This window comes from Dromiciops gliroides, chromosome 3, assembly GCF_019393635.1.
Source record: "Dromiciops gliroides isolate mDroGli1 chromosome 3, mDroGli1.pri, whole genome shotgun sequence".
Taxonomy (NCBI): Eukaryota; Metazoa; Chordata; class Mammalia; order Microbiotheria; family Microbiotheriidae; genus Dromiciops; species Dromiciops gliroides.
In genome coordinates, this window is record NC_057863.1 from 319,387,761 (window position 1) to 319,448,708 (window position 60,948).

Consider the following 60,948-nt stretch of genomic DNA (forward strand, 5'->3'; position numbering starts at 1 on the left):
TAAAATGTTGTCATTATACTAAAAATGTCCCTTAATAAACCTTGCAATTTCTCATCTTGCTTAACCTGCCAGGTAGCAAAATAAAACAATGCAGAAACAATTCCCCTTCCTTTTCTTCCCTCAGCTCAGCCTCTGTCCTGCTAAATTTTTAGCTGTCTCTTGTGTACCATCTTTTAGCATTAGAAAATAAACTCCTCGAGGACAAGGACTGGCTTTCTTTTTTGTGTATTTTCATATCTCCAGTAATTAAGACAGTGCCTACCCTATAGCAAACCTCAATAAATGTTGGCATCTTTTCTTCCCTCACACTACCTGCTAAGTTAATCATATGCATGGGCTCAATTCTTATTTTTTATATACTTATTTAAAGGATATAGGACAAGGACAATGTTGTTTTTATCTTTGTATCTTCAAGCATTAGCACAGTTTATGGCAGGTATCTGGGGTTGAATAAATTCTTTTAGAATTGAAATGAATGAACCCCACAGAGAATGGGGATTTAGTTGGCTCTTTAGAAGATGGGGGTTGGGAGGAATATCCAGAGGTTTCTATTTTTATTAAAAGCCAAATGCTCACATCTTCAAACTCTAATTTTAGGACTTCACAGCAACTTTTCAATTTTTAATCACAGCCTTCTAATATTTTGCAGTGCTGCCAAATTAACCATCAACAGTTGTGAGGCTTATCTGCAGATCACATGGAGAATAACCTTTAAGACCACTTGCCTCATAAGTAAACCAGAAATAAGACAGGAGTCAAAAATAGAGATTACATAAAAAATATATGTATTTGTATACATATAAATGTATACACATATATCTGTGTATATAAACATATATACACATGTATGAATTTATATATATTTATAATATATAATATAATTTATATATATATTCCCCCTATTTAAGTAACTGAATCAATTCAGTTGCTGAAGACACTAGTTAAGGGAGTATAGTGTATTTTTAGAAGGGATACATTTTCTCTAAAATTACAGTGTTTGTGACCTCAGATATTCAGGAAATTGACTTTCTTGGCACTAAAATCTCCAATATGTCAAAGTTTCTCAAAACAGTCATGTTACAAATTTCTAGAAATGTCTGTGTGTTGATTTATGCTAATCTTCTCGGTACAATCTGTTTCAATGAGATTCTGCTCAAAACAACAGGGAAATTTTGTAGTAAGCACATTTCACTCCCCTTTGTTGTTGTTCAGTCATTTGAGTCATGTCCGACTCTTCATGACCACATTTGGGGTTTTCTTGGCAAAGATACTAGAGTGGTTTTCCATTTCCTTCTCCACCTCATTTTATAGATTAAGAGACTGAGGTAAACAGGGTTAAATGACTTGCTCAGGGTCACACAGCTAGTAAGTGTCTTAGACCTGATTTAAATTCAGGTCTTCCTGACTGTAGGCCCAACACTCTATTCATTGTGCCATCTAGCTGCCCAATTCAGTCCCTAAGAGCTCACATATATTATACATCTCCTCAGTGAGATCACAAGAGTTTTCAAGTCATGTATTTATTCTAAATGTTATGTAAATGTGAATGTCTTATAATTATGAGCCATTTTATTCTAATCAATTTTATATTTCTCCAGTAAATGAGGAATTTTTAATACCAATGTATAATTAAGGAAATTGAAATACTGACCAATAAGCATCTAACTCATGATTGAAGTTTCAGTCTATAATACATACTAATAATGCTATTCTGTTGTGTTCCATACCCAAGTGGAGAGAAAAAGAATGTAATTAGATCAGTAAGGCTTGTGCCACTCAAGCAGAGGTAGGTGAAATGAGGAAGACTAATAAAAAGTCTAAGATGGCAACTACCAAAAGGATGAGAATAGTGAGAGATTATCTTAACGTACAAATTTTTATGGCCGTAAATGTTGACATACTTCTTAGTAAAGATTACATGTTATGGTTCTCATTGTCACATATTTTACTTAATACTCTGTAAAGTTGCCTTGTAAGTGTGTAGTATACTCACAATCAGTGGGAAGAGCACTGAATTTAGAATTAGAGGATTTAGGTTTGAAACTTAGGTTTACTATGTACTACCTATGTGACAATCAGTTTATTTTTTTCTTTTCTTTTATGTAAAATGACGGGAGTGGTCTAATCAGACCATATCTGGAATGTTGTATTCATTTCTGTACAACACATTTTGGGAAGGACATTGATAAGCTGGATAAGGGAGGGCAACCATGATGAAGCAAGGCCATGAATTCATGCTTTATGAGAAACAATGGAAAGAACTGGAGAAGGAACATGAAAAAGAAAAGTCTTAAGGGAAGATTGTAGCTGTCTTTAAGAACTTGAAAAGTTACCATATAGGATAGAAATTAGGTTGCCTGACAGGGCAAAAACTAGCAGCAATAGGTAGAAGTTGCAAAGAGGTAAACTTGTACTTGTTTACTAAGAAAAGTTTCAAACAATTAGAGTAATTTAGTTTTAGAACACTGCCTCAGGAAGCAGTCTTTGGAGTTCCTATGCAAAGACCAGATGTCTCCTTGTCAGATGTGTTTTAGTGGGGATTCTTTTTCCAATATAGGTTGAACAAATGAGCCATTGAGGGCCCTTTCACTTTTAGAATTGTTTTCTTGTTGGTTGACATTTAAGGTCCCTTCTAACTCTAAACCAATGTTCTTATGCCCACCATGCATCTGTTCATTGTACTTTGGGTCACTTTCAATTTTGATCCAGTAAAGATTGAGTCATTTCATAATTCATAAGGTAGCCAGGCAGAACCCTGGGAGAATATTGGTTTCAGACTTTGGGGTTTTTGTTGCAGTGAGCAATTTGGGATCTTTGGAACAGCTATTCAATTTCCCAGAAGTGTTCCAACTATTTTGTTGTACAGAACTGCAGCCAAATGGAAACCAATAAAGAAAACATTTATTGCCTTCTGTACCACAAAATGACTCCATTATTGTTAGGTTATATGGCAAATTCCATATTACAACAAGGTTTTAGTGAAAGATTGAAGAATGAATGATTCTAGATAGCTGAATTTTCCAGATGCCTTAGTTAACCCCTTTTAATGCCAATACTCTTTATGTTAACCATTTGGAATGAATAATGATTTATTTCTTCTAGTGATTCTTGGTCAACACCATGAACATTATCATGTGCTGTGGTTATTTTCTACTAAAATCCTACTCCTCATAATACAGAATGGCCTTTAAAGACTATGAAAGCAAAAGACAACCTCTGAAGAGTCCTATTATAATGAAAAGGCTTCAAGTATAGTCATAGTCCATCCTAACAGAATCATACCAGGAAAGTTCAGAGATGTTCATCATCAGATTAGCCACAGCTTGGTGACAGTAATGCTTAACAATCTGTTAAAGTAGAGAAGGGCTGTGATCAGCATTAGTGGAGAGTTTATCCCTATGGACACAAAGTCATAGGTTTATAAAGTATTTAAAACACCATACCCTACTAAAGTAAACTAAGTTGATAATAAGACTATCAGAGCTTGTTGACTTGTATTATCATTATTTACCCTTATACTAAATGGATCGAGTGTGTCTATTTTTCTTTTTCTTTCTTTCTTTCTTTCTTTTTATTCCTTTCTTCCTTCCTTTTTTCTTTCCTTCCTTCCTTCCTTCCTTTCTTTTTAAATATTTTTGTTCTCCTCTTCCTATTAGGCCAGTCCATGATATCGTCAGCATATCTGCCTGTGGCAGCCTTTCTCCTTATTTCTCATGTACTCTTTTTTTTTATATATATAAGGTATTTTATTTTTTCCGTTACATGTAAAGATAGTTCTCAACTTTTGTTTATACAAACTTTACAATTTCAGATTTTTCTCCCTCCCTCCCCTCCTTCCCCCCTCCCCTAGACAGCAGGTAATCTGATATAGTTTATATCTATATATCTATATACATATATCTATACACACATATATATACACATACTAACATTAATCCTATTTCTGCATTTAGTCTTGTTATAAGAGAAAAAATCAGAGCAATGATGAAAAACCTCAAAATAGAAAAAAAAACAACAGCACCAAAAGCAAAAGAAATAGTATGGTTCATTCAGCATCTATACTTCACAGTTCTTTTTTTTTTTTCCTTGGATTTGGAGATCCTCTTCTATCATGAGTTCCCTGGAACTCTTCTGTACTATTGCATTGGTGAGAAGAATATAGTCCATCACAGTAGATCAACACTCAATGTTGATGATAGCGTGTACAATGTTCTTCTGGTTCTGCTCATCTCAGTCATCATCAGCTCATGTAAGACCCTCCAGCTTTCTCTGAACTCCTCCTGCTCATCATTTCTTACAGCACAATAGTATTCCATTGTATTCATATACCACAACTTGTCCAGCCATTCCCCAATTGATGGGCACCACCTCAACTTCCAATTCCTTGCTACCACATAAAGAGCAGCTATAAATATTTTTGTACATGTGGGTCCCTTTCCCCTTTCCATGATTTCTTTGGGAAAAAGACCCAAAAGTGGTATTGCTGGGCCAAAGGGTATGCACAGCTTTATCGCCCTTTGGGCATAATTCCAAATTGCTCTCCAGAATGGTTGGATCAGTTCACAGCTCCACCAACAATGAATCAATGTTCCAATTTTCCCACAGCTTCTCCAACATTTATTATTTTCTTTTTTGTCATTTTAGCCAATCTGATAGGTGTCAGGTGGTACCTCAGAGTTTTTTTAAATTTGCATCTCTCTAATCATTAGAGATTTAGAGCATTTTTTCATATGGGAATAGATAGCTTTGGTTTCTTCATCAGAAAACTGCCTGTTCATATCCTTTGACCATTTCTCAATTGGGGAATGACTTGGATTCTTATAAATTTGATTTAGTTCCTTATATATTTTAGAGATGAGACCTTTATCAGAAGTACTGGCCTCAAAAATTGTTTCCCAGCTTTCTGCCTCCCTTCTAATTTTGGATGCATTGCTTCTGTTTGTACAAATTTGTTTTTATTTTAATGTAATCAAAATCATCCATTTTGCATTTTATAATATACTCTATCTCTTGTTTGGTCATAAACTGTTTTCCTTTCCAAAGATCTGATAGGTAGACTATTCCTTTCTCTCCTAATTTACCTATGGTATCACCTCTTATGTCTAAATCATGTATCCATTTTGACCTTATTTTAGTATAAGGTGTAAGATGTTGGTCTATGCCTAATTTTTGCCATACTATCTTCCAGTTTTCATAGCAGTTTTTGTCAAATACTGAGTTCCTATCCCAGAAGCTGGAGTCTTTGGGTTTATCAAACACTACATTACTAGTGTCATTTACTACTGCATTTCCTGAGCCTAGCCTATTCCATTGATCTACCACTCTATTTTTTAGCCAGTACCAGATAGTTTTGATGACTGCCGCTTTATAGTAAAGCTCCAGGTTTGGTACCGCTATCCCACCTTCCTGTGAATTTTTTTTCATTATTTCCCTGGATATTCTTGATTTGTTGTTTTTCCAGATGAATTTTGTTATTATTTTTTTCTAGCTCTATAAAATAATTTTTAGGTAGTCTGATTGGTATGGCACTGAATAAGTAAATTAATTTAGGCAGTATTGTCATTTTTACTATATTAGCTCTGCCTATCCATGAGCAATTGATATCTTTCCAATTATTTAGATCTGATTTGATTTGTGTGAAGAGTGTTTGGTAGTTATGTTCATAGAGTTCCTGGGTTTGTCTTGGCAAGTAGACTCCCAAGTATTTTATATTATCTACTGTTAATCTACAGGATTTGGTGACATCTATTTTTGTTGTTACCTATTCCCCTCCCCAACTTTTTTTTTTTTTGGCCTAATTTGCAAGTCTTAACTATGTCCCTGAAGAGGAAAGTTATTGGACCACTGAGCTCTGCTTGGGTAAAGTAAATAGATATTCTTATGAAACTAATCATACTTCATGATTAACAAGGAGAAAAGAAGACCAGAATCTTTCTTCTGCCCCTTACATAGACATGAAGGATTAGTAATCATTCTCCACCAATGAGGAATCTCATGAAAATGGGCTTTGAGCAGTGGGTTACATCAGAGTATCAGAATAGGTAAAGTTTTGTACTTTCTTTTGCATCCACATATGATTTAGAAAGGTGGAGTAAAGAATTTTACTTTGTGCCCAGATCTGAGTTCAAAGAGGGTGATTTCATGCAATTCTTTCAGAGCTCCACTGGTTCTTGGAACAGAACGTTGAATGAGTCTTTACCTTAGAATAAAGGATAATAGTATTAAAGTTTAGAAAAGGAAGTGCAGGTTGACAGATTGAAGTCTAGCAGGTTTCAAAAGAGAAGACATTTCAATTCTAATTAACATTTACTTTATGGACAACTTCAAACAAGTAATAATCATAGCTAATGCATAGGTGATATCTTAGTGAACAATATGCTTCTCTATGAGGTGTGTACATCAATAGATCCCAGACAATCATGATTCTTCTTATGAGGTGTAATATAATATTTTATGTTCCTATAGATGAAACCAAAGGCTTTAAAAGGACCTCAAGAAAGCTTTGACACAGTACATGAGATTATGGAATTTGCACATTGGAAAGAGTTTAAAGTTTAACCTTCTACCCAATTCAAAAACCCAGACTACATCACTTACAAGTTGTCAACTATCATATGCTTGAACACTTATAATGGCCAAAAAGCTAAGTATATATATATATTCCACTTTGAGAAAACTCTAATTTTTATAAAGCTCTTTTTCATATTAGACCAAAATCTTCTTTCCTGGAACTCCTACCTATTGGATCAAGTATTACTGCCATCTGGAGTTATGAATAATATATCTAATTCCATTTCTACATGGTGACCATTCAAATATCATTATTCTCCAATAATGCTTCTCTTTTATAGGTTAAACACACTCGGTTTGCATTTTCAATCATTTCTTACATGACTTAAGGGGATAATATTTATAAAGCACTTAGTATAATTCCTGGCACATAGTAGGCACTTAATAAAGGCTTATTCCCTTCCCTCCTAGATGATGTGGTTATCCAAACCTTTTACCATCTATCCTCTGAATAGATACTAACTTACCAATGTTATTCTTAAAATGTGACATGCAAAACTCAATACAACACTTCATGTGTGGCCTAATCTCTGTACGAACTATTGTCTCTCTTGAATTGGACTTTGTACCTCTATTAAAATACTTAGTAACCCCAGGTCGCTCCCTATTCCTCCTCCTCCTCCTCCTTCTTCTTCTTCCTCTTTCTTCTTCTTCTTGCAGGGCAATGGGGGTTAAGTGACTTGCCCAGGGTCACACAGCTAGTAAGTGTCAAGTGTCTGAAATTGGATTTGAACTCAGGTCCTCCTGAATCCAGGGCCGGTGCTTTTTCCACTGCACCATCTAGCTGCCCCCTCCCTATTACTTCTACAGTCAAATATACACTCCTGTTAGGCATTTAAAGGCCTTTCTAACATAACTCCCACCTACTTTTCCAGCTACATTCCTTTTTACCCACTCCACACTTCAATCTGGCCTTCTTACTGTTCCTCATACATGGTATCCTATTTCTCTTCTACAGAGAATATGGTCTTTGCATAGACCATTCCTGAAATCTACTCTTCCCCCACCTCTACCTCTTAGGATTCCTTATTTTCTTCATTTCATGTCAAGAACCACCATATACATGAAGCATTTTCTGAACCTTGAAACTGCTAATACTTCCCCCAAACACAATCACAAATCACCTTGTAATCTATTTTGTATACACATATGTAGGTATATATTGTCTCCCATGATCACCTGGAAGAAAGGAGCTATTTCTTTTCTCATTCTCTCTCTCTCTCTCTCTCTCTCTCTCTCTCTCTCTCTCTCTCTCTCTCTCTCTCTCTCCAGGGCAATGATTGTTAAGTGACTTGCCCAGGGTCACACAACTATTAAGTGTCAAGTGTCTGAGGTTGGATTTGAACTCAGGTCCTCCTGAATCCAGGGCTGGTACTTTATCCACTATGCCACCTAGCTGCCCTCCAGAAAGGAGCTATTTCACCTTTGTATTCACATCCTCAGAACTTGGGAATATGCCTGACACATAGTAGACACTTAATAAATATTGATTGATTGATTGATTGTTATTATAGCCTAAGGTTGCATTAGCATTTTAGAAAATGAGTTCATACTGCTGGCTAATATTGAGCTTACAGCAAACAAAACATTCTGTCTTTTCTCACATGACCTATTTTTATAATAAAGCTCTGCCACCCTATACATGTGCTACTGATTCTTTGAATTTAAATATAGGATTTTATATTTATCCTTATTAAAGTTCCTCTTCTCATTTTTTGCCTGTTCTCACCTTTTACATTTATTTTGTAACATCTAGATATTTGATAACCATGTCTTCTCTATTGTCATATAAGATTTATTTTTTTTTAAATATTGACCATGATGATAGAATGTTAGTTCCTTGAGGGTAGGGACTCTCATTTTTGTCTTTGTGTACCCAATGCCTACCACATTAGTTGGCACAAAATTAGTGTTTAATAAACACTTGTTGATGAATTGATCAATAAAGTCAAAACAAAAATCTCTAACGTATTACCAGAGATCTTCCTTTAGGAAGGAAGTTTCTAGTGTCAGACAAGTATGAAAAGATTCAAAGCACACTCAGGGAAAAATAAATCAGTATTCTGCCAATTTTGAGAACACAGATCCTAATTATTGAAGGAAATATTCCTGTCATCACAACTATCTAGGGGCTGTGCAAAGCACCAAAATTGTAAGCAAAATAATCATTCAGTCAACATGCATTTATTATGCAACTACTATGTGCCAAGCCCCACCTGATCACTGCCTTGTAATCTCAGAGCTGCTTGTATAGCTCAATGAAACTATGATCTATGCTGTTCAGGGTTACCCAAGACAGACAGGTCATACTGGAGAGTTCTGACAAAAGGTCATCCTCTGGAAAGGAAATGGCAAGCCACTCCAGTGTCCTTGCCAAGAAAATACCACAAACAGTACCAAAATGATAAAAGAGATGACATTAGAAGAGATGACCCTTAGGTCAGAAGGTGTCCAATATGCAACTGGAGAATAGTGGGAGACAGCTATGATGCTTTTGAATTATGGTGCTGGAAAAGACTTTTGAGAGTCCCTTGTACAGCAAGGCGATCAAATCAGTCAGTACTTAAAGGAAGTCATCCAGGCCATTCACTGGAAGGTCAAATACTGAAGCTGAATCTTAAAAACTTTGGCCCCATGATGAGAAGATGTTATTCTTTGGAAAAGGCCCAAATGTTGGGGAAAATTTAAGGCAAAAGGAAAAGAGGGTGTCAAAGGATGAGATGGATAGATAATGTCATGGAACTTGGACAGACTTCAAGACATAGTGGAGGATAGAAGGGCCTGGTGCCCTATGGTCCACAGGGTCATAGAGAGTTACACACAACTGAATAACTACTCAACATAAAAATGTGCCAAGCACTACGTTAGACACCAGAGATACAAATACAAAGAATGAAACAATCTCTGCTTATGATGAGTTTATATTCTAATAAGGGTGACAACAAGTATATATAAAAATAGGTGCGGCATAGATGTAAAATGAAGTAAATACAAGGTAGCAAATACAAGGAAGGAGGGTACCAACAATTATCATTTCTCAATCTCATCAGTAAAATAGGGAAGTTAGATTATGACCTTAAAGATCATCTAATCTAACTACCCTATTTTACTGATGAGATTGAGTCACAGAAAATTTGGGTGGCAAAACATGGATTTGAACCCAGATGCATTGACTTCAAATTCATTACTTCTTACATTATATCACAGTTCTAGTAGTAACATTGTAAAATTAAAAGATATAAAACTCCATTTTTAAATGCACAGGAGAATTCAAGGAAATTTGATTAAACTCTTACTACTTAGCATGTCTTTATTTATTTTTGATTTTTATTTAAAAGGCCCATAAAGCCAAAGTGCCTGAATATCACCCTATCATGTAACATGAAAAACTCATCTCCATAGAAAACATTATAAATTGACTTCATGACAGACTATTTTAGTAATATCCAGCTACATATGAGAAGTAGTAGGAAGCAATTCAGTAGAGATTACCAGCTACAGATGCCATATGAGAGAGAGGCAAGAGCCACTGAGGGTTGAACAAGTGGGAACAGCATTCCTGGTAGGGAGTAAAGTGGCTAAGGAGACAACGTGACTTCTCAAATCATAGTAAAGCAAAGACATTAACAAACCTTGAGCTTCTCCAGAAGGCATCTTACCATGGGCTACCATTATCCTGGCTCTCCTTGAACTTGTCTTGAAATTCCCACCACAAGGATCGTTGCCTTTGGGTTAGTAGATAAAGATGCAGACTTCATTTATTGAAGGCTATTGCATTTAAAGTGTGCTTGTACCACCTGGAAAGGAGAGAGCTTATTGGATTTCCTCTAGCTAGGAATTCTGTACTCATGGAGTCACAGAAACTTTTTTTCAATCTTAATAGTTACTTTTTTCTAGTTACAAGATAGTTTTCAACATTTGTTTTTATAAGATTGATCATAGAAACTTTTACAAAGAACATATACATGTGTGTGTGTATATACACACACATATACATATATTATATATATGTATGTGTGTAGGTATACATATATAATGTGTGTGTGTGTGTGTATGGGGCTTTTAACTTAGATCCTTAAATCAAAACTAAAACTAACAGAGAAATCATAACAGGACACAGATTAAGAAGCAAACTGTTCACTTTTTGTAAAGAACTAGAAGCAACATAGATGCCCATTGACTAAGAAATGGTTAAACAAACTGTGGTATATGAATGTAATGTATTATTCTGTGCTATAAGAAATGAGTATGAAGAACATAGAGAAGCATGAGATCAGAGTGCAGTGGACTGGGCACTAGATTTAGAGTCAGGTTCAAATCTCCCCTCAGACACTTCCTGGATATGTGTTCGTAGACAAGTCAATCAACATTTTTTGTGTCTACAAAATGGAGAAGATTAAACACAATGGCCTCTATTGTCCCTTTCAGCTCTAAATCTTTGATCCTATCACCATCCTGATGCAAAGTAAAACAAGCAAAACAAACAAACAAAAAAATAGCCCACCAATATACACAATGAATACAAAAAAGCAAATGGAAAATACAAAAAAAGAAAAAGGAAAAATTTGAGTAGAAGACTAATTATGATGATTAAGCCTCACCTAAAGATGGGATATGAGAATGTACCTTCTTTGAAGAGGTAAGGGACTAAGGTTGTAGAATACTATGTGTAATGTTGCATTTGGTTGATGTGCTGCTTAGTTTTCCTCTTTTTAATTCTTTATTAAAGGGAAGGAATATTTCTCCAAGTGGAGGAGAGAGAGGGATATTTTGGGGAATCATGCTGTTAAAAAAGACATATATATGTATGTATGTGTATGTATATATGAATATATATATGTATGTCTATACACACAGAGAGACATATATATATGTGTGTATATATATATATACATATATATATGTGTGTGTGTATATATATATATACTTTTAAAAAAATTTTTTCCCATGGAGCAATGGTGGTTGTGACTTGCCCAGAGTCACATAACTAGTAGGTGAACAATATTTTTTTTAATAAGGATACAACTTACTTCTGTGATACAATGCTAGCTAAGGTTATAAAATACCAGCTGGTAGACCCTACCATTGTCACTGATTGGGTAAGCTATAAGTGCCTTGCCAGTCATCAAGTTGGGTCAAAAGTCACTGTGCTTTAATAAATTTTTGAAATTTTTAAATTTTTTTTTGCCATTTATGAGATTTGATCTTTCACACGTAATGTAAATTTGTTTCCTATATAGACTTTATATGATGCTATGGTATTATAAACTAAAAAAAAAAACCTAAAGAAGTTATTAAATATTGAAACCCATTCATGACTTTTGGCCCACATGTATAACAATCAAAGAAAATTATCACTCATCTGACAAATTGTGAAAGGCTAGAATGTTGGAGGATGTGAGTGCTCTCTTGACACTCATGCTGAGCCATAACAAGATATATCCAGGCATTACAGTCTAAGGATTTAAAGTTTTTGCTATAGAAATGTGGAAGGAGTAATAGATAGCACCAAATCCTCAGCCTGTTGTTTATTGTTTCTTCCACTATTTTGTAAGTAACTTGGGGCAAGGTCTTTTCTCAACTGATTCAAACATATTCTCAATCAAAAGTCTAAGGATCTATAGTGTCTGTTGTTACTATCAAAATACTTGTGCTAGAACAGATAGTACTAGATGTTTTCCTTACCACCTTGTAAATTATTGGGAAAGGGGAAGAACAGGACATAAACAAGGCACTCTTTCTTTCTTTCTTTCTTTCTTTCTTTCTTTCTTTCTTTCTTTCTTTCTTTCTTTCTTTCTCTCTTTCTTTCTTTCTTTCTTTCTTTCTTTCTTTCTTTCTTTCTTTCTTTTTTGCTGCTTAAGAAACATTTATTGATTATTGACTGTTTTCTTTCATTTTGAATTTTATTTTCCAAATTACATGTAAAAGAAAATTTTGACATCAGTTTTTTAAAACTTTGTGTTCTAATTTCTCTTCCTCCCTCCCTTCCCACTCCCCTCCCCAAGAACTCAAGTAATTCAATGTAAGTTATATATGAGTAGTCATGGAAAACATCTCTACATTAGTTAGGTTGTAAGAGAAAACAGATAAAAACAAAACTTCAGATTGAATTGTCAAAAAAAAAATGTGTTTCAGTCTGTTTTCAAATACCATCAGTTCTTTCTCTGTAGGTGTATTGCAATTTTCATAAGTACTTCAGAGTTATTTTGGATCATTGCCTTGCTGAAAATAACCACATGCTTCCCATCAGATGATCTTTACAATATTGCTGTTATTTTGTATACAGTACATTTCTCTCTGCCTCAGTTCATGTGGTTCTTTCCAGGTTTTTCTGATAACATCCTGTTCATCATAACTTTTATATAGTACCTTAAACTTGATAAAGAATTTTCTTCAGGGACAGCTAGGTGGCGCAGTGGATAAAGTCCTGGCCCTGGATTCAGGAAGACCTGAGTTCAAAGCCATCCTCAGACACTTGACACTTACTAGCTGTATGACTCTGGGCAAGTCACTTAACCCCCATTGCCCCACCAAAAAAAAAAAAAAAAGAATTTTCTTCACAATAGCCCAGCAGAGTGGGTACCATACATTTTGCCATTGTAGTCAATCATCATAACTATTTCCCTCCATCCTATTCCCTTCCAATGATATTTACTCTATTTTCTATCTTATTTTGTCCTATTCCTCCTCAAAAGTGTTTTGCCACTGACTGCCCCCTCTCCCCCTCTCCCCCCACCCCTTCATTCACCCTTCCCTCCTTATCCTCTTCCCTTCCTACTTTCCCGTAGGGTTAAATGGATTACTCCTCCCAATTAGGTGTTTTTGTCATTCCCTCCTTGAGCCCACTCTGAGGAGGTTAAGGTCTTTGAGTTAATTCTGTTTTCTTAGATTTTTCTTCCTCCCTCCCTCCTCAACTCTCCCTATGCCATCAAGCAATTCAATATATGTCATACATGTGCTGTTATGCAGAACATCTTCACCTTCCTTGAAAATGTTTTTCTTTTTACAGCTCCCTCCCCCAAACTTCCCTTCCCTCCTTCCCTTCTTCTCCAACTCCCCCCCCCTATCTCCTTTCCCATCCACTTTTCCACAAGGCAAAAATATATTACCATACCCACTTGAGTATGTATGTTATTCCCCTTTGAGCCAATTCTGATGATAGTAAGGTTCACTCACTGCCCTATTCCTTCCCCCTCTTCCCCTCCCCATCATAAGCTTTTTTCTTGTTTCCTTCATGTGAGCTACCTCTCCCCAGTTCACCTCTCCCCTTCCCCCTTGCTCAGTCTATTCCTCCTACCCCTCAACCCTATTTTAAAGATGTCATCATGGGTTAGTTAGGTGGCACAGTGGACAAAGCACTGGCCCTGGACCCAGGAGGCCCCAAGCCCAAATCCAGCCCTAGACATAAGACACCCCACTCTGTTTGCCCCACAAAGAACAAGGATAAACAAAAAATGAATGCTTTACAGATATCATCCCTTCATATTCTGTTCAGACCTGTCTCCTCTGTGTATTCCTTACTGAAAAAGTTCTTATGAGTTGGAAGTATTATCTTCTCATTCAAGAATGTAAACAGTTTAACCTTTTAATTTCCCTCATGGTTTCTTTTTTCCTGTTTACCCTTTTATACTTCTCCAGGGTCTTGTATTCAAAAGTCAGATTTTCTAGTCAGTTCACAAATGCCTAAAAGTCCCCTTTTTCATTGAAAGCCCATTTTTTCCTCTGAAAGATTATATGAAGTTTTGCTGGGTATGTGATTCTTGGCTGTAGTCCCAGTTCCTTTGCCCTCTGGAATATCATATTCCATTCCCTCCAGTCCTTTAATGTAGATGCTGCTAGATCTTGCTTTATCCTTATTGGAGCCCCACAGTATTTGAATTCCTTTTTTCTAGCTGCTTGCAATATTTTCTCCTTGACCTGGGAGCTCTGAAATTTGGCTATGATATTCCTGGAGGTTTTCCTTTTGGGATCTCTTTCAGGAGGTGATTGGTGGATTCTTTCAATTTCTATTTTACTTTTTGCTTCTAGAATATCAGGGCAATTTTCCCTTATAGTTTCTTGGAAGATGGTGCTAGTCTCTTATTTTGGTCCTGGTTTTCAGGGAGTCCAATGATTTTCAAATTATCTCTCCTGGATTTATTTTCCAGGTCAGATGTTTTTCCAAGGAAATATTTCACATTGCCCTCTATTTTTTCATTCAATTGGATTTGCTTTACTGTGTCTTGATTTCTCATAAGGTCACTAGCTTCCATTTGTTCAATCCTAATTCTTAGGCAATTATTTTCTTCAGACAGCTTTTTTATCTCCTTTTCCATTTGACTTTTCAAGATGTTGACTTTTTCTCATGACTTTCCTGCATTGCTCTCATTTCTCTTTCCATTCTTTCCTCCTTCTCTCTACATCTTCCTTCTATATCTCCTACTTTCTCTTCAGAATCCCTTTTGAGAGCTTCCATGGCCTGAGACGAGTTCATATTTTTCTTGGAAGCTTTAGATGTAGGGGTCCTGAGGTTGTTGTCCTCTTCTGAGGGTGCACCTTGATCTTCCTTGTTGCTGAAGAAACTTTATATAGTTCTGAACTTTCTTTGCTTGTTCATCTTGCCATCTTTTACTTGACTTTTAACTCCCCACTGAGGGGCCCTGCTTCTAGGATATACTTCTGTCCCTAACTTCAGAGGCTCCCAGATGTTTTGGTTTGAGGGGAGGGCAGGTTTTTTTCTCACCTGGCCTCTTCTCTGGTCTGAAGGTAACCTCAAGGCTATTGACTAAACAACCAACCAGCAAAGCTTTCTGTGGTATGGTTCTTAGCTTTGACGAGCCTGTGCCCCTCCCCCACCTGGGCTTCCCACTGCTCAGGATTTCTTCCTGGTTCTCTACTGGGGAGGGACAGTTGAATTCCTCCCTAGGTCTGGCTGATACCCCTGCACTCCCCACCCTCCCCCCTAGCCCCAGCCAGCCATCCAGCCCTCTCACAGGACTGCAAACTCATTTCCCAAAGACGCTAGTGCTGCAGCTGAATCAGAGGCTTGGGGGTTAAGTTCCTCTTGTGTGGCATGCCTGGGGTCTCTGTCAGTGCGATCACAGGGTTGGACTTTTCTGGTAGCTCAGCACTGTCCCCTTTAATCTGTCTATGGATGAAAAATAATCTCAGCCCATATTTTTGTGGGTTTTTCTGCTCCAGGGGGTTCTTTTATTGCTGTTTTGGGGTTAATTGTATCAGGAGCTCTGTGTGTTTAATGTCTTTCCTCTGCTATCTTGGCTCCACCCCACTAAACAAGGCATTCTTGAACCCAAGGTAATGTTTGAATATTATACCCTCCCCATCCCCAATTCCTCCAGAGGCTTTGAGCCTTCACTTCAATACATTGTGGCTGGATTTATCCCAAAATAAATATCCACATTCCCAGAAGAGTGGTATTTTCCTGCATTAAAAATATGTGCATTCCTAAAAAGTTAATAGTTAAAAGTTTCCTTTATTATACCCCTACACATTGCACCCTATTAACTTTTCAGGAATGCACATATTTTAAATACAAGAAAATACCTCTCTTCTTAACATTCATGAGATACAAAGGTGTGAACATGAAAAGAGGAAGTTGGTAAGGGTGAAGGAAAGTGGCACAAATGAATTTCTGAAGCTTTATGATTTTGTCTGTGCTTCAGGCCAATGTGAATGCAGCTACAACTGCTTAGTAGCTGTGTGACTCTGGGCAAGCTATTTAACTTCACTTTGCTTTAGTTTCCTCATCTATAAAATTGAAAGAGGGCTGAAGTTAATGACCTCTAAGGTCCCTTCCAGCTCTAAATATGCGATGCTACAAAGCCAACCCACAGAAGGCATCCTCTATCTGAAACTGAAAGAGACTGATGCATTCCAATAGGAGTTGGGTGGCAGGGATGGGTAGAGTTCTATCCTTCTGAGCTATCACACCATGGCTGGGAGCTGAAGGGGAGGTAGAGTCTTATGCCATTCATTTGGGTGCTCTCTAGTAAAAGACTTCAAAGATGCTGTGGACCCATGTGGACAGAATTATGTCCTTACCACTGTAGGCTGACCAAGTATGTATTTCTCACATCCAACTTTGAGATATCTCTGGAAATGGAGGTCTACTTCATGCTTTAATTTCATCTTCCTTCAGATAGACCTTTAGCCAGAGGGACTTGGATATCATAATAAAAAGGTCCCCAAGAAGAGAGCTAAAGTGCTTGATGCAATGTATCTGAACAAGTTCAAGTATCCACTAAGCAAGATTCAGAGGAAGAAGGCAGACCCAAAAATTCAGATAAGGAGAAATTCGTAACAGTAGGGATTGGGATTTGGGTTAGTATTGCTAATGGAAGGATTTTCATGCTCATCCGGGAATCTACAGGTCACTTTTATACCAATCCCCATCATTACGTGGCAATCTGTCTGATCCTCCCCACATGTTGCAGCAGTGAGGCTCCAAAAGTCTGGTGCTTACACATGCCCTATGAACATGGAATTTCTGTGAGCACCTGACCTAGAACATAGCTTGTTCTTGCTTTGAGAGAGCTTGTAATCATGGTAAGCTCTGAAATATGTAGTTATTGTGTTTACAAAGAAAAATTATAGAGCATGTTAAGTTAGTCAGCAGTGTGACTTCTTGTCAGTGTAACAGGTGACCTTGAAAATGATAGAGCAAACAATGGAAGTGACATCCAGCTTCGTTTTCTCCATTTGGTGATTAGGAAGAACTTACCTTCCAGGGTAAATGTTGAGCTGTTGTCCTAACATAAGGTCATAATTTTCTTCCCCTTATACTTTATCTCAGGTTGTGTGTGTGTGTGTGTGTGTGTGTGTGTGTGTGTGTGTGTGTGTGTGTGTGCATGTGCGCATGAGAGACAGAGAAAGAGAGAGAGAGAGATATCTCAAGATCTTCTCCTACCAGGCTATTAGTGGCTTACCTCACTCTTTGCTCTTCTCTCCTACCCTATGAATAATGGGGCCAGAATGTGCCCAGGACCAGGAAGCAGGAGGAGTGTAAAGGCAGCGGAGGCAATGAGTAGAGTTCAAAGAAAACCAAACATATCTTGTAACAATTGGAATGACACCACCTGCTGGAGACTTACTATAGAAAAGCTCCGCCAAGAGTTGAAGGTCTTTGAGGGCAAGACCATGCGTCTTTTCTTTAGCGTCAGGAAGGGACGTTTGCTTGTGGGAGGAAGAAGAGGGAGCCTGGCGCTTGGACACACTCTCTTTCATGTGGACTCTGGTGGAGAGGGGAGCTAGAAATGCGTTCTCCCTTTAATAGATAGATGAATGTAGGCCTTTCTCTCTCTCTTTACCAAATTCTTATTCTCCTTAATACATGCTTAAAAGTCTAACGCTTGCTAAAGTTTATAATTTATTGGCAACCACTCATTAGATATTTTAGACAGAATAGCTAGAATTTTAGCCCTTTAACAATCTGTACCCACTAAGCGTTGGCTACCAAGAGAGCTAATGTGTCAAACAGGACAGAAATGATGCAGAATACAGCTGTAAAGACATTTGAGAAGTTAAGGATTAAAGGAAGGAATATAGGCATGGGAGGACAATCTCTCCATGAGTAGACCTATGATTGATTCCACACCACTGCTTCATCACCAATAAATAAACTGGAGGGGTAGCTAGGCGGTACAGTGGATAGAGCACCTACCCTGGATTTAGGAGGACCTGAGTTCAAATCAGGCCTCAGACACTTAACACTTACTAGCTGTGTGACCCTGGGCAAGTCACTTAACCCCAATTGCTTCACCAAAAACAAACAAATGAATGAATGAATGAATGAATAAACAAACAAATAAATAAATAAATAAACAAACAAACAAATAAACTGGAGAGAGTGACTGGGAACCCACACAGCCCAGTCCACAAGCTTATTATGCCTCGAAGGAGTTAAAGGACAGGATCAAAGCTTCTAGCCAGCAGCAAAGTAGACAGAGTAGGAATGAGTGCCCTGGATCTCTTCTTTCCTCAACTGACTAGATATCAACTTAGCCAAGGAAGCTGCTACCTGGGCATTTCCCTTCCTCTACCTCCTGTTCCAAACCATGACCCAACCACAGCCAGCACTGCTACTATTGCCTATAAGGAGGCTGAACCTGGGACTGATGGGGCCTGTAAGTCTGTGGGCACAAGGTTATAGCAGGAATTGATCACTCTAATGCTGTCCAATAGCTAGCAGGATTCTTCACAAAGGTATTTTAGATATATTTGTTTTAACAAATATTGGCACCCCTGTTCATTAGCATGGTAAACTGTATACCCACATTCAACATATTAATCTTTGTTTGATAGAGCTACAGTACAAATAAAAGTGTCCCAAAAACTTATGGGGGTAGGGGTGTGAGTGGGTATCAGGTGTGCAGTGTGTCTTAGGAGAACTAAAACATCTCTTCAGCGCAATGTGAGACACATAGGCACTTAATGCATATTGATTGTCTATAATAGTGAATTGAATTAAATAAAAAACTAATCAGGGGCACATTAACTTCCACATTCTTTGTTTACCGCTCTAGTTTATGGGAGACTTGAACCCAAACTTCATCCTATTCACTGTTAGGCAAGTTGCCTAATGTCTCTGGGTCTCAGCTTCCCCATCTATAAACAAAAGGGGTTTGAACTAGATAATCTACAATATCCATTTCAGCTCTAAGTCTATGATCTTACCAAGCAAATAAGACTTGGATACATCTTTCACTGAAAAGGATGTAAGGTTACAGGGAAAGTCCTTTAAAGGATGCTTAATTCTCTAAGGCAATATAATATTCCTGAAAGGGGCAGCTAGGTGGTGTGATAGATAGAACAGTGGCCCTGAAGATGGGAAGACCTGAGTTCAAATCTCACCTGAGACACTTACTAGCTTTGTGACCCTGGGCAAGTCACTTAACCTCAATTGCCTTAAGACATCCAGGGCCATCTCAGGATGACTGGAGATGACCTTTGATGTCTTCAGGCAATTGGAGTTGTGACTTACAGAGAGTATGTGTATGTATATATGTGTTTATTCATGTATATATGCATGTGTGTATATGAATTGTATATTCATGCATGTGTGTGTATGTTTGTATGTATGTATATATAGCCACTGGACCCAGATGGCTCTGGAGGTGAGCGTGAGGTTGATGGCCTTGCACAACCCTCCCTCACTTAACATTACCCTAATGTCATGGTTCTCTTCGAAAACAACAAAAATAATATTCCTACATCTTCCATAGTGACTACCAGGTAGTCAGTAGTGCCTGAATGGGATAGCCCAGTCTTAGCAAATAGACTTCCTTATTTGTAGATAATTAAGACATGTAAGAATGAAAGTCATTTATAAAATGTAATTGTTTAAACAGTGGCATGCAGATTATAATTTTGTACTTATAAATTTCAAACTATTTACAATTAATCTAAGAAATTAAAGAAACAAACTTTTAAGTACCAATTAAGTATATTTCCACTGATCTTACTATTATATAAGTTCAGGTTCTCTAAATATTTAAAGTTTTATTAAGTTCCTACTGTGTGCCAGGCACTATGCTAAATGCTGAGGATACAGAGGCAAAAACAGTCCCTATGCTCAAGGAGCTCACAATCTAATGGGCAAGATGATAAGCAAATAAAAATGTACAAATAGGCTATATAGGGAATAAATAGAAAATAATTTCTAGAGGGAGGACACTAGAATTAAGAGAGGCTAAGAAAGGTTTCCCCGTAAAAGATAGAATCTTAGTTGGGACGTAAATCCTAGAATCCTTGGCTTCCTTTAAGTCCCAAGGATAGATAGATAGATGATAGATAAATGGTAGATAGATAGATGATAGATGATAGGTAGATGATAGATGAATAAATAAATATATTTGTATGTGTATACATATGTGCATAATCAGTATCATATATCTGTATAAATATGTGTATATACAAACACACATACACATGCATATATATATTGTTAAGGTGGGAAAATGGGGTGTGGGTTTGGGGTTGGGGTAGGGGTTCTTAGGAATTCCTCTTTAAAGAATTACACCCTTGGGGCAGCTAAATGTCGCAGTGGATAGACCACCAGCCCTGGAATCAGGAGGACCTGAGTTCAAATCCGGCCTCAGACACTTAACACTTACTAGCTGTGTGACCTTGGGCAAGTCACTTAACCCCAGTTGCCTCACTTAAAAAAAAAAAAAGAATTACACCCTCTTGCACACAAAAGCAGTTAGAATACGATGGTAGTTTATTTAGGGGCAAGGGAAGGGAAGGGGGGGAGGGAAACCATGAAAGAAATCCTTGGACTTCTCATGGGGAGAGAGGTATGGAACAAAGCACATGGCTCTGAGGTACCAATCTCCTTGAGCAGGAGGCTGGTAGGTACTTTTATAGGGGACTGATGGGGGTAGACCATCTGCCTGTGGAAAGTTCCTTTAGTGAGGGAGAACCATCTCCCACTGGTGGTGGCTAGAGGAATTGGGTGAGGGGAGCCATCTCTTTCTTCAGGACACAAAGGCCTCAGCCACACCCAAAGTTATCCCCCCAGGGGTAAGGGAGATCAGAATGAAGGGTGGAGGTCCCAAAGCTAGCTCAGTCTGATCTGGTTCTGCTTATCTCTCTGTATCTGTCCTCTGGTTTAGTTTCTCAAGGACAAGATTCCTTGATGTGCCCCAGAGAACTTCTGGGGTACTTTGGGCCCACAACAATATGAATAATGGGTCTGGAAATAAGGAAATAAAACATGATGAAAATTAGCAATAAGATCTCATGGTTCAAGGTAAACAAAGGTCTAGAATCCAGAAAGTTATGTAACAACAATCTGGTTCAGAAAACAGAACTGGGGATCAGAAAACAGAAATAAGTCAAATCCAAGACAAGTATTATTTACCCTAAAATAGTCTATATTTCCTGCTGGAACAAGTGACTGTATATGATCTCTAGTTGTCTAGAACCAAAAATAACATACAGAGAAATGTGCATAGTTTATTGAAAAGCAAGTCAACAATAGTTAACTACTATAGTAGGTGATAGAAGGCCTGGGATTATTTTTCTTTCTTTCTTTCTTTTTTGTTTTTTAGTGAGGCAATGGGGTTAAGTGACTTGCCCAGGGTCACACAGCTAGTAAGTGTTAAGTGTCTGAGGCCAGATTTGAACTCAGGTACTCCTGAATCCAGGGCGGGTGCTCTATCCCCTGTGCCATCTAGCTGCCCCCTGGGATTATTCTTAAAACTAAATATGGGTTTTTTAAAAATAAGTTGAACAGGTCTTTCCGATGGATGATGACATAGTCCTTTAATATGGCCCACTCTACCCACCCAATGCACTTCCATCAGAGCTATAGTTAGTAATTCTGGCACAAGGGGCAAACACACAAAATATGCCTGCAGCAAGAAACCTCAGACTTTGGGCCATGGGAAACAAGGGCCAATGGGTGGAGAGATGAAGATTCCAGGATTACTATCCACTAGAGAAGGGAGCCGGGCAGAGTCAGTTTCTGCTTAATGTTGGCTCCTTGGAAAAAGTCCCAATTGCACTACTCTATGGCTCTCCTACAACTCAATGTCATGTTCAATTTGGAAGCAAATACTTGCTTTTATTATCAGCATGACAAAAAGTTCTTTGAAGGGTCAGAAGCTCCTAAACTGATGGAGTGGGGGGAGAGAGGAGAAACCAAAATTTATGGCAAGAAGGGCTCTAGGAAGAGAGGGCCAGCTGGTAAAATATGTGCTTTTAAAAATAGTTCAATCCATTCTCACTTTCAGTTAGCAAGAAATTCTCATACTAAAAATGAATGAGTGAGGACTGTTTGTTGGTTTTTTCTTCCTTTCTTTAGAGATGGTTGCATAGAGGAGTCACAGGATCATATCTGCCTGGCATTAGTATATTGAATGGACTGCAATGATGAAAGAATTGAGGCAAGGAGACCAATTAAGAGGTTGTTGCAGTAATCTAGATGAATGATGATATAGGCTTGAATAGAGTCATTAATTCCTTGGTTTTGATGGCATTCTGCTTGTAACTGTGAGGGTGACAATAAGGGATAGAATTTGAGAGATGTGAAAGTAGAAATAGCAAGGAATAAGGGGTTGAGGATAATGCTCAGATTATAAACCTAAGACATGGGAAAGATGGTGATATCTTTGACAGAATTAGGGAAATTTGAGAGAGGGAAGAGTTTGGGTGGAAAGATATTGAGTTCATTTTAGACATAACAATAATATCTGTAAAGAGGAAGCAGAGGATAATAATCCATTCTTAGGCTAAAATATTTTTGTTCTGGTACAAAGCTATTAAAAATAATCTCACCCATTAATTGGGGAATGGCTAAACAAACTGTGGAATATTATTGTGCTATAAGAAATGGCAAGCAGGATGATTTCAGAAAGGCCTGGAAAGACTTGTATGAACTGATATATAGTGAAGTGAGCAGAAGAGAATGTTGTGCACAGAGACAGCAATATTGTTTGATGAAGAACCATGAATGACTTAGCTATTCTTAACAATGCAATGATTCAAGACAATCCCAAAGAACTAATGATGAAGCATACTATCCACCTCCAAAGAAAGAACTGATACTGATGTAACACAGACTAAAGCATGCTATTTTCACTTTCTTTCATTTGTTTTCTTTTATTCAAGTTTTCTTATACAAAATGACTAACTATGGTGATGTTTTACATGATTGCACATGTATAACTTATATTTGCTTACTGCCACTGGAGGGGTGTGGGAAGGAAGGGAAGAAGGGATAGAATTTGAAACTCAAAACTTTAAATAAAAATTATTATTATTATTTTTAAAAAGAAAAAGAAGGCAGAAGAAAAAGATCTCTTTAAAACTTCATCTTTATGTATCAAGAGTATTCACACCAACTCAAAAGCATGGGCAACAGAAGGTAGTGAATAAAAGAAGAATATTTGGGTCATTGTGAGAGTTGATGTCATCATGACTGAGAGAGTCTATGGAATCATCACTTGCAGCTACTTTTGATGGCATTCAGTTTATTGGGATGCTGGCAGAGGTCCTCAGGTTCACTGTCTGTTCTGGACAAGCACATCTTCTACACTCCTGGCCAAGCTTGGGACAGACAGAGACAGACAAGGCAAAATGAGTTGATAACTTTGAGTGAATCCCCTTGGGTGAGATATTTGCAAAAAGGAGAACAAAGATAATATTTTCTAAAATTCACTTACAAAATTAAAATCCATTGAGAGTTTAATGACACTAGCATTGCTATAATCTAGAAGTTAATTCTTTCATCTTCCCAAGTTGTGTTCTGGCATCCCTACTAGTACTTCTCTTTATTTGTCACTGGATATTTAATTGAATAAAAAATAGCTGAAGTGTGATATAGGCATCTATCCATTGCCAATTGTCTATTTTCAACTTGGCATTTCACTTCTGACAATGCCTAAGAGATAGAATACCAAGAATCTATCATGAATATATAAAAAGAATTCTCTCAAAGTTTTCAGGGCAGCAGCAGATCAAATGCCTAGAAGAGACCAACTGAACTTTTTGTAATAGAAAAAAAAAAAGAAAGAAAAGCATTGGAAATAAAGTAGAGATACATCAGTCAGGGAATGACTAAAATAAAATTCGTGAATGTTTTTTGGATAGTATTATGACATAAGGAATAGTAAAAGAAATTCTGAGAAATATGGCAAGAAATATGGGGAAATTGATACAGAGCTAAGAAAGCAGAACCAGGAGAAAAACAGACACAATGGCTACAATATACCGAAAGACAGCAGTAAAAGATGACAAAACTCAGACCAAGTTCAATGATCAATGTTGATTCCAGCTGACTGATGCTGGAACACACCTTCTCAGTAAAGAGATGGTAGCCTATGGATGTGGACTGTACATACATATACACATATATACATACATACATGTGTGTATGCACATGTATTATTTGTATGTGGTACTGATGGAGTATAGTATGTATTTATGTATATGTATATAAATACATAAATAAGTGTGTATATATATGACTGTAACTTATAGGACATATATATACATACATGCACATGCATGCATGCATGCCGTATAGGTTGCAGCCATTCTATTGGGAAGGGCAATTTATGAGAAAATGATTGTAGTTTTTAAAAGCCTGAACAGCAAAACATAAAAGAAAAGCAAAGAAAAAAGGAAAGCAAAGCAAAGCAAAGCAAAGAAATTGTCATTAATGGGAGTGCCTAAAATAGATACATGGTAGATAAAGTATCAGCTTGAGAAAGGCCACTTTATTATACTCTAGAATGAAATAGTTTAACTTTAGTATCACACACATCAAATCCTGAACTGATTACCTTAATTAGGTGGGAGAAGATGGAGCCTCTAATACAGCTAAGGTAGCTCTATGCCTATATGGGCTAATTATCTTCAAAAGAGAAAAGATCTGTTCCAGTCTTCTAGAGTCTAGGGTCCTTGAGGGCAGGAACTAAGTTATTTCTCATCTTTGAATAACCAGATCTAGCATGGTACCTTATGAAGCAGGCATTTAATAATTGGTCAATGAGTGAATGAATGATTAAGATATACTTTACCTCAATCAGTCACCTTAAACACAGGAACCACAAGTCACAAGGGAAATGTGGCAAAAACCCCTGCAGGTAGAGCTGTGAAATCCATCTTCCACATCTGGAAAATTAATTCTAAGCTTATCTCTTGCTGAGTAGCAACCTCTTCACATAGCAATGACAGAACATAAATACAAACAAAAGAACATTTATCTTCCCAGTGAGAAGGTCTTCATCAGAGAGAGGAGAGATTCTATGTCAATAGCAAAAAACTAATGTCATATCAAAACACCTATATGGAAAACAAAAATGAGCTCTCCACAGTGGATGTGAGTGAAGCTGAACTGAAATAGATGCAATTCAACAGCCTTTAAGCATCACATTATTTGAGATAAAATTAAGTTTCCAATTTCTTAGGTAAAGAATAGTACAATAATCAGGGCAGCTAGGTGGTGCAGAGGATAGAGCACCAGACCTGGAGGACCTGAGTTCAAATTTGGCCTCAGACACTTAACACTTACTAGCTGTGTGACCCTGGGCAAGTCACTTAACCCCAATTGCCTCACCCCCCCCCCAAATAGTACAATATTATATATTACAAATTTATATAATATATTATAATAATTTTTCTTTGGCTATGGAAGATTCTTTCTAATTATAATCCTTTCTATAATCATAGTGCTGAAGACATTATACTCTAGATGACTGAGGTCTATTTATGAGATTGTCTAATTCAAATTTTTGAATTAAAATGTTCAGAATGATTTTTTTTCTGGGTAGATGATTTTCATGATGATAATCCATATTTCTATAGGGGTTTAAGTTAAGGCTTGGTCTCATCTCTGTTCACCTTTCTATTTTTCCCTAAGAATAGAGCCTGAGGGGCGGCTAGGTGGAGCAGTGGATAAAGCACCGGCCCTGGATTCAGGAGTACCTGAGTTCAAATCCGGCCTCAGACACTTAACACTTACTAGCTGTGTGACCCTGGGCAAGTCACTTAACCCCAATTGCCTCACTTAAAAAAAAAAGAATAGAGCCTGAGAACTTAAAAGGACCTCATAGGTGCTAATTAAAATTTTAAAATTGGTTACTATCTACTTTTATGACCTAATTCCTCTGTTTTCCCACTTCTTTCTTCCCCCACACATGCCCACACATGCACAAGTACACATACACATACTCACACACACACACACACACACATATCCCTTGGTGACTCATATATGCTCTCAGACACTTGCAGTACTGTCTATATAGCCCATTGCAGCTAATCATAGGTTAGGAAGCCAATTTTAGGAATCATGGACCTTAATGAAACTTTTATGAGACTTTCATAAGCCCTGTGTTTTTAGTATAGTTTAAGGCCTAACCAAGCTTCCTATTGGCAAATGGCTCATTTAAAAGGTGCCTCCTTTAAAATTACAGTGTATTCTAAGGAGTGCTTTTAAGTGAACTGCCCTTTATAAAGGAAACAAATGAAGTCACCTTGACGAGAATGGAATGAGAAACTGTAGATAAAGGCAGAAGAATAATATAACAAATCTCTACCTACATGCAGCATTTGACAGAAATGTTGAGGTCACAGACATAATTCATTTTCCTTTGTGAGTTACCAGAGATTTCCTTTTTAATGCTTAGGAACAAAACAATTAATTGTAATTTTTCTTGCCCATCTTATTTTTCAGAGTTACCTTTTTGGTATTGTGAGGAAATAATGATTAATAATGAATTTGGGGAAGGAACCCAAATCAGTTTTAGCTCTTTCTCTCTCCCCTTCCCCACCCCACTTCAGAAAGCTCAGTTCTTAAAAGTTCTAATCTCATTCAGGGCCAGCCACAGGTGTACAATAGGAATGGAGATAGACTCTTTTGTCTAGTTCAATGAACAGACTTTGCCTTTGCCCCTCAGGTCTCTCCTATTAGGCTATGATGACATCTGTTCCATATATATATATATATATATATATATATATATATATATATATATATATATATATATATATTTAGTGAGGCAATTGGGGTTAAGTGACTTGCCCAGGGTCACACAGCTAGTAAGTGTTAAGTGTCTCAGGCCGGATTTGAACTTAGGTACTCCTGACTGCAGGGCCGGTGCTCTATCCACTGCGCCACCTTAGCTGCCCCTCTCTATAGCTTTTGACACAGTTAATGACCCCTCCCCCCTCCTTCTGGACAGTCTCTTCTCCCTTAGCTTCTCTGCTGCTGCTCTCCCTTGGTTTTCTTCCCCATATTCCTTTCTTAAATTATTGTCCTTTTCCCATCCATTAAATGCAGGCATCTCCCAAGGCTCCTTTCTGGGTCATCTTCTCTCCTCTCACCATACTCTTTTATTTGTTGTCTTCATCAGCTTCAAAGGGCTCAATAATCATCTCTGTACAGATGATCCTCAAATCAACATATCCAGTTTTAGTTTCTCCCTTTAACTCCAGGCCCACATTTCCAATGGCCTGCTGGACATTTTCCCTTGAATATGACATAGGTGTTTCAAATTCAACATATCTAGAACAGAATTCACTATGTTTCTCCCCAAAGACTTCCCCTTTCCAAACTTCTCCATTTCTGTTGAAGGTACTCACCCATATCTATAACTTGGAAGTCCTGCTTGACTCCCCTTTCCTTTCTTATCCAGTCATTTGCCAAGTGTCTTGACAATTCCATCTCTGCAGCATCATTTTTGCCACTTTCTTTCCTCTTACCCTTTAACAGTTCCTGTTGTTATCCCCCTTCACCTAGTCTGTGACAATAGCTCCCTAATTGTTCTGCTTCCAGGTTTTCTCAGTCTCCAATCAAGCCTCTGCATGGCTACCAAACTGATCTTCCTACTCAAAAAATTTTAGTGGTTCCCCAATGCCTCTAGACTAAAATGGAAAATCATCAGTTTGGCATTTAAAGCCTTTCATAATATGACCCTCATATACTTTTGTCTTATTTCACACACTCTCCATGATAGTCTTCTCACTGTGCCCTATGCATGACATTTCACTTCCTGCCTTTGTGTCATTGTACAGTTGGTCCTCCATGTCTGGAATACATTCTCTTCCTTACTTCAGTCATTTAGAACTTTTAGATTTCTTCAAAGCAAAACTCAGGTGTCACCTCCTATAAGAATCTTTCCTGATCACCCTAAGTTATCAGGGCTTTGAAGGGAGCTATGAACAGCTCCCTCTTGAAATGACTTTATACATACTTTGTCTCTACATATTTACATGAAGTGACCCTCACCCCTATGACTCCTAATTGAATAAAAAGTCCTTAAAAACAGGGATTATTTCATTTTTTTCTTTGTATCCAAAGACCTGAGCCCACCATCTAGAACATACTACGCAACTGATAAATGTTTGTAGAATTAAATTAATTTGAAGTGATATGCAGATGCCTGGCTACTCACATGGGCTGTGGGTGTGATGTCCAGATGGATTTAATTGATCAAATTGATTGTGAGACATCCCAAAGAATTACAAGATTCAGTAACTCAGTTTCCCAAGTGTTATTAAAATACTGTGATGACCACAGGGAGAGAACTAAGGAGATAAGTCTGGAATAGGGAGATGAAAATGGTTATATTTATAGTGAGAAAAAGTAGGTTATCTCCTCATTATCCTAATCTCCACTTTAATGAGGTATATGGGAGGTCTTATCCTAATATGGACTTCCTGGGGTCCTAAGACAACCCTTGAAGCAGGTACCTTTTTCCTTGGAGGTGTGTTTTTGGGGTTTACACTTGATAAAGTGAACCTAAGGACACATTTGGTCTTTTCTGTGCATTTTCCTAAAGACGTGCTTAAACTTGTCAGACCCAGAGGGTCTCTGTGTTTATGATATCTCTTTATTTAAGATCTGGTTCCTAGGTGTCCTGTCATCTAGGAATATTAATGCCTATTAATGGTTAATGGTCCCTAGTTACTGTCTCTATTGATGGTGAGGGTTGCTAGGGACTCTTGGTTACTGTACTGTTGATAAGAATACAAACCTTAGTTTTTTTGCTAACCCTTTTAGGGACTAAAGGACTTAAGCCTCAGTTTATCTGTTAATCCCTTTTAGCTACAGTTGATAGGTTATCTATTAGCCCTTTTAGCCTCCTCCATCTGGTGTTGGCTTAACTGAAGACTTTGATTTGTTGCATGTGTAGAATCTCAATTATGTTCACTGTCATATTTTCATGTAAGGAAACATGGTCTAACTATATTAATTTTTATTTCATAATAAATAAAGATTTATATCAAACATTTAAATATTCATACACTTTCCTATATTCATACTGTGTTTTTTTAAATAATTGGGGGCTAGGCTGGGTTTTCTAAAGTATTCTACTACTTATATATTCATGACTATATCATAATGGCTATTGTACCTGTTTTGGCAGTAATTATTTATTATTAATATTATATATTAAATATTAGTAAAGAATTGACCACATGACAGTTAATACAAGCAGAAAAGTCCCAGTGCCAAGTTGACAATATGGCCTACAAACCTACCCTGTCCTAAGAGCGTGCACCAAGAACAGCAGGTCCAGGAAGCCAAGAATACCAAGAAGATGGCAACAAACACGTGGTCTCAGCTTTTGTCCTCTTTTGATAGAGCTAGGTCACTATACATTGATCAAAGCTAATTGCTTAGGATCATTCAGTTCCATTGATTGACAGGACTTGAGGGTGATCCAAATTAAAATGAGTTCTACAGATGTCATCAAAGCAGGGCAACTAGGTGGTGCAGTGGATAGAGCACCGGCTCTGGAGTCAGGAGTACCTGAGTTCAAATCCGGCCTCAGACACTTAACACTTACTAGCTGTGTGACCCTGGGCAAATCACTTAACCCCAATTGCCTCACTAAATTAAAAAAAAAAAAGCTATAGAGAGGGGGGCAGCTAGGTGGCACAGTGGATAAAGCACTGGCCCTGCATTTAGGAAGGACCTGAGTTCAAATTCAACCTCAGACACTTGATACTTACTAGCTGTGTGATCCTGGGCAAGTCACTTAACCTTCATTGCCCCACCCTAACCCCCCAAAAAAAGCTATGGAGAGAGGCCAGGTAGAATGAGGACTGAAAAAATGTCATTGGATTTAGCAGTTAAGAGACTAGGCAAAAGTGGAAGGATACCGAGAATCTATAAAAGACTTCTTCAAAGTAGATAAAGTAGCAAAAAGGTAAAGATGCTGGAAATAATTCTATCAGAACTGATTTTGCCTTTCTTTGTATTCCCAGTGCAATGGAACCACAGAGAATGTCACTACTGAAATGATTCAACAACAATAAAAAATATGCTATGTGCCAAAAGAAAATAGTTATCTGTCAGACCACTCAATTGAAACTACTTTTCTACAGCGTTACCCAAGATCTCTTAACTGCTAAATCCAATGACATTTTTTCAGTCCTCATTCTACCTGGCCTCTCTCCATAGCTTTTTTTGGGGGGTTAGGGTGGGGCAATGAAGGTTAAGTGACTTGCCCAGGATCACACAGCTAGTAAGTATCAAGTGTCCGAGGCTGAATTTGAACTCAGGTCCTTCCTGAATGCAGGGCCAGTGCTTTATCCACTGTGCCACCTAGCTGCCCCCCTCAGTGAGGGGAAGCCTTGGGTTTTGTGAGAAGGCAAAGAAAATAAACTGGGGAACTGGGGTGGTATTTGAACAATTACCAGGTTGGCAGCTTCTAACTGATCCCTTGGAATAGCTAATCTTTTAGGAACTGAGGTCAAGGGACTGCTGATGAAGTAAAGGTCCCAAAGCTTCATACCTCAAGCAGATGGTCTCTATTCAGCACTAGGAATTTAAGGTGGAAAACACAAAGATGTACAAATGCTGGTTCTCTGGAGCTTTGTGCAATACTAGCTGAAAGGATAGAACACCTTTATTTAAATCAGAACCTATTGCAGACCAAAAAAAAAAGAAAAGAATTATTGGTGGCCAGCCTGTGTTCTTCCTGTGTGTTTTCTTGGTTACTGAAAAATCAAAACTTAACTGTTGCTACTCCCTTTTTTTTTTCTGGTTGACTACTTTCTTGTATTACTTTTACATGGTAAATTTTGAGTTCATGGAATTTTTAAAAGGCCACCAAATGACTTTCTTCTCCTGGTGTTGGAAAACAATGTATTGAGAACAACATGAGTGGTATTTAAAACTTCTAATATATTTTTTCCTCATGTTGCCCTTTTGACAAGAATATGCATGTAAGCATTAATATATGATCCAACTGTAGTAAGCAATAAATCATATTTTAGCACATTTTTTCTGTATCCAAGTTTTGTGACATAAATGCCCTTGTGAAGTTATTAAATCAGCCGCAAAAGAGTAATCAATGAACACACCTTCCCCCCATTGAGGTAAAGTATATATGAAAATATGTTCTGGATTCTTATATGTACTACATTTATAGTTTATATTACATGTGGTATTTTAAGTGACTCATGTATGGAGAGAGATAAGAACCTTTTCATATTATACCCATGTTTATAAATACCTCTTCTGTATGAACTGTCAGTAAGGGATGATTATTTATATAAAAGAAAAGATGCATTTCTGCTTTTGTGATATACAGAGCTATTTTTCTCAATTATTCTTGCCATCATGCCAAAAACTACCTCAAAGGATTAAAAAAAAACAACCATTTTCTTCTAGGAACAAAGTGTGAATTATTTTGTTTCATGATATTTTATTTCTTTCACAGTTCTGAAAGCCCTGTCAGTATAGATGACTTATTCTTTAAAATCTTATTTTTCCCACACCAAATGGAAGGAGACAAAAATCTTTCACCATACAACCATTTTCATATTTTAATGATACCTGGGAGTAGAATAAAGATCTAAATGTTTGGGAGCATTTTTAAGATCATAGTTAGAACTTTGCAGCAAGTAGATACTCAATAAATGTTGAAAGGAATAACCAGTGTACTCTCAAACAGAAAGCTAGCATTCTCCATTTTATTTGAATTTAAGTAGAAAAGGTAAACCACATGGGGTGGGTGGGTGAGTATAGTAGACATAATAAAGCCATGTGCTTTGGATCAAGCAGCTGACAATTAGAAAAGACATTGGTATTGAGGGGAAAACTGCTTGTACGTTTATCCCAGTTGATATGCTTTTAAGCTTGCTGACGTGAAAAAAGAAATAGAAAAGATCTATTTTTACAAAATCTATAATTAATCCAAATTTCTACTGAATTTCTAGTTTAGCAAATATTCTAAGTGAATTAGAAAGTGTAAGAACCATGTTCATCCTCCTTTGCTTTCATGTCCACTCATTTCCTGTCAAACCCACCCAGGAGTCCTGAATCCTATCACTGCCTCCATACCTCTATCCACAGACCTCCCCAGTGCCTAGCACTGGAAAGGACATTTTTGAGAGGCATCTAAGAACAAAACTATGTAGGCTGACTAAAAGATCAAAATTTGGTCATCTTTAACTTCTGGGGCATGAATACATCAGGAAAGCATTATGATCCCTGAAATCTTGGAGTAGGTGCTAAGAGAATGAAGTGTCCTCTGTTGACTTTTTTTCTCCTCATTACAGGAAAAGTGGTATATTCAGTCACATAAGTTCTTCAAGAGACCACATTTGTTGGAGGTTCTGGATCAGCAGTCCTTATCTTTCTTCTTCTTCTTCTTCTTTTTTTTTTGTTCTGAGGCAATTGGGGTTAAGTGACTTGCCCAGGATCACACAGCTAGTAAGTGTCAAATGTCTGAGGCCGGATTTGAACTCAGGTACTCCTGACTCCAGGGCTGGTGCTCTATCCACTGTGCCACCCAGCTGCCCCCAGTCCTTATCTTTCTTGACTTCTTTGTCACATTTTACATTGTTGACCAGCTCTTCCTTCTAGACTTTCTCTTCTTTAGCATGATGGTTCTGATGACTCTGTTTCTGTCTCTCTGTGTCTGTCTATCTCTGTCTCTCTCTCTCTCTTTCTCCCCCCACCTCAGTCTTCTTTGCTGGATCATCACCCTGGATTATCACACTATCATATATCTATTATCCCAGGTCTTTTTCATCTATACTGTTAATGATCTCATTAGCTCCCAAAGGCTTGATCATAATCTCCATGCAGACAACTCCCTGATCTATATATCCAATCCCAGTCTTTCTACTGAAACCTACTTCTGTATCACTAATTTCCAATTGGATATTTCTAACTAGAGGTCTCATAGGCACCTCAAACTCAAGCTGTCCAAAATAGAAATCATTATCTTTAATTCAATATCCTCTCCTCTTCCTTATTTCTAAGTTTTTGTTGAGAGCACCATTATGCTTCCAAATATGGAGATTTGTAACTATTAACAGGGATAAATAGATAGACAGATATGGAAATGCCCCCATTCTATGTCCCCAAATATACTAGATTTCTGCCATTGTATAATAGAAGGATGACAGTGGCTGAATATTCCTTCCCTCACTCTCTTATCTTCAAGGGGGTATTAGCTTAGAATCACATAGATTAGACATTAGATATTTGACATCTAGATAAATAATTCTTTTGAGGTTCAAGACAAAAGCCATGTTAGTGCTGCTGCCTTGAGATACAAGCTAAGTCCACCAGGCAATGGACCACAAGAAGGTCTGAGAAGCCCTGGCCCAAAGGGTATAAAGATGAAGGAATCATAGAGAAACTTGTGAAGGAAAAGGTCAAAGACAATATCCCACAACTGCTGAGCCCCAGGCAGAACAAGATGTAGCTCTGCTTCCAGTTCTTAGAGCAGAAACTGGTCTCCTATTCCTGTAAAGACTGTAGTATTTGATGGAAAAGTGCATATGTGTGGTGAGATCAGGATATCCAAATAGTTTGGATAGGATATCCAAATAGTTTGGTGCCCCAGAGACAAGATGATTTTTCAGGTCAATCTGGGAGAGAACTATCTCATCCAGCAAGTCTACTCTGTTTGTTTGTTTGTTTGTTTGTTTTTGTTTTTGTTTTGGCTAGGCAATTGGGGTTAAGTGACTTGCCCAGGGTCACACAGCTAGTAAGTGTTTTTTTTGTTTTTTTGGTTTTTTTTTTTCGGTAAGGCAATTGGGGTTAAGTGACTTGCCCAGGGTCACACAGCTAGTAAGTGTTAAGTGTCTGAGGCCGGATTTGAACTCAGGTACTCCTGACTCCATGGCTGGTGCTTTATCCACTGCGCCACCTAGCTGCCCCAGCTAGTAAGTGTTAAATACCTGAGGCCGGATTTGAACTCAGGTCCTCCTGACTTCAGGGCCGGTGCTCTATCCACTGCACCACCTAGCTGCCCCCCAGCAAGTCTACTCTTAACAGTCTGCGAGAAGAAAATGGAAATCAAGTGACATACTGGGGTGCTGGGTTTTCCTTACATCTCTGCAGCTGAAGTGGGAGATGGTTTCTCATTTTTCATTCAAAGTCTTCCTTGCTTCCTCGGCTCCTTTCTTCCAAAGGTCTCTCACCCAATCAAAAGTCATGCATCCTCAGAATCAGAGGTCTGTCCTTCAGGGGATGACCAAGCCCTTCAAAAGGTAGGACTATACAATCTAATCACCCTCTAATCATTCCTCTCCTTTACCACTAACATCCAATCAATTATTAAGTCTTGCAGATTATATTTCCATGTCTCTTATCTATCCATTTCTCTCCACTCATACCATAACCATACTAGTTTAGGCTATTATCACTTCCCACTCAGATTATTACAATAATCTCTTGATTGGTCTCCCACCGTCCAGTCTCTTCCTTCCATTCTTTCCAGACAATTGCCAAATGAATGTACCTAGGGCACAGGTCTGACTATGTCACTGCCCTGTTCAAGACACTCTAGTGGTTTACTCTTACCTCTAGGATAAAATATAAATTCTTCAGTTTAACTTTTAAAGCATTTTACAAGCTGGTTCCAGCCTACCTCCTCAGGTTTATTACACATTACTCTCTATCATTCACCAGACATTTCTGCCAAATTGGCCTGCTTGCTGCTCCCAGTATATGACATACCATTTCCTACCTCCATAAATTTTCATAGGCTTTCCCCATGGCTGAAATACACTATTCATTTACACTCTTGGGTTTTTAAAGAAAATTCCTTTATTATTATGAAATTACCAACACGAGCAACCATGAATGTTTCCACATGTAATAGAGCAGATGCTGCCACTTGACATGCTGGAACTACACAGGGACTTCATCATACCCAAGTGCTGGGTAACCATGCCTGGTTGACCAGAGGCAGGCAAGGCAGCTGTCATATCCTGTTATACATGTACAAAAAAGAAGAGAAAAGTAAAGTGTACATGAAATTACAATTCATTATTAATATAACTTGTTTTTTATGGAACCAAGGCATTTGACATGTCAGGTCCAAATCTATCCTACTTGTCTATTTCTCCCCCAAACTTCCTTCTGTTCTCTCCTGCATTTTTAAATACTTCATCAATGCTCTTTTCTTTTTTTTGTATCACTATTACTAGCTTTTGTCTCTCTTCTCCCAAATCTCTCCTTCCACAAAAAAGTTCCCCTTTGTGTATATACTATCACAATTCCCATATGCACAATCACAACTATCATAATTCCTACATGCACTAACAAGCTAAGACCCCAAAGCACAGCTGCTATATCCCCTAAGATCTCTGTGAGTAGCCCTGATGGGGTTAGGAGGTATATAGTTTTTAGAAAAGGGAATCTACTAAGGGGTTCAGTAAGAACAATTAGTACAAAACATCTCACAAAAGACTACAACACAATCTTTTTAAAATAAGTTTTTATTTTTTAATTTAAAAAATTCCTTTTTTGTTGATCTGTTCCTCTGACTACCCTGACTTGAACAAATCAAAATAATTAATAAAATCCTCATTAGCTGCATTGATCAGAAAAACAGACTCTCACATTAGCCATATAAAAATGTAAAATTAGCTATGTATGTCTGTGAAATTTAAGTTCATCAGCTCTGTAGAAGAAAGTGATATTTCTCTCCATTCTTTTGGACCACTAGTTTATCATTGTATTGATTGAATTCTAAAGTCCAAGAAGTTTTTTTCTCTAAAAATGTTGTTGTCCTTGTATAAATTCAGCTCACCTCACTGTGCATCAGTTCTTAAAGGTCTTCCCAATTTACTCTTGAATTTTCCTTTTCATCATTTCTTACAGCACAATAATAATATTGAGAGAAACATTTTGTTTAGCCATTCCCCAATAGGAGGCCATGCAATTTTAGTTTGCAATTTTAGGCTACTACAAAAAGAGCTGACATAAATATGTTTACACATTAAGTTCCTTTTTGGTTTTCTTTGATTCCTTTGGGATATAGGTATAATAGTGTTCTAACTGGGTCAAAAAAAAAGTTTGTAGAGTTTGCTAACTTTTCTGGGAATAGACCAAATTGCTTTCCAAATTGGCTAGACCAATTCACAGATCCACCAAGAATGTACCAATATATCTGTTTTCTCCACAGCCCCTCCAACATTTGTAATTTTGCTTTTTGTCATCTTTGCCAATCTGATAGGTATGAAGTGAAACATCAAAGTTGCTTTTGCTTACATTTTTCTAATTATTAATCATTTTCAGCAATCCTTTCCTTGAAAACTGCCTTCTCCTCAGGACCTAGGATCCGGTGACCTCATGTAGTCTTGCCACATTCTTAGAGGAGTCCTAAACCAAGGTAAGGCAACTGAAGCAACAGCAGATTGAACAGCATCAGGAACACAAGGAAGGGACTGCACCTTGGCCACCCAAAAGAACAGTGAAGTCCATGCCACTATGGGGACCATCTCTGGGATAAGCCTTCTAGGGGTTTAGTGCTGTTGCCTTGAGATACAAGCTAAGCCCACCAGGCAATGGGCCACAAGAAGGCCTGAGAAGCCCTGGCCCAAAGGCTATAAAGATGAAGGAATCATAGAGAAACTTGTGAAGAAAAAGGTCAAAGGCAACATCCCACAACTGCAGAGCTCTGGGCAGAACAAGATGTAGCTCTGCTTCCAGTTCTTAGAGTAGAAACAGGTCTCCTATTCCTGTAAAGAGTGCATATATGTGGTGAGTTCAGGATACCAAATAAGACTGACTTCAAGTCGTTTTGCTGGACTTGTCAAAAGTCTTACAATAGATACAAAAGGGGAAGATAGCACCTGTCAAAGTTGTAAACAGACAAGATGCACCTGCCCACTGAAATTTTACCAAGTGGATCCCAGAAGACCTTATCCTCAGTTTTTGTGTGGGAGATGCAAAGGCAAACAACTCTCCTCTGACAACTTCAGCTTCAAACAAATCATTTCAATATATAACTATTTAAAGGGTGTGCTGTATTTTTGAGAACAGAGCACATAAATTAGCTCGTCCCCCACCCCTCCTTGTTCCCTTCACTTAATTAAAATGCTTCCTAAAATAGTAAAAATATTTTATAAACTCTTCAAATAAAAGTACTACCATTTTTTTTACAAGAAAGGTGGCAGGTAGGGAAGGAGAATAAAAGGGAGGGGGAGAAGGAAGGAGGAAGAAGAAGGAAGGGAAGAGACCTGTTTATATCCATTGATCTATTGGGGATTAACAGGCATAAATATGAATCAGTTCCTTATATATTTTGGATATAGGAACTTAATCAGAGTAACTTATTCTTTTACACATTATTACCCTGACTACTTTATTCAGTCCCACAGCAATACACCAAATGTAGCAAAAGGGGAGAGGGAGCCCTCTTATTCATTCCCAATACTGTAATATAGCAACAAGAGATAAGACTGGGGCGGGGGTTAGCCTTCCTCAGCTCCCAAGGAGTATTGCAGAAATGGGTAAGATAAGGATGAGATAATAGAATCCACCTTTTAGCTAGCTGGGCTTTGGAGTGGTTGGGGCTGGAGAACACACACACACACACACACACACACACACACACACACAAGGAAGCAGGTAGCAGCATTTATCTCAGGACCACACCTCCAAGTCAAGATGGGAGCTGGGGTTGGTTGTTTCCAGACTGACATTATGGGGGGTGAGGCAAGAAGCTGCCCAGACCTCTTCAGGATCTCTTGGGGAGGTTGGGACAGGCCAAAGGGAATCCAAGTAATGGAAGGCAAGAGAGGGTCGGAGAAAAGGAAATCTTCGGAGCAGAGAGCTGGGAAACCTTTATCACCCTAGGAGTTCTCTCTATTCCCCTCTACTGCAGGTGGAGCTAGGCATTGGGAGTCATGGCGCTGGGCATCAAACAAGGCACAGAAGGATGGATGCCAGATGGTTCTGAAGGAGATTAAGTTACCAGATCCAGAATTCCCTGCCCTTTCAGTTACTGCTCCTTTTTCCTAGGCTGGCTCCCAGGGAGTTGGCTGGCTGCCCCTCTTTGAGACTCTGGGTGAGAACTGAGGTCTGATCCCCCAGAAACTGCTGACCAAAGTGAAGCATGGCACTCGGTGGCTGAATTTGGTCCCTATGGAGTCATGAGGCTGAAGCTGAGAGGGACCCAAGCTCAGGGCTGTATGGTCGGGGGATCCCTGCGTCTCCTAGACTCTCTTCTCCAGAGCCACAGTCCTCTTCTTGGTCACTGGGTTCTTTATCCTGATCTTCCTCTCCTCCACACCTCCACACCTTCCAGGGGGAAGGCAGGGCATCATGCTAGGAAAGGATGGGGGGGGGGTGAGGGTGCCGGACGGACGGATCCCGAGGTCCCTCCTTTCCCCACAAACTGAGAAGTGCAGTAGAGGTGCTAACCCAGAGTAACTTATTACAAAGATTTCCTCCCCAGTTACCTGTTTTTCTTCTAATTTTTACTGTATTCGATTTTCTTGTATAAAACCTTTTTAATTTTATATAATCAAGATTATTTTATCTTTTATAACTCTATCACTTTAGTCATGAACTAACTGTTCCTCAATGCATAGAACTGAAAGGCAATCTGACTTTGGTTCACCTAATTATTTGTGATATGACCTTTTATAGCTAAGTCATATATCTATCTGGAGCTTATCTTGGTATATGATTTGAGGTGTTATTCTAAACTGAATTTCTCTCAGACTGCTTTCTAGTTTTCACTCCATTTTTTGTCCAATAGTGAGTCCTTACTCAATAGCAATATTCTTTGGGTTTATCAAGCATGAGGCTATAATATTTATGTGCTTCTGTATTTTGGGTACTAATAAAATAAATTTGATTATCACTGTATTCAATGTAGTTTCAGAGCTCATACTAATAGGCCCTTTTTCTTCCTACTTTTTTTTTCATTCTTATCCTTGAGATTTTTGACCTTTTGTTCTTCCATGTGAATTTAATTATTATTTTTCTAGGTCTATAAAATATCTTGGGAGAATTTGGCACAGAATTGAATAAGTACATTAATTTAGATAGTATTGTCATTTTTATTATATTGACTCAACCTACCCAGGAGAAATTAATGTTTCTCCTAAGATTTAGGTCTGTCTTTATTTCTATAGTATGACATATTCTCCAACAAGTACATACAGAATCCAAGGGAAAGTGGACTCAAATTTAGAGAGTTCATGTGTCAAAGGTGTAACTCAGACCTCCTGTTCACTAGAAGACCTTTTCTTCCCATGGTGTGAATCTCCCTTAGATATAGCTTCTTTGCTGTCCTCCTAGTGAAGTCATGAATCTTCTATCCCTTTGTCCTTGGCTCCTGATGCCAACACTTCAAAAAAATTGTACCAGGGCCGTAGTTAGGAGCTAATGGGAAGATTAAAAAAATGCTCTGTCTCAAAGTTTGTAATTTGTACCTTCTCCAGCCATAGTTGGGGGGCAGGGGCAAGGGAAAAGAAATAAAGCCTGAGCCAAAGGCCAGATACTCTCCCCTTCTCATCCCTCCTCATAAAGCAGTCCCTTCTTGGAGAAATTCTCTCTCCTCGCTGGCACTAGATTCTCTGTTCTTTCTGTCACCAGATGATCTCTCTCAGCTCTGCATTTCCCTTGGACCAAAATTAGTTTGATATTTATTATAGACAACCTCCAGAGTGGGAACAAGTTCCCTCAGCTAACTCAGCCACTCTTCCTGTGCAATCTCACATCCAGTTCATCCAAGCACTCATCAGAGACAGTTATAATTGATGGAGGCTTTTCCACAACTAGTTGGAATGCTTTTGATTCAATCCGGATAGTCAGCACTTAGCTAAAGTACCAGGAAGTAGCATTATATCACTTACTTTAGGTGAGGCAGGATAATTTGATTTACTCAATCAACTCCAAATCCTTATACTACCCTCCCCAGAGTGTGAGTCTTGGAGACTTTCTCTCCAAATACTCTTGGTGTATCTGAGTATAGAATGGAAAAGACTATTCTTTCTTAATGAAAAGTAGTGAAAGTAAAAGTAGGAAATGAAATGTGTGTGTGTTTCTGTGCTTTTCTTTAGGTAAAAACTATTACTGTTCTTGTCACATACTATGATTTTAGTAGTCCTTAGATTGAAATAATTTGCTCTTTTAAGAAGTAAAATTGTTAAAAGTGAATACAATACAACAGAAAAGCAGAAACACTGAAAAGCAGGACAGCATTGAAAGTTACATGTTGAATTTATTATGTATTTAAAAGGGAAAGTGAACCATAAATAACAAAGATTCTCATTTTCATGTGCAATCATCTTGGTCTGTTCTACTTTTTATATGGAAATTCTTATTTTATTTAATGTTTGTCATGTTCAAAATTAAAGAGAAAGAAAAGAATTGATTGTGTTCATGCTTCAATGGGGGGAAGGGAACACAAGGTTTAAGTCTTTCCCATAGTGTAAAAATGCCTTTATTTGTGATCCCTTCCTTTTAAAACAGAATAACATTTAAAAACTAATCTTTGCTTTATTTTTGGCATTAATCCTTTTTTTAAGTATTTCTATATCACATACTATATGTCATGCATTTTGCTAAGCACTTTTACAAACTGATGCTCACAACCCTTCAAGGTTGGTGCTAGAAGGACCCAAGTTCAAATCTCACCTCAGACACTTACTAGCTGTGTGACCCTGGGCAAGTCACTTAACCCTAATTGCCTTAAACATCCAGGGCCATCTCCAGTTGTCCTGATATATATCTTGCCACTGAACCCAGATGGTTCTGGAGGAGAGAGTGAGGTTGGTGACCTTGCACAGCCCTCCCTCACTTCAAAAACCCAATTCAGTGCAAGTCATGACATCACCCTGATGCCATGGTCCTTTTTGGGAATGAAGGACAAAAAAGAATGTCATTAATGCAATGTACTTTTTTGTACCATAGAACTTGGGTTTTCCTATCTATCCTTTCTCTGGAATTGTTTCTTTGAAATGAGGAAAGAGGTTGGCAGTACTGTCACTGGTATTTCTTTGCCTAACCAAGAGAATCCAGCTACCACAGACATCCTCAGCTGCTCCTGCCCTCAACCTAAAAACCCTGCCTGAAGTTTAAGGATTCAACTCATCTATTAATGACTGTTCTGTCTCCTATCACTAACACAAGTTGAATGCCTGGTCATAATATGAAATACCTTTAAATCATTTAAATTGTTATCCTTTATGTCGGCAGGTGTGTTTTTGTCACGTTATAAAATAGATCAGATTTTAAGTACTGCCAATATTTTATTCTTTTCTCACTATGGTCTCTTTTAGGCATGGTAATTTTTTAAAAGTCAATTTCCCTTTCAATTTAAAAATACATATTATATAAGTAACACAATCTACAATGGAGTTTCATAGTAGTAGCTCTAACACTGAGTTGCTTGTGTTTTTGTCATTTTGAGTCAAATAAAAGTCTCAGTTAAATGTAGCTTAAAATTTGTCATTAGGATAAAAAAACCATAGAATAATATCATAGAATAATACCTTGAACATTGACTAAGCTTTTCATCCAAGTATCTCAAATCCCTTCACAGGCATTAGTTAATTAAGTTTCATAATACCCCTATCAGGAAAACAAGATTTAGGTGCTATGGGCTCTAACTCCAAGAATAAGGACTGTTCCCAAGTCTGTCATTTCTATATGAATGAAATGAACTGAACACTGTACTGTTTACCCTTCAGTTTCAATCACCTTATCAATAAAAGTGGATCACCATGCAATCTATTTGGCCTCCAAAATAGGTTATCAATTGTGAAGACAACTGAAATTAATATATTGATAATATGCCACAGTCCACTTTTACCACTTCAAATATCAGAAACTTGATCATCTAAGTTAGAAAATGAAGCTTATAAAAACAAAAAGTTAGGTCTTGAGTGTGACCTTAATGGACTTTATTTAATGGAGAAGGGTGGACAGAGAAACAAACTACCTCAAAAACATGAAAATAAATGAATGTGCATAGGACATTTTCTCCTCATCATTAATAATGAGAGGCACTAGGGGCGGCTAGGTGGCTCAGTGGATAGAGCACCGGCCCTGGAGTCAGGAGTACCTGAGTTCAAATCCCACCTCAGACATATAACACTTACTAGCTGTGTGACCCTGGGCAAGTCACTTAACCCCAATTGCCTCACTTAAAAAAAAAATAATGAGAGGCACTATATTGGTGTGTCCCTCATATTGTCCTATTTTATAGAGATGATTCAGGTGAAATACAGAGAACTTTGTTAGCCTGGAGTATATTTTTAATGACTACATTATAAAGTTTGAAAACAGTGGCATAGTGTACAAGGGAAGCAACAACTTTGCCTTAGTCACCACCTCATAAATATAAAACTCTAAATTAAAAAAAATTGAATTCTTCAAAGCCTGGTTTTGTCACAGAAAAACAAATTAAAATAGCACTTAAATCTGCCTTGAGTTATGAAGCATTCGTAATATAGGAAGTTCATTATGTACTATAGTACTTAGTAGATTTCAAAGGTTTTTGGTTTCATTAGTATAGACACTCCACACACTTACTTAAATGACAACCCATCTATGCTTTAATAGACCATCTTCCTGAGTTACTGTAGCTAAAAACTCATTACCTGTTTGCTAATCCACTGGTGATGAGGCTCTCTGAATTTAGCTAAACTGCTCTTTGGAAGATAGACGGTCTTTGTCTGGGTTCATACTCTTATGTCTTTGCAGTTTGATTGGATCTGCTAAGGCTTGTGCTCATACAAGCAAAACCATAAAGAGGCCAGGATCACCTCTAACCCCAATGAGGCACTGAAATAGGACATTAGCAAGGGCAGTGTTGTTCCTGAATCTTATTCTGATGAAATTTTTACACAATTCCAAGTCATATTCCTCATTAATGTATGTGCATATCATATACATTGCTTTATTCTGATCTGTTTTCTGTCATTAGACTCAAGTAAATCTATTGTTCTTAATAAAACAGTGGGAATTAGGTAAAAGGCAAGGGGAGACAGAGTTAAGAAAGCAATGATCCTTTAAGAGGCTGCCTCATTTAATCTCATTTAATGAGGGGTTTAAAGACTGGAATAAGTACCTTGCAATAGTTATCTAATTTCTGAAAACAGAGAAGCAACACTTATAAGATCAAATTATAAAAAAGGAAAAACTATCCATTAGCTGCAAAGGACAAGAATAAGAAAGAAGAAAAGATGTGGGCCAAAATGAAAATTAAAAAAAAAAAAGATGGAAAATTGTAAGAAGTTGGAGAGTACTTAAAGGTGAGGGAAAGTTATGAAAAAATCTGTAATAAAGCAAAATCCAGTTTATTTAGCAGACTGTATATTAACTCATTTTAATATATATTTTTTGTTGTTCAGTTGTTTTTTAGTTGTGTCGGACTCTTGGTGACCTGATTTAGGATTTTCTTGGCAAAGATGCAGGAGCAGTTTGCCATTTCCCTCTCCAGTTTATTTTATAGATGAGGAAACTGAGGCAAACAGGGTTAAGTGATTTGCCCAGAATCATACAGCTAGAAAGTGTCTGAGGCCAGATTTGAACTCAGGAATAGGTGTTTTCCTCACTCCAGGCCCAGCATTCTATCCACTGTGTCACCTAGTTGCTCACACACACACACACACACACGCATATATATGTACATATATGCGTGTGTGTATATGTGTATGTGTATGTATATTTATGTATATGTGTATGTATGTGTATTTATATATTAGCATATATTAGTATGCCATATATTAATGACATTTAATGTTCATAATAATTGTCTTGAGATAATTGATGGAGCTAGGAAGATTTTAGAATTAATTGCTAAGCAAATGTTTTGTAAGTACTTTTTAAAGGGAAAAAGTAATGATTATAAACCAACATAGGTTCAATAGGAACACATCATTCCAGAACAACCCTATTTCCTTCTTTGGTATAGTTAGTAGGTCAGGTGAATTCTATAAATGTAATATATCTGGATTTCAGAGAGCTTGGGCAAGTTTCTCATGATAACCTTGTGGATAAAATGGAGAAATATGAGACAAATAATAATAAAGTTAAGTAGATTAGCAAGTGATTGAAAAACAGGAGAGTATTGGTGAATAGGTCCTTATTAATTGGAAGGACAATCTCTAAGGCCCTTCCACAAGGCTCTATTTTAGACTCTGTTATATTCAATGTTTTATCAATGACTTAAATGAAGACAAAATGCTTCTCAAATTTGTGAAAGAATTGAAGCTCAGTCAGATACCTAATATAATAGAATCAAATTCCAAAAAGGTCATAACAAGATTGAACAATGGGCTATATGAAGACAAAATTATTCCAATATTACTCCAATATTCCGACTTTTCTAATATTACATTAGCTCATTAATCTTATCCAATGATGCATAGCAGAACCCATTCATGACTGCCCATTTTGTGTGACTCTTGTTTATGTTCTCCAATAAATACAAATTAGGGGTCCACCCAATTTGCTAAGGGCATTCCTCACATTATTCTGACATTATGTAACTACTAATTGAGTGTATGGACCATCATTCAATTATGTCTCTCTCTAGTTACATGACCAGACCATCTTTTTTCCTAGTTGTATATTTCTTTGATGGCATCCTTTATACTGCTTCTCTTGCACAATTCCTCTCTTATAAAAGTGTTGTAGCTTACTCACAGACACCATGCCCTTTTTCATTGCCCTTTGAATGATCCTCAACTTCAGTTCTTCAAAATCTATAGTATTATACAACTCACAACTACATAACATAGGCTATCAGATTCGGCAATTGAGGGATTATTGGTAATTTGGGAGAGAACAGTTTTAGTACAAGGATAAGGTTGGAGAACTGAGATCCCAAAGGATTGAGAAGTGAACAACAGAAAAAGTGTCAGCAATAGTTGCAGATAGCTTCTTCCAATGAATACAGTTGTCAAAGGGAAAAGAGACATGAGATTAGACTCTAGTGAGAATGGTGGTTGTTGTTTTTCAGGAAGGAAGAAGCTTAGGGATATTTATAGGCTTCAGGGAAATAAAAAATAGATAAAGAGCAAAGATTAAAGGACGGTAGGTGGGCATGGGACCAATCTTCTGGAGATGAGGGGGAATGGGATCGAGTGTCCATGTAAAAGGGTTAACTCTGACCAAGTAAAAGAGTCACTTCAACAGGGACTGAAGTAAAGAAGGAGAACGTGAGGGATACTGTCATGTGGTTTTGAGGTAAAAGAGAGAGGTCATGGGAAATAGTCTATTTTGTGAGTAAAATTTGAGGCAAGGTGCCTGGCTGAAACAATGAGAGGATGCCATGGGAGACTTGAAGAAAAGATCTGAAACAGACTAGGCAGTAATAGAGAGAGAATCAATTGGAAGGAATGAAAGGATCACTGACAAAGCTGAGGATAAAATAATGTAATTAGATGGAAGAACTTTAAAAGCAGTGAGATTATTGACTAATGGCAATAGGGTTGTGATCTGAAAGAAGCAGTAGAGAAAAAAGTATATTTTGACCCTTCCTCATTTGTTGTGAAACATTCATCGGTGTAAGTAGACTGCAGTGGGGTCATTAGATTCACTACAGAATAACACCACACAGGTGAGGAGTGATGGAAAAGGTCAGCAGGAGACTTCATGAGCTCAGCCTCTTTCTGGACTGTGGGAAAAAGGACATGGACTACTGGAGCAAACCAGAGTGAAGGGTTTTGACTTAGCTGATGAGGTTAGAGATAAAGAGTGACCCTCTGGCTTCATATCCTGATTTTCTGTTTGGGGAATTCTTGCCTTGAGAAGCTTAGCTGTTAGCCAAAGTCAACTTGATATATTCCTCCTTGGACAGCCTTGATGGTTCCTTTCTTTCCACTCCAGGTGTTAAGGGCAAATGCTTGCAGAGCTCTTCCATAAGAAAAGGTGAGGGCCTGTGGTTTAGGTAAGGAGCAAGTATTAATGACATCAAAGTGGAATAATGAAAGATAATTCTCACTTTGGCCCCAAAGAGGAATATAATACCAGTGACTACAGAGGGTACAGTCAGGTAAAAGGCTGTTAGAGTTGCCTTTATAGTCTCCTTATTTGGATACTTTGAGGTACAGGCATGGTGAGGTGTGACCACACTGGATTTCAGCAAGGTCCCTTCCAAGTAAATATGATTTGCACTCAGAGTTTTGTAAACAGCAATCAAGATCTGTTTGATGATGTACTGACCACACTTCAGATCATGTTCTCCATCAGGGAGGATTTCTTTTTCCTGGGGGGAAATTGAATAGAGACAAGACTATCCTGCTGACAAATGCTAGCATAGTGAGCCAACACACTGAAATTCTCCAGAATGGCAAGATCAGAAGATAGATTATCCCTCATCTTCAGTTCCCAATGTTTCTTGGCAAAGTAAACTCTGTGTTTCATCCCATGTAGACCTAGGATGGTAATTTCATCATTTTTTTTTCAACCAGAGGGGCTATGCCTTTTTCTATCTTGACATCCTCAATACTACTCTTGGTCTGTATCACATTGTATAATGACTGATGATAAGCTTTCTGGTGAAGTGTCTCATGGAGAAGGAAGGGCTGTTCACTCAGTCATCTGTGTCAAAAGTAAGCACCATTAGATGCACCAACTTTCCTGTGTTTCAGTTCCATTATAATCCAATCCAATCCAATCCAATAAACATTTATTACATGCCTACTATGTGCCAGGCACTTGTTAAGGACTGGGGATACAAATGAGAAATATATAGTTCCTGTTCTCAAGGAGTTCACAACTGGAATTAGTAAAGACAACACACAAAAGGAAGATGAAAGATTGTGGGGAAAGTAGTAAGCACAGGGACATACTTATAGGGAGTCAAATCCAAAGGGGGTATAGCTATCAAGAAATAAAGTTGGCTGGGCTTCTGAGCCCTCTTTAAATAGATACTTCGGAAGGAATTTTTGCTCTGCCTTCAAGCCCTTCAAGTAAAGGAGCAGAGACACCTGATGGTACTAATGAGGTATGAGTATTAAAGCAGATGCAATTTCTGTAATTATGAGTTTCCTGGTGATTAAGTTTTCCTGGTGGTGGTTTAGTATGTTGACAGTGAAGTCAAATCCAAGAGGTGCTGCTGGTGAAAGAAATTACTTTTCTTGTAAGAGATCATCTAGCATTCTCTTGAAGAAATCTAGTAAATAATACCCATTAGCCCTCTAAACAACCGTAATAGAACCTTTTAGATGGCTCTAATTGTTTTATACATACATATATATATATATATATATATATATATATATATATATGGATGGATGGAGATGGGGTGGGGAGAGAGAGAGAGAGACTTAGTTAATTATATAGTGGATAGAACACTGAGCCTAGAGTCAAGAGTAGTGGAGCCAGCAACCACTTTGCAATGCAACTGATAGATTCATCTGCTGCCCAAATTCTCTTGTCTGAAAACAATTCGGTGAACAGTCTCAGAGTTCTTTCTTTTCCATGGGCATCAGTGCTAGGTATTGATAAGTAATCGTGTCTTTGGGTGTGCTGTTTCTATTCCCTGTATCATAGATCTTTTCCCAAGGACCAGTATTTAAAAATGTCTCTTTTTAGTTTTTGAGAGGGGTAATAGGCTGTTAGATTGTAACAAATATAGAATACCTTGATTTCAGAAATGTATTTAACAAAGTCTCTTATAGTATTCTCAAGTCCAAAATGTAGAGATGTAGGAAGTACAGTTAGGTAAATTTGAAACTTGAATGCCAAATACTGATTAATGTGTTGATATCTAGTGGATTGCCTCAAAGACATGTCCCTGGTGCTGTTGTTCTATTCAATGCTTTCATCAGTAATCTGGTTGAACATATAGATAGCATGCTTCACAAAATCAGAGAATCCATAGAGATCTCAGATCCTATCTAGGCCAAAGATATGTTTGCATGAGAATCCCTCCTTAAAACAATCCCTGTAAATTGTCATTTGGCATTCTTTTCAAGAGGCCTAGTGAGGAATACCTGTTAATCCCCAAGACAGCCCATTCTACATTTATATTGTTTTCATTGTTAGAGATTTTCCTTACAGCTAGGTGGTGTACTGGATTGAGTACTGGACCTAGAGTTAGGAAGTCCTGAGTTCAAATGCAGCCCTCAGACCAACCATATGACCTTAGTTAAATCATTTAATTTGTCTGACTTGGTAAAACACCTACCTCCCAAGGTTGTTGTGAAGATCAAATGAGATACTATTTATAAAACATTTAACAGTGTCTAGCACCTAGTCGGTGCTTAATAAATGATTGTTTTCTTCCTTACATCAAATCTAAATCTACCTCTTTGTAACTTCCCTTCATTGTTGCTAGTTTTGCCACACATGGCCAACCAAATCAAACCTAATTCATGTTTCACAATATTGCTTCAGTTACCTGAAGGTAGCCTCTCCATCCCCCGCCCCCTCCCAAGTTCTCTCTTTTCTAAATTAGGTTGTTGTGGTGGTTATTTGTCCTTCATTCTCCAAAAAGGACCACAGCATCAAGGTGATGTCAGGTTTTTCAGTGAATAGGATTTAAATGAGGAAGGGCTGTGCAAGGTCACCAATCTCACTCTCACCTCCAGAGCCATCTGGGTCCAGTAGCAAGAAATACATCAGGATGATTAGAGATGGCTCCAGATGTCTTAAGGAAATAGGGTTAAGTGACTTGCCCAGGGCCACACAGCTAATAAGTGTGTGAGGTGAGATTAAATTCATATTGTCCCAAATTCAGGGCCAGTGTACTATCCACTGCACAACCTAGCTGCCCCTATATATTAAATATATCCAATAGAAGAAATCATGGCATATGAATACAACAGAATATAATTTTGCTATAAGAAATTATTAATGGGATGACTTCAGAGAAACTTGAAAAGACTTGTATAAAGTAGTACAGAGTGAAGTAAGCAGAATCAAAACCAGAACGATTTATACAATAAGAATAACATTAAAAAGACAAGAACTTTGAAAGAAAGAGTTAAGAACTCTGATCAATGCAATAGCAGATCACAGTTCCAGAGGACTCATTATGAAGCATACTTTCCACCTCCTTACAGAGATGTGATGAATTTAAGCTGCAAATGAAACATACATCTTTGGACAGCTAATGTGGGAATTTAATTTGCTAGACTATAGATATTTGTTTTCAAAAAGGCCTTTTTTAAATTGGGAAGGTAAAGGAAGAAGGGAGCCAAAAACAAACAAAAAACAAAAAAAGAGGCTTGTGGAAACATGTTTTTGAAACATACAGAAGAAAGGTCAAAAGGAATCAGAGACAAGTAAGACAGCTTTGAAAGTTACATGTGGAATTTATTTTAAATAATTTAAAGAAAAGTGAACTGATAGTTTCATGTGCAGTTCTCTCTTCTGCTTTATCTTGAAGGCTCATTTTTAGTTAAAGTTCAGAATTTTAAAATGGAAAAAAATGAAACAAACTAAATATACATAATTCCTTCAAACAATCCCCATACAGCATGATTTTGAGGCCTCTTATTATCTTTGTTCACCTGCATTCTCCCTTCCCCCCACCCAATGCACTCAACTTTGTTAGCTTCCATCCTAAACAATGGTGCTTACAACTGAATATAATTTTCTAGATGTAGTCTATATAGGAGACAGTATTGTGGGGCTCTGTACAATGGATAGTTTGTTCATTTTGCATTTCAAAATGTAAAGTATATTTAAAATGTTAATTACTCATTGTAATTATCAAATTTGCAAGGTGACATGAAGCTGAGAAAAATAGCTATCATGTTGGATGACAACATTGGGATTCAAAAATATCTCACTAGGATAGAATGATGTGCTAAAAGTAAAAGACAAAGACAAAATTCAAGGGGAATAAGATTTAAAAGTCCTATACTTGGGTTAAAAAAATTCAGCTGCATAAATCCAGAATAGGGGAGGCATGGCTAGAAAATAGTTCATGTAAAAATACCTGTGGGTTTTTTTTTTTTTTTTTTTTCTTTCTTCTTATTAATTTTTTTTTTTTTTTTTTTTGGTGAGGCAATGATTGGGGCTAAGTGACTTGCTCAGGGTCACACAGCTAGTAAGTGTCAAGTGTCTGAGGCTGGATTTGAACTCAGGTGCTCCTGAATCCAGGGCCAGTGCTTTATCCACTGTGCCTCCTAGCTGTCCCATGCCTGTGGGATTTTAGTGGACTATAAATAGAATATGAATAAGTAGGGTCACATGAGAGTATGCAAACAATGGTATTAGTAGTTCCATTGCACTGGATCCCACTCAGACTATATCTGGAAAATTGTATTATATTCCATGTATCACATTTTAGGAAGGGCATTTATATGCTGAAGTTTATTAAGAAGATAGCAATTAGTACTAGGACTAGAGATTATGTGATACAGTGATTGGTAGAAAGAAATGAAATGTTTATCTCAGAGAAGTTTAGGAGGCAATGCTAGTCTTCAAAGATAGATTAGACTTGTTCTTCTTGGCCCTAGAAGACCAATGGGTGGAAACTGCCAAGGCAGATTTCAAATTCTTTATATTCAGTTTCTCTAAAGGTGGAATAGGCTGTCTTCACGCATGCTGAACTCCTCACCACTGGAGATTTTAAGGAAGAACTGAATTACTGATTTCTGGAGATGCTATTGAAGTGATTCCTGTTTAGCTGTGGCTTGGAGGAATGACGTCTAAGGTCCCTTCCAACTCTGAGATTCTTGAATTCTGTGCTTAATCTTTCTGTGAGTCTGGGGTTTATGGGAGAAAGAATGACCTTTGTAGATGGGTCTCAGTGGTAGTATTTCTAGGGAAAAGTCATGTTTTAGTTACTGTAAAAAGATGGAAGCACTCAAAGAAAAACTTAAGAATATTAAGGGGCTTTCCATTCAACTTGATTAGTTTCTATTCCATTCCATTTAATTCATAAACATTTGAAAACATCTATTATGCTAAATGATCTGGAGATACAGGTTATATTTGATATTGTTATTATCCTTAAAAGGCTTAAAGTTATGTAAGGAATAGATAAAACAAAAACATAAATCATAATTTCCCCCTGATTGGAAGTCTAGAGAATGGAGTACCAAATTCCTCCCAGTGCCTTCCTTTATAGGACTTTTTGGCGCACTCTACTCTTCAGTTGCTGCTTTCTTGCCTTCTTTTTCTTGTTAACTCCCTCCATTCATTTAGAAAGTCCTTGAGGGGGGCAGCTAGGTGGCACAGTGGATAAAGCACTGGCCCTGGATTCAGGAGGACCTGAGTTCAAATTCAGCCTCAGATACTTGACACTTATTAGCTATGTGACCCTGGGCAAGTCTCTTGTGTCAAGATAATGGAATGTGATAGATGAGATTTAGCAGATTCTCAGGGGCCCACCAAGAGATTACTAGATTGTAAACATGTCTGGCTGGTACTTAAGGGTACTTAAGAAGGCATGGTACTTAAGAAGCTAAAAACTTTGACCTTTACATAGAGACCACCTTCAGGTCCAGTGAACAAATGAATTTGAATGACACTAGCCAATCAGCTTGAAGAACTTCCCATTTCTGGAAGAGGAACATGCAGCAGGAAGCAGGCACTGGGGAGAGTCTTCTTCCTCTTTTGGCTGGAGAGATCAGCGTGGTTGCAGGACTTCACAGGGGAGTTTAGGAAGGCGAGGATTTCAGGCTATAAGAAATCTGTTCTCAATCTTTCTCTTTCTTTTACTATCTTTCAATAAACCCTTAAAAAACCTAAATTCATTGATAAATGAATAAATGATAAATGATAAGTGATTTTAGTCAGTTTCCCCAAAAAACTGGGGGGGCAGATTAGAACCCACATTTAGAATTTTAAATTACACACTCTTTTTTTAAAATAAGATTTTGTTTTTGTTTTTATTTTTTTGTTTTCGTGAGGCAATTGGGGTTAAGTGACTTGCCCAGGGTCACACAGCTAGTAAGTGTTAAGTGTCTGAGGCCAGATTTGAACTCAGGTCCTCCTGACTCCAGGGCCAGTGCTCTATCTACTACGCCACCTAGCTGTCCCTAAATTACACACTCTTAACCCTCATTGTCCTATAAAAAAAAGTCCTTGAGCACAGGAATTGTCTAATTTTTTATTAATACTATCCACAGAGCTTGGCACATAGTAGGCACTTAATAAATGTTTACTGGATTGGATAATAATATGATTTGAAGTATGATCAATGCACAGGAGGATTCAAAATAAAGTTATAAAAGGGATTCAAGAAAAAGAGAGGTTATTTTAGATTAGGTTCCCAAAGGGCACCATGGAAGATCCTGGTAAAGGGCAGAGTAAAGTAAAGAAGGCCAGAGGAAGGGAGGATGAGTTAGAATGTCATAGATCAGGGGCAGCTAGGTGGTACAGTAGATAAAACATCTGCCCTCAGTCAGGAGGACCTGAGTTCAAAGCCAGCCTCAGACACTTGACACTTACTAGCTGTGTGACCCTGGGTAAATCCCTTAACCTTTACCGCCGCCCCCCCCCCCAAAAAAATAAATCATTGAGAGCAGCTAGGTGGCACAGTGGATAGAGCACTGGCCCTGGATTCAGGAGGACCTGAGTTCAAATCCGGCCTCAGATACTTGACACTTACTAGCTGTGTGACCCTGGGCAAGTCACTTAGCCCTCACTGCCCCACAAAAAAAAAAAAAGGAAAAAAAAAGGTCATAGATCAGATCAAGGAGAGGCTGAATTTAGCTAAGTTTGTAGAGCTAGACCCCAAAAACAGCAATAAAAGAACCCCTGCAGCAGAAAAACCCACAAAAATATGGGCTGAGATTATTTTCTAGCCATAGACAGATTAAAGGGGGCCGTGTTGAGCTATTGGTAAAGTCCAACCTGAGATCGCACCAAACAGAGATCTTGGGCATGCCGCACCAAAGGAACTTAATACCCTAGCCTCTGAATCAGCTGCAGCACGAGTGTGTTCTGGAACTGAGCTTGTGGTCCTGTGAGAGGCCTGAACGACTGGCTGGGAGGTGGGGGGGGGGGGGAGAGTGCAGGGTTGTCAGCAGCACCTAGGGAGGAATTCAACTGCCCCCTCCCCCCAGCAGGGAAGAAGGAAGAAATCCTGAGGGGTGGGAGGCCCAGGTTGGGGAGGGGCAAAGGCTCATCAAAGCTAAGAACCACACCACAGAGAGCTTTGCTGGTTGGTTGTTTAGTAAGTAGGCTTGAGGTTATCTTCAGAGAAGAGAACAGGCCAGGTTAGAAAACAACCTACCCTCCCTCAAACCAAAACACCTGGGACTCTCTGAAGCTGGGGACAGAAGTGTATCCTAGAAGCAGGGCCCCAGAGTGGGGAGTTAAAAGTCAAGTAAAAGATGGCAAAATGAGCAAGCAAAGATTGAATGAAAAAATAGAGGGCAATGTGAAATATTTCCTTGGAAAAACAGCTGACCTGGAAAATAAATCCAGGAGAGATCATTTGAAAATCATTGGACTCCCTGAACACCAGGACCAAAATAAGAGACTAGACATCATCTTCCAAGAAACTGTAAGGAAAAATTGCCCTGATATTCTAGAAGCAAAAGGTAAAATAGAAATTGAAAGAATCCACCAATCACCTCCTGAAAGAGATCCCAAAAGGAAAACCTCCAGGAATATAATAGTCAAATTTCAGAGCTCCCAGGTCAAGGAGAAAATATTGCAAGCATCTAGAAAAAAGGAATTCAAATACTGTGGGGCACCAATAAGGATAAAGCAAGATCTAGCACCATCTACATTAAAGGACTGGAGGGCATGGAATATGATATTCCAGAGGGCAAAGGAACTGGGACTACAGACAAGAATCACATACCCAGCAAAACTTCATATAATCTTTCAGAGGAAAAAAATGGGCTTTCAATGAAAAAGATGACTTTCAAACATTGGTGAACTGAATAGAAAATCTGACTTTTGAATACAAGACCCTGAAGAAGCATAAAAAGGTAAACAGGACATTAAAAGGTTAAACTGTTTACATTCTTGAATGAGAAGATAATACTTCCAACTCATAAGAACTTTTTCGGTAAGGAATACACAGAGGACACAGGTCTGAACTGAATATGAAGGGACATCTGTAAGGCATTAATTTGTTGTTGTTGTTGTTGCTGTTGTTGTTGTTGTTTTTGTGGGGCAATGGGGGTTAAGTGACTTGCCTAGGGTCACACAGCTAGTAAGTGCCAAGTGTCTGAGGCTGGATTTGAACTCAGGTACTCCTGAATCCAGGGCCAGTGCTTTATCCACTGTGCCACCTAGCTGCCCCTATTTGTTGTTTGTCTTTGTTCTTTGTGGGGCAAACAGGGTGGGGTGTCTTATGTCTGGGCTGGATTTGGGCTTGGGGCCTCCTGTGTCCAGGGCCGGTGCTTTGTCCACTGTGCCACCTAGCTAACCCATGATGACATCTTTAAAATAGGGTTGAGGGGTAGGAGGAATAGACTGAGGAAGAGGGAAGGGGAGAGGCGAACTGGGGAGAGGTAGCTCACATGAAGGAAACAAGAAAAAAGCTTATGATGGGGAGGGGAAGAGGGGGAAGGAATAGGGCAGTGAGTGAACCTTACTATCATCAGAATTTGCTCAAAGAGGGAATAACATACATACTCAAGTGGGTATGGTAATATATTTTTGCCTTGTGGAAAAGTGGGTGGGAAAGGAGATGGGGGGGTGGGAGAAGAGGAGAAGGAGGGAAGGGAAGTTTGGGGGAGGGAGCTATAAAAAGAAAAACATTTTCAGGGAAGGTGAAGATGTTCTGCATAACAGCACATGTATGACATATATTGAATTGCTTGATGGCATAGGGAGAGTTGAGGAGGGAGGGAGGAAGAAAAAATCTAAGAAAACAGAATTAGCTCAAAGACCTTAACCTCCTCAGAGTGGGCTCAAGGAGGGAATAATATATACACCCAATTGGGAGGAGTAATCTATTTAACCCTATGGAAAAGTAGGAGGGGAGGAGGTTAAGGAGGGAAGGGTGAATGAAGGGGTGGGGGGAGAGGGGGAGAGGGGGCAGTCAGTAGCAAAACACTTTTGAGGAGGAATAGGACAAAATAAGATAGAAAATAGAGTAAATATCATTGGAAGGGAATAGGATGGAGGGAAATAGTTATGATGATTGACTACAATGGCAAAATGTACAGTACTTACTCTGCTGGGTTATTGTGAAGAAAATTCTTTATCAAGTTTAAGGTACTATATAAAAGTTATGATGAACAGGATGCTATCAGAAAAACCTGGAAAGACCCAAATGATCTGAGGCAGAGAGAAATGTACTGTATACAAAATAACAGCAATAGTGTAAGATGATCTGCTGGGAAGCATGTGGTTATTTTCAGCAAGGAAATGATCCAATATAACTCTGAAGGACTTATGAAAATTGCAATACACCTAAAGAGAAAGAACTGATAGTATCTGAAAACATACTGAAACATTTTTTTGGACAACTTAATACGAAGTCTTGTTTTTATCTGTTTTCTCTCACAACCTAGCTAATGTAGAGATGTTTTCCATGACTATTCATGTATAACTTACATTGAATTGCTCAAGTTCTTGCAGTGGGGAGTGGGAAGGGAGTGAGGAAGAGAAGTTGGAGCACAAAGTCTTAAAAAATTGATGTCAAAATTTGCTTTTACATGTAATTTAGAAAATAAAATTCTAAAGAAAAAAGAAAGAAAGAAAGGAAGGAAGGAAGGAAGAAACAATGAGCAGGAGGATTTCAGAGAAACCTGATGCTCAGTGAGATGGACAGAACCAGGAGAACATTGTACACAGTAACAACAACATTGTGCATTGTTCAACTATGATAGACTTGACTCTTCTCAGCAATACAGTGGTCCAAGATAGTTCCAAAGGATTCATGATGGAAAATGCTCTCCAAATCCAGAAAAAAAGAAATGTGGCATCTACATGTAGATTGACCCATACTATTTATTTTTTGTTTGTTTTTCTTTTTTGAGGTTTTTCCCTTTTGCTCTGATTCTTCTTTCACAGTATGACTAATGCAGAAATATGTTTAATGTGATTGTACATATATAACCTATATCAGATTGCTTGCTGTCTTGGGGAGGGATGAGGGAGGGGAGGGAGGGAGAAAAATTTGAAACTAGAAATCTCATAAAAACAAATATTGACAACTATCGCTACATGTAACTAGAAAATAATAAAATATTTTTATGATTAAGTTTGTAGAACCAACCATTTCCAAAGTTAATGGAATGTTAGTGTGAGAAGACATATGAACTGATGTAAAGTGAAGTGAGAATAACCAGAACACTATATACAGTAATGGCAATCTTGTAACCATAATCAACTGTGATCAAGACAATGATTCAAGACAATTTCAAAGGACCCATGGTGGAAAATGAGAGAGAATTGATAAACTCTGAGTGCAGATTGAAGCATCTTTTTCACTTTATTTTTCTTGCTTATTTGTTTGAAACATTGATAATATGGACTTATGTTTTGCATGGCTTTCATATCAGTATTTTATATCTAAATGATACATTTATACATAAATGGGTGGGGATGAGGTAAAGGGGGAGAGAATTTGGAACTCAAAATATTTTAAATTATTGCTAAAATTTTTGAAAATACAATTGGGAACTATTTAATGAAATAAACACAAAATGTAATTTTTTAAAAAGAATGTTAGTGTGAGGAAATGTTGGTGTGATAGTTTGTCTCTGCAAACTTACCTCCCCAGGTGGTTCCTCATGTCTGATGGTTGATTCACTGCAGGAAGCCTCCTTCTATGCTACTTATCTTACTTCTAGTGATCAGAATTAATTTCTTCATGGAAATTTAAACATTTTTGAGTTTCTTGATGACTTCTAGAATGTTTTTATAGAATATTACCAACTAACTCCTTTTTTTTTCTTTGAACTTCTGTCCCCTGGTTGGTCTAGTAAAAGAATCAGATTGGTATGTGAGCATGTTTTGAGTGGATGCTGACCCATAACATGACTCCAATCTTCTAATGTATGTTAGTATTCTCTCCATTTTTCATCAACTGCCTCATTAAGTATTAATTTGTGATTAAGTACATGTACAAAATATAGTTTTATACATTTATATACATGCACACACTGCTATAGGCTTTATAAAGATAATTGTTAACTGATATTCCTGTGCTATGGATTTTTAATCTAATTTTGAATCCAAAAACTTTATAGTTCAAAGTTTCAAAAGAAATATGACTAGAAAGATAAATTGCTGTAAAGTCTCATAAACTAGTTTTATTTATTTGCTTTGATGGCTGGGGGGGCTGTAATATGATTGTTTTTTTGCAGGGCAATGAGGGTTAAGTGACTTGCCCAGGATCACACAGCTAGTAAGTGCCAAGTGTCTAGTGCTGGATTTGAGTTCAGGTCTTCCTGAATCTAGGGCCAGTGCTTTTATCCACTGTGCCACCTAGCTGCCCCCATCAACTAGTTTTAAATAGTTTCAAATGACCAAACAGATTCTTAGTTACATCTGAAGATTTAATTCATGAGAAATTACATTTCTTTTCAATAGTAAAAGGAAGGATTTCAGGAGACATGGGATTTTTAAACAAATTAATTTGGAAGCAGTGTTTGGGTTGGAAAGCCTGAAAGTAACAATGACATATTCATTTTAATTTTTCAAATGTTGAATTTAATTATGCAAATAATTTGCTGGTTTGTTCTATCTTTTGTATTTTTCATATCAGTATTTTTATGACTTGCTATTACTTGGGCTGTATACTTCTCTTTAAATGGCTTAGCTGGTAGCTGGTTTTACTTACACTAAAAAGGTTTTCATTTGGGGACCTTTTCAGTTGTTAAAATACTTGGAACAACCATCTCAAAAGTGATTTTTATTGTACTATACTGAAGACACAGATAGCCTATGTTTTAAATGAATGAAAAGTGTTTCTGGTAAACTGACAACTCCTGTACAATTTATGTATAGATATGGCTTAAATTGGGTATGTTCTCTTAAGATGTTTCTGTATTTTTCTTAAAGATATAGTAACTTGGCTGTTTCTGCATGGAAACCGTCTTTTAAAATGTATCATTTTCTTCATCATATAGAAAAAAATAGGAGAAAGTATAAAATGGTGCTTTTCCCTACTCTTAGGGTGTCGGAGGATCACAAATCCTCAAGCAGCTCAAGTTACAGATGAAGAAATTCAGGCCCAAAGAGATTGTATGATTTGTCCCTTGTAACAGAGGTAATAAAGGATCATTCTTTGGAAACTTTCTCTTTTACTGCTTATTTTTTCCTTTCCAGTTCTTATTAAAGTGTCCAATTAAGAAGTAGGAAGAGGGGAATAAACAAGAATACTCTTGCCTAACTGTGAACTCTTACCCAAGCAGATCATGCCACTTCAATCTCACATGATACAATACACATATACATTCAGTATGTAATGGATTAATTTAACTGTTAGAGTTTGATGCAAATAAAGTCAGAGTAATGACTTACATCTTCTAATGTGCCCATTAATTTCTTTCTTTTCCATGGCTATAAATTGTCTCAACTTGGCCAAACATTGTTGTGGAATGCTTGGTGTTAGCCACAATTAAGGAATAGATTATGTAGAGTTACTAGCAAATTAACTCAAGGGGAGTGGCCAATACTAGCCTGAGTTTAACAAGGACTAGATGCCAACTCAGGGTATTAACAATTTAGGAGCTTTGCAATATTACTTATCAGTTGGGCAAAGGGAAAATTATTTAGGTTCTTGAGGACGTTTATAGGTTTTAATATATTGTAGTAGCACTGAAAAAGCTTGGGTTTGTTTAGATTATAAGATTTACTAGGTGCATAGCATTGGATAAGTCACTCAATCCTCCCTATCTTAGAATTTCTCATTGAAGAACAAAGGCAGGTGTAGAAAATGAGATGAAATATAAAAATGATGTGCAAACCTTAGAGTGTTATAGAAATGCTAGCTATTTTTGTTGTTGCTGCTGTTACCTTGTGGAAGAGAAGATTTGGAGGATATATGATAATTGTATTGAATAATTTTCTTTTTACTATTTTATTTTATTTTTTCAATGAACAAGTATTTATTTCCCCTCCTTTCTACCTTTCTACTGCTGGGATAAAAAGGAGACGAGAAAAACAATCCCCCTTCCCTTTTTTAACAAACATGTATTTAAGTAAATCAAAAGAAAATGCAGCAATTGTACTTTCTAAAAATGTATTCTGCAATTTCAAAATCCATCATATCTATGTCAGAAAGTAGGTGGTATGCTCTGTTATTCACCCTCTGCAATCATGGCTGGTCATTGTATTCATTAGAATTTTTAATTCTTTCAAAGTGCTTTGCTTTGACAATGTTGTTATTATATAAAATGTTCTCCTGTTTCTGCTTACTTCTTCTGTAGCACTTCATCCAAGCCATCCCCAGGTTTCTCTGAAACAGCCCCTTTCATCATTTCTTGTGGTTCAATATTATTCTATTATATTCATATACCACAATTTGTTCAGCTATTCCCCAAATGATAAGTACTTCCTTAGTTTCTTGTTCTTTGCCACTACATAAAGATCTGATATATTTTTGTGCATATGGCTACTTCTCTTCATTTAACATCTTTGGTGTATGGGCCAAGTAATCATATCACTGGGCTGAAAGGTATGAACAGTTCAGTGACTTGTGCAAATGTTGCTTTCCAGAATGGCTGGACCAATTTATAGCTTTGCCAAGAGGAAATGAATGTGCCTTTTTTCCTGTAGTCACTCCAACATTTGTTATTTTTCTTTATTATTATCTTTATTAAAGTGACAGGTTTGAACTGGAACTTTAATAAAGTTCCTTTAATTTGCTTTTAATAAAGTTGCTTTAATTTGCATTTTTCTAATTTTGAGTGATTTAGAATATTTTTATATGGCTTTGATTGCTTTGATTAGATTTCTTCCTTTGGAAGCTTCCAGTTCATCAATTGATAACTTATCTATTGGGGAATGACTCATATTTATAAATTTTAATCAGTTGCATACATATCTTGGAAATAGAGCTTTATAAAATAACTGTGCCATAAAGATTTTTCCAAAGTTAAATGCTTCCCTTCTAATCTTAACTGCATTGGTTTTGGACAATAACACTTATAAAATTTTTATAAAATCAAAATTATTCATTTTATTTTCTGTAGTCTTCTCTGTCTCTTGCTTTGTCATGAACTCTTCCTCTATTCAGAGATCTAAAATGTACTCCATTCCTTGTGCCTCTAATTTGTTTATGATTTGACATTTTATATCTAAATCATGTATACTTTTGGAGTTTATCTTGGCATAGGGTTTGAGGTATCAGTCTATACTGAATTTCCCTCAGACTGCTTTCCAATTTTCCCCACAGTTTTTATTCAATAGTGAGGCTTTACCAATACCTGTAGTCTTTGAATTTATTGGCTACTGTGATTTCTTCTGTATATTATATACCTCTTCCATTGATCAACCTATTTTTTAATCGGTACAAAATCATTTTGATGAGCACTGCCTTGTAATATAATTTGAGACATGGTATTTCTAGACCTCCCCTTTTCATTCTTCTTTTTTTATTTTCATTATTTCCCCTGAGATTCTTGACTTTTAGTTCTTCCAGATGAAAAATTTTTAAATTGTTCTGTAAAGTCATATTTTGGTAATTTGACTGACGTAGCACTAAATAAATTAATTTAGGTAGTACTGTCGATTTTATTATTGGCTCAACCTACCCATGTGTATGCAATATTTCTCAAATTATTTGTCTATTTCTATGAAGACTATTTTGTAGCTGTGTGTTT

General features: G+C 37.6%; 2 pseudogenes; both read right to left on the reverse strand.

Moving 5' to 3' along the window:
* Positions 1-27,411: 27,411 nt before the first annotated feature.
* On the reverse strand, positions 27,412-38,607 carry LOC122747531 (annotated as a pseudogene).
* A 7,367-nt stretch (positions 38,608-45,974) lies between these two features.
* Positions 45,975-46,669, reverse strand: LOC122747532 (annotated as a pseudogene).
* Between the last annotated feature and the right edge of the window lie 14,279 nt (positions 46,670-60,948).